Source organism: Lactuca serriola, chromosome 7, assembly GCF_051521515.1.
Source record: "Lactuca serriola cultivar US96UC23 chromosome 7, Lser_US96UC23_V15, whole genome shotgun sequence".
Lineage (NCBI taxonomy): Eukaryota > Viridiplantae > Streptophyta > Magnoliopsida > Asterales > Asteraceae > Lactuca > Lactuca serriola.
Window position 1 is genome coordinate 44,674,297 of NC_136414.1, and position 72,089 is coordinate 44,746,385.

Below are 72,089 nucleotides of genomic sequence, written 5' to 3' on the forward strand. Positions count from 1 at the left end.
TAGGGTTGTATGTGCACCATATGAGTGTTATAGTGCTCAAAACCCAACAGTGGTATCAGAGCCTAGGGTAGTTTTCTGGTATATTGATGCATTGGTAATTGTTAAAAGCAAGAAAATCATTTTCTTTGGAATCTGATTGATGACCACGATGGTGACTGTTTAGTGAACATTTTTTTCTCAGTTTTTTGGCCAAATTTTGGATTAGAATCATTACCACAAATTGTTTTGACTGTTAAAAATTGTTTGTTGTGACAAGGTAATGATTTCTCTCATCTAATTAAAGGATAATTATCAAATTTTAAGATAACAAGTTGATTATTTGTATTATTTGATTTGAATTGCCTTGCCTTATGAGTTAGATTAGATCAATGACAAATTATATGATAATTTTATTGTTTAAAATTGATCTAAATGTTTTTAAAGAATTCCATAACTTGTCCTCAAATTATGGAAAATGAAAAGTCTCATTCATAAGAAATGCATTAACTCATAAGCTATGGAAACCAAGAGCTTTGAAGAGTTTCAAAACTTGCCCTCAAGTTTTGGAATTTATAAAGTCTCATTCGTGAAATATTTAATTCCAAACCCTAGGATTTTAAAAGTTTAAAATTCAACCCTTATACTATTATAATATTAAAAGTTAATACTTATATACTTATATATATATATATATATATATATATATATATATATATATATATATATAAGACAAGTCAGTCTTACCATTAGTAGGCCTCATTCACGAAGCTGGTCTATAAAGGGGTATAAGGAAATTGCCTATAAAATGGCGATTGAATGGGTGTCCACTCTCACCCCACTGCTCCCTTGACTAGTGGAGGGTCGTTAGCCAAACGAGTAAGATAGGACATTAATCCTCATTAATAAGTATAATGAAATTATAAAGTAACTAAACTTTTATAAATTCACAATGTTATTTACTTTAGGAACAATGTGAAAATGGTGCTATTCCATAAAATTGCACTTTGCACCTTGCCAAGTCGTTAATGGAGCGTGTGTGGTTAATCGGCACACTAATTTGGGACTAACAAGGGTGGCAAAGGGTAGTTTGATGTTTGTCATAGATCAATGGAGCATGTGTGGTTAACTGACACATTGATTAGGTGATAAGTGACATCAAGAGTACCAAGCAATTTGCATGGTTATTCACACCTTGTTTGTGATCCTCGGTATCCCAGTCACAAACTTGAAGGGTATAATCGAGATTTAAACATGTCATTGAAAAGTTCAATGAATCTCAAGGAATTTAGGAATTTCAGTTCATTTAAAACTCAATAATCAATTTCGTTTTTCATGGTGGAAATTGGTAAATCGTCATTTACCTACCTTTAAATATTTTGCAATTGGATTACGGCATCCCTCTTCCGAATTGTAGAATATTGTGTTGGGTCTTAGCCTTAATATTTCATTTGAGTGTTATATTAAGGATTCTTATCTAATATAAACCTTATTCTTTTTCCTTTTCAAATGTCTATCCCAAACAATGCTTCAGGCTCCAACCTTTCTAGCTCGTTCTCCATGAACTTGGTTGGGAGAACTATTTTCGATGGGTCAAACTTTAACGATTGGATTCGAAACATTTGTATGGACCTTCGCTACGAGGACAAAGAATATGTCCTTCATAAAGATCTAAATGAGATTGATGAACAAACTGCTACTCCTGAGCAAATCGAGGAATATATGGTTCATGAGAGGGATGCGACAAAGGTGTCGTGCGTTATGATTGCTACCATGACTGCTGAACTTCAAAAGTCCTATGAGGACTTCTGGCCCTTCGAGATGCACCAAGATTTGATGGAAAGGCACCATCAAAGTGCTTTGCATGAAAGGTATGAAATCATTGCCTCCATGATTACAACCAAAATGAAAGATAGAGAGTCCATCACGACCCACTTGCAAAAAATGCAAAGGTATGTGGACCGCTTGCTGAAGTTGAATGTGAACTTCGATGAAGAGTTAGATATTGACATCATCCTACACTATTTGCCTCCTTGTTATAATCAATTCAAAATGACTTATCTTATGAACTAGGAAGTCACTCTGAGCAAGCTTCAAGGCCTACTAAGAACTGCAAAAAGTAATTTGAAAGGCAAGTCTGTTGTACCCACTCCTACTGTTGCTATACATGTTTTGACAATTGGACATGGGAAAGGAAAGAAGAGGAAGGCTCCTTCGAAGAGCCACAAGGGAAAGTCCCATGATAGATCCTCTTCTAGTGGAACCAAAGGTGGTTCTGCTGAACCCTTTTCCAATCCAAAGGAAGCAGAGTGCTTCCATTGTCATGAAAAATGACACTGGAAACGAAGTTGCCCCAAATACTTGCATGACATCAAGGATGGAAAGATAAAGCCTACCTTCGCAAATATTTACACTATTCTATCTAATAACTCATAACATGCTAATTCTTGGCTCTTTGATACAGGTTGTGGTTATCACATTTGTTCTGATTTGCAGGGACTAAAAGGAAGTACGGATGTGGAGCACGGGAAGATAAACTTAATCATGAGGAATATGAAAGTGTTTCCTGTGACCAAGATTGGAGTTTATTCTTTATTGCTTAGTAGTGGGTTAAATTTAGAGTTGAATAATTGTTGCTACTCGTCGGATATGGCGAGAAACATTATTTCCTTTCATGGTTTGTATAAACAAGGTTTTAGATTTTCATGTGATAATGAAATTGGTTCTATTAATGCTTTCTATAATGGTGTATTTTATTTTAAAGCATTGCCTTGTAATGGTAAATATGAAACTGTGATGGTTGTATATAACTTAGGAAATAATGTGTTGAATATTGATTCGTCCAATGGTTTGGACAAGGCATGCTTGTGACATTGTCATCTTGGACATGTCAACAAGAAGCACATAACTCAACTCCAAAAGGATGGAGTCTTGGAGTCATTCGACTTAAAGTCGGATGACACTTGCGAATCTTGTTTTCTTGGAAAGATGATTAAGTCACCCTTCACTGGTACTTGTGAAAGGGTTGGGGGCTGTTGGATCTCATACACACCGATGTGTGTGGATCCTTCAGATCCGCCATAAGGGATGCTAACAGCTTCTATGTGACTTTTACTGATGACTACAACATATATAGCTATATCTACTTAATGAAGCATAAGTCAGAAAGCTTTATACATTCCCTATGTTTATACTCAAAGCATTACTACCATGAACATATTTTGGCAACTTATTTACATCAAACTGAAGCTCATGAAGGTACTTAATTACGACTCCCAAGCTCTAAATGCAATTCATAAGTCAACCCATATGACCGTAAGTTTATAAACCAATAGAAATACACAATTTTTGTATAAAAATGAAAACAAAACACTCTAAATTGTAACTAATTTGATGAAGCTGACAATCCATTGTATACTTACGTTAAACAATACTAACCAAATTTCCAATCTCATTAGAAGTGGCATAAAAATTCATTACTAAATTCAACATTTTTAAAGTTATTCCAATTTCTCTAGGTATTGAACCAATGATTTTGCTTCTATATAAAATTCTAATAGAATCTATGAATTTTATCATGTTCATGAAAGTAAAGTAAGATGTTAAAAAACATACAACTATTGTAAGGTCGAAACTTGAAAAAGAATAAACCCTTTTTAGATGACCGATAAATGTTCCTGACAGATAAAAACCCACACTATTATGGTATATGTCATATTGATTGTCCACCTTTTTTATCAACAAAATAGTTATGAAGACCATTAATGGGAAAAACTTATTTTTTTGTAGTTCTTTTTATTTATGACAATGTTGCATTACTCTTACATTATAGCATTGTATTTTTTTTTTAAAAATTTTATTTGCGATAAAAATGTTGGACATTGATCATTTTACTATGTATTATTTTTACTATTTTAAGTTCTTAACCAATGACAAACAAACGTTTTCAAATTTATTATTAAATGTTATGTTTTTTTTGTAATTTTATAATTTTTTAGATTTGATAATCGTGTAGTACACGAGTTATAAATTAATAAAAAATAACAACTATATAATATTTTTACGGTTGTCTCATATTTTTTTTACCAAACACCTGTGTCATATTTTATTTTATTTTAGGTTAATTTATGTTATCTTATTAATTCCATTCCTCTGGCATACAAGATATCCTTGGCTACATATCATATTTGAGCAGAATAATTTATATTTGGCGATTATCATTTAAAATAAAGGGAAAATGACTTGTAAGGGTAACGATGTTTTACCCGTGTTCACATTATACCATTCATGTTTTTTTTAACAAAAAATACCATTAAAATGTGTTTCCTGTACATATTTAACCATTGGTAACCGGATACAATAGGTATCCCGGTTTTTTCTTTATTTTTTTTTTAAAAAAAAATTATGTGGGAAATACGTGGCTCACCCCTGTCTCAATTAAACACCCTCACCCTCAATTAAACACTCTCAAAGCTCAATTAAACACCCTCATACCAAGATCGTTGTGTAAGGTTTTCTCAGTCGAAGGTTTCTTTGAGATCGATCATGGCTGGTCCGTCTAATACAAAAGGATCAACTTACATTCAAGTAGATGTTCATTACGATGGAATGTTTTCCCCCATTCCTCATCTTATATACTACTTGAATCAAAAAACATCAATTACAGATGTCGATTTTGGTGGATTAAATTTCAAGGAATTCATTTATGTTCTTGAGGATGTCACAAAGGGGAAGTGTCCTGTTGTCTACTACTGTCTTGGGCATAAGTCAATGCGTGATGGGTTGACACCACTGAAAAATGATGATGACTACAGGAGGTTTCTTGATGCTGCACATGGTAACGAAGGAAAGATTAATGTATATATTGATCACTACAACGATTCGGTGCTTGACTGGATAGAGGAAGAAAAGGAAGAAAAAGGTGTTGATAGTGAAAGCTCTGATGAAGATAAAGACTCGGTCATGTCTGATGCTCTATCTGTTGATCATGAACCCGATGAAGAGGTAATACCATTGACTAAATCCGATGATCCCTTTCTTAACTATATTAGTGTTGTCCCTAGAGATGATTTTGTTGATGAGGATGATGATTCAGATAATGGAACCAAAGAAGCCCCGATTTATCCTTTTCATGACACAACTCAGAAATGGGATACAATGCAACCCATCCTTGGTATGAGGTTTTGTGACCCTCAAGAACTTAAACAGCTTGTCTCAAACTATGCATGTTTAGGGTCTTATTGAGGCTGTTAAAGAAAGAGTACCAGATGCTGAGCATAGGCAATGTGCTAGGCACGTGTATGCTAATTTCAAGAAAAAATTTAAGGGTGCTGCATATAGGAAGCTTTTTTGGAGGGCTGCAAAGGCCACAACTGTGCAAAGGTTTGAAGGTATAATGAAAGAGATTAGGGTGATTGATGTACAAGCATATGATCACTTGATGGAAAGAGATCCAAAATCCTGGTCTAGGGCTTTTTTTGTATTGGTCAGGTCTTGTGATGCCATTGAGAATGGTATTTGTGAATCTTTTAATGCTGCAATTGTGCATGCTAGGAAAAAGCCGATTATAGCAATGTTAGAGGAAATTAGGAGGTTTGTGATGGATAGGATGTATTGTAAAAGATTGAAGGGGCAGAAATGGAATCTAGCCATATGTCCATCTATTAGAAAGAAAATAGTGGACAAGAGGAAACATCTAAGGTATATATACTTTATTTTATAGGTATTGGCATGTAATTCCCAAGTACTAATTTTATACTATATTCCTTTATTTTATAGGTATTGGTATGTAATTCCCAGTGGAGTGCAACAATTTGAGGTGAGGTCAGTACATGAGGTTTATGTTGTGTACTTGAACCAAAGAACATGTGCATGTAGAGGATGGCAACTAAGTGGAATACCATGTGTACATGCCATGGCTGCTATTAGTTATCTAAATGAGAATGTGGAAGACTATGTGGCAACTTGGTTCACAACAGAAATGTTTGGAAATTGCTATAAGTATACAATTAATCCTATAAATGGAAGTGAAATGTGGCCATCTTAGGAAGGTCAGCCTATGTTGCCCCCGAAACGTAAAAGATTACCTGGCAGACCTAAAGTCAACAGGAAGAAGGCTGCTTCAGAAAAAGAAGGTCGACATACTATTAGCAAAAAAGGGGCTATTACAAAATGCAGCATCTGTAGAGAACCAGGACACAACAAAATAACATGTCCACTGTCCAAAGAAGGTTTTTTTCATATCAAGTATCATTCATTTACAAAAATTATAAGTATTATCTATTAATGCATTATAAACTTTACTGTAGGACCAAGTACTAAAGCCAAAAAGAAGAAGGGTAAACATGTTCCTGATGTTGAGGATGAGTCTGAATTTGAGATTGAAGAGATGGCTGAAGTTGAAGATGAGTATGAATCTGAGTCTGAATCTGAGATTGAAGAGCTGGCTGAAAATGTTGATGAACCTGATCAGGGACAAGTTGATGAAGCTGCTGTTGAACCTGCTGTGGAAGCTGCTATTGAAGCTGCTGTTGAACCTGCTGTGGAAGCTGCTATTGAACCTGCTGTTGAACCTGCTGTGGAAGCTGCTATTGAAGCTGCTGTTGAACCTGCTATTGAAGTTGTTGTTGAACCTGATCAGGAACAAGTTCATGAACCTGATCAGGAACAAGTTCATGAACCTGTTGTTGAGCATGAATTGGAACAAATTGTTGTTGAACCTGTAATTGAAGATGTTGAGGAACCTGCTGTACAACCTGTTGTTGAAGTTGAACAAAGAGCACAACCATTGAAGAGGAAAAGGAAATACTCAGAGAGGATCACTGAAGTGGCATTAAGGAGGGTGGTCATCACCAAGGATGGATGTGGTTTAAGTGTAAATAAACCTGTTACACTGGAATGATTCCCTTTGATGTAAATTTGCACATTAAAAACTGTGCTTTTGTTTGTTTAGGGCAGAAATTACTATGCTTGTCTTTTGCATAAAAACTATGCTTGTCTTTTGATGTAAATATGCACATTAAAAACTGTGCTTTTGTTTGTTATTACCCCTTAAATATAATCTACATCGTTCAATGTTGCTTTTACATAGGATTCCTTCTTTTTGACCATTATGCCCTTCATATTATTTTTTACCATTATTCACATTAAATCATATTCAAACATAAGATTCTGCAAAGTTGTTTGCAAAGTTGCTTTTACATAAGATTCTTTTTGACCATTATGCTCTTAGGATTCCTTCATTTTGACCATTATGCCCTTCTGCACATTAATGGGTAAAATTCTGCAAAGTTGTTTGTACAGGGGTAAAATTCTGCACATTATTTATTACCCTAACAAGACAATGCATGAATGCTCATTCAATGTTGTTTGTACTTAAGATTAAATCATATTCAAACTTAAGAATGTACATCAGTCAATTTAGCAACAACAAAACATGTTCATTCAATCATATTCAGCAAAACAACCATAATATCCGATTACAATTTGACATTTATGCCCTTAAAAGTGATACTACAAACAACACAAACAAAACAATTACATATGTTTTGAGACTGCTAATTTTCCTAATTATCTTATCAAATTCTTCATCTGTCTTCTTTTTGTAAATATTGAAATCATGGTCCATAATTGCAATCCTCACTTCACAAGATTGTGCCCTCACTTCACAGGATTGTGCTCCCACTTCATCTCTTTTCTTCTTGTTGACTGTATCTTCTTCATTAACCCATTCCCAGAATTTGCATTTAATTTCTGGGTTATCCTAAAACAAATATACGAAAATTATTGAAAAGACATTACTACATATAGATTAAACCCGACATACCGTTGAATTAGGGCAAACCCTAAACTCTTTTCCAGGATTATCTTTGGTCGTTGAAGTCCAGATACGAGAAGGGTAGCCACAATCACAGGGATTTGCAAAATCAAGTTTCGATTTTGACTTGATTTTCTTCGATCTGGTGCTGGAGTTGTACGTAGAGGAGGAAGCCATGGATTTGAGAAAGTTGTTACAATCTTCAAGAGTGAAGAAGAAATCGTGCTTTGAGAGTGTTTAATTGAAGGTGAGGGTGTTTAATGGAGACAGGGGTGAGCCACGTATTTTCCACATAATTTTTTTTTTTAAAATAAAGAAAAAACCGGGATACCTATTGTATCCGGTTACCAATGGTTAAATATGTACATGAAACACATTTTAATGGTATTTTTTGTTAAAAAAAAACATGAATGGTATAATGTGAACACGGATAAAACATCATTACCCTTATTTTCCCTAAAATAAATTTTGCTGTTTTTTACCGATAATATTTATCTAAATCAATTCCCCAAAACAGACCTTACTAAAAATAAGAAAAAAAAATTAAAAATTAAAATAAATAGAGGGGAGGAGTGGGCGAGCGGAGGGTTTTCGAAAGCTTCTTATATCTCTTCTTCTGGTCGCGGCGGATTCCATCGCCACTAGTACTCATCACTCTCCTTCGAACTGTGTGTAACTGTGTTAAACACGAACGGATTCACAGATTCTTGCTTTGTTGGGAGTGGAATCGCTGGTGGTGCGGCGGCGGCAGCGTCGAGTTTAGATCTGATAAGAACTATGGGTAGCAGAGGCGGCGGCGGAGGTAATAATGGCGGAGGAGTACAAGGAATACCGGCGGCGTCTAGGAAGATGGTACAGAGTCTCAAGGAGATTGTAAACGGAGTCTCGGAAGCTGAGATCTACTCTGCGCTTAAAGATTGTAATATGGACCCTAACGAAGCCGTTAATCGGCTCCTCTCTCAAGGTGAAAAAGAAATTGCTTTTCGTGCTTTTGAATTTCTCATATCTTGTTTTATTTGTTACGATGATAATCTCTAGAGATTTCACAATAGTTGTCTATTTTTTTTTATTTGTGGCGTTCTCGCACTACAAAGTTTGAAGCAGTTTCCCTTGTCATACAAGCAAAAGATTATTGCTTTTGTGGGATTTAGGGTGTCTATCACTACAAAAAAATAAAATTTAGAGGGTACTCAAAGAAACTGGAACTCTCTATGTGTAGAAATATTCAACTACATATATTCTTTAAAATTTCCTTTTCATGAGTTGATCATGGAGATTTAGAGCATTGTATGTCTTTTAAGTGGGTTTTGTTTTGCTGTTTCCAACTTTGAAAAAAACTAGATTGATTTATTAATTATTATAGCTCTTTTCCTTTACTTTTTTTTCCTAGAAATTCAGTAGCAAGACTTTTAATTTGGAGGTTTTTCTTAATGTATCATGGTAATGAAAGTTTTAAAACCAACATATGGCTCTGGATTTTAGTGGCAATTTCCAGAGTGTGTTTATGTTTTCTTTTCAAATTAGTGGAAAACAATAAGTAGTACCATATGCAAAGTCCATATTGTATATGCATATTAAGTTTAAAACATCACTCCTAACATGAAATTTCTATTTTCATATTTTAGATCCTTTTCATGAGGTGAAGAGCAAGCGAGAAAAGAAAAAGGAGGTGTGTGGAGTTGCATCAAGTCCTATCCCATTAACTCCATTATATGTTATTCAATTTCTCATTTAATTATTTAATTATCACTTTTGTTTTTGTTTAGTTTAAGGATACCACAGAATCCAGGCCTCGTGGTGGTGGTAGCACTTCAAGCCGTGGTGGCAGAAGTGGTGCAGATCGTTATTCTGCACGTGGTGGTTCAACACAATTTAGCTCTTCTGGTATAAAAGTTGATATATATATATATATATATATATATATATATATATATATATATTTGTATGGTTTCATGTAAACTTGAATATATATAATTCTGCATTAATTCTTATTTAATGTGTTCTTTCGTAGAATCTGGTGGTTTACATGGGAAACCTAGGAGAGAAAATGGGACAAGTTCTTATACAAGCTCATCTGCTCCAAATTATGGGGTTTCTGCAACTAACACAAATCGGAATCCACCAACTTTCAGGTAACAATGTTATAGATATGAATGATGTTTAAATATTATTTGATAAAAGCAACACTATGATTGATGACAAATTGTAAAAAGGTTGGACTTTATGGGGAAAGCTTCTTTTTCCATTACTTTCTCTATTCAGTCGTTCTTTTTGTATTTAGTTAAAAAGAAACACTCATATATAGATCATGTGATGCCATGAAGATTTTACTTTTTCTAAACCGAATCAAACCAAAAAGTTATATTTTGAGTTTCAAAAACCGTTTTCTTCGGTTTTTATTTTGTGTTTCTTAATCAACCACGTTGATAAAATTGAACAACAAAACTAATTTACTAAATTATAATAGAAGACAACTTAAACACATCTTCACTATTCTCTATTTTTCAATGAAACAGTAAATGTGTTTTACCTTTTTTAATCTTTAATGTACTTAATCAGTTAAAACTTATACATAAAGCAAACATCCTTTGTCTATTTTCTATTGGGTTGCTTTTCATATAATACAAAACCAAACTCAATCTGAATCTCAATGTTTTTTTCCCAAAAACCAAACCTGTTTCTTATAAACCACTTCATTTTCTTTTTGCACACCCTAATGTTTTTGGCTTTGCTAATGTAGTGGTTCTATTGGCTATGAAAATAAAGCATCAACTTTCAGTGCACCCGAGGGTCCCACAACCGTTTCACAACAACCTTCCACTGGATATCAATCTGCATGGATGGGTGGTGTCCCTGGTCAAAAGTCAATGGCTGACATTGTGAAAATGGGTAGACCACAAAACAAGACATATAACACTAACACCTCTGTTACACAGCCTCCATCAACACATTATGAGTTTGAAGATTATGGTTCTAAAGCTCCTGAAATCCATCAAGAACATGTTTCTGTTTCTCCTGTTGATGATTGGCCCTCAATTGAGCAACCACAAACAGTTGGGATACAAACAGTGGAGCCTCATGTAGAGCCTGAAAATGTGGGACATTTGGATTTGCAATATGAGAGAAATGATCATACGGATGAGGTTCAGGGTGAAGATGAAGGTGGTTTTGAAGATCATACTACAAATCATGTTGAGGATACATCTGGGAATGTGCCTGTTTATGAGAATTATCCTCATGATTCTTTTCATCATGAGGATAATTCTTTCGAGCACAATGAAGGTATGTTTTACATTCTTGAAAAGAAACATACTATATGAATACAACACTTTCTCCAAACAGACATTATTACCCTTTCAACTACTTTCCTACAAACTAATCTTGAGTTGTTTTTATTGGTGGAATACATGTTTTTTGTCTTTTTTTTTTAACAAAAATCATCTTTGACTTATTCAGTTGAAGAAGGTGATGTGTCAGCAGCTTCAGTGAGTGCAAACATGCAACAACTTAACATACAAGAAGAGAGCCATGTGGAGGAACAAGAAGAGGATATTCCTTCTGTAGTAATCCCAAATCACCTTCAAGTCCAAACTGCTGATTGCTCACACTTAAGTTTTGGAAGCTTTGGTGCCACAATGAACACTGGATTCCCAGGATCTTTCACATCCAGACAGATGAGAAGCAAAATAGAAGAGACACCTGTCGAACCAGATACTCAATCTGTTGGACCTTCTGAAACCAGGTAAATATAAAAATATACTGCAAAAGACAAAAACGCCCTTCTCGTCCTCATCAGGGTTGTTCAACATGAGTGGATTGCGACTAATGTGACAAAAATTTTGTTTTTTTGTCCAACTTCTAAAGTTAGTGGGATAAGTACTTGCTTTAGATTTTTACTGTGTGCAAAAGACGTAAATGCCCTTTGATTTCCATCTACAGAAATCCTGAGTACTACAATGATGAGTCTATAATGACATCGGAAAGCAATCAAGTCCGATCAAATTATGATTTACCTTCTGCTTCACAAACAGAGGTGTTAAAGCAAGAAAATCCTGAAGTGACACATGGCAATCAATATAGTTTCCCTTCATCGACACCTGGACAGGGTTATACCTTTGATACCACCCAGCTATTGAACCCTTCTTTCCCTCAATCTCAGACACTTACACAGATGCAAACTCCAACTCCTTTCTCTAATGTCATGGTAATAAATAATAATAAACTAATAATATAGATGAATTTTTTTTTATCTACTTTTACTATTTTTACACCTTTTGTATATATTTCTGATCCAGCAAGCTGCATATACAAACTCATTACCAAGCACATTGTTAGCAGCAAATGGTCATCCTGTTGGAGAATCTGATCTTTCATACTCACCATTTCCTATTAGTCAACAGATGCCTACTAAATATGGTAGCTCAACTATTTCAATGGCAGAGGTATTTTACTATTTTACTCAATTATCATTTATCATTTATCATACATAAAATTACAAATTTATGATTTTGTCCAGGCTTTGAAAACGGGTGTTTTCTCATCATCTCAACCAACACAACAACAACAACAACAACAAACGCCACCTGGAAACACTATCCCAACGGGCCCCGCTCTCCCGCAACAACACCTTACAGTGCACCCCTACTCTCAACCTACTCTTCCATTAGGACCTTTTGCAAACATGATTGGCTACCCTTTTCTTCCTCAAAGCTACACCTACATGCCATCTGGTTTTCAGCAAGCTTTTGCTGGAAATAGCACATATCATCAACAGCTGGCAGCTGTTCTTCCTCAATATAAAAACAGTGTTTCAGTCAGCAGTTTGCCACAGTCTGCAGCTGTTCCTTCTGGTTATGGTTCGTTTGGAAACTCAACTGCAATTCCTGGGAATTATCAAGTTAATCAGGCTGCGGGTCCCGCTGGATCCACTTTAAGTTATGATGATGTGTTGAATGCTCATTATAAAGAGAACAGTCAGTTGCTTTCTCTTCAACAGGTATTTATTTCTCTTTTGCAGTTTTGCTTACCCTGTTTCTGTTTAAAAAGATGTAAACGCCCTTACAATTTATGTACATGTATTTTTTCAGAACGACAACTCGGGAATGTGGGTGCATGGGGCCGGGTCCCGGACCATGTCAGCCGTCCCCGCCAGCACATACTACAGTTTCCAGGGTCAAAACCAGCAGCCAACGGGATTCCGGCAAGCTCAGCAGCAGCCATCCCAGACATACGGTGGTGCCGCCTTAAACTACCCAAACTACTACCACTCCCAGGCGGGGATCTCGCCGGAGCACCAACTCCAGCAAAACCCGCGTGATGGTTCTCTTGTGGGCGTGGGTGGGTCCCAGGGACAAGCAAAACCACAGCAGCAGTCACAGCAGCAACTATGGCAAAACAGCTACTAATGGATGGATGGATGAATGAATGAATGAGAATACCTGACTCAAAGGGTTTTTCAGGGTCTTGTAATGAGTTTGAAAGTGGGGTTAATTCTTCAAGTATGAAATAATTGAATGAAGTAAGAGAGTGTATTACTACACACTTGGTTTTAGCTGCTGCTGCCCTGTGCCTTGTTGCCTTGAGAGAGGTTGTATTCTATTCGGTTAGTTTGATGTAGGGACGTGCGTGCTAATTCTCGTTAGTTTTGACTTTTTGTTTTTTTGCTTTTTTTTGTTTTATTGTTGTTTTTTTTTTTAAATGTTTGTTTTGTGGGTTTTTAATTCCTCGTTCATCGTCAAGTGATTTATAGTATTTGATGGTGATTTAGCTGTCTTAAATATGGTTTTAATATCGTGCTGGTTTTTTTTTAAATATAAGAAAATGTAGTCTTTACCTTATTTGTGTTGATTGTTGTGTGCGTCTATAAAGGCTGGCTAGAACCTGTTAAGAGTTTAAAGGTGTTAATGACTTAATGGGATGTGATTTAATAGGCTAGGCCAAGTGTCTGTTGGATAGTTTCTTAATAGTTAAGATAAAAGACGGTCTTTGAATTATTCTGTCTCGTTTGAATCTCTGAATCTGAACCATTCAGCTAAAAGTGAGTTTGAAACTAGTAATTGGAGTATTTATGGAAATGTGCTACTGGGATTTAGTTTTTTTAATAGTTAACTGTTATTGGAGTAAGAGATTTGTAGATTAAAGGTTAAAATAATAAATTTTCTAAACCTATCTTGTAACCTTAATAAATAGCATTGAATCAGCTCTTTTAATGGTTTAGTAATGAATCATTTAGTTTCTACCAAACAATCTCTTAACTCTAAAGGATGCAGGGTTTCCATCATATTTCCCACTTCTTTCTACCACTTGTCGTATCAATGCTATATTAGCTTTTTCTTTTCTTATCTCATTTTACTCATTCCATCTCACAACATATTGGAACTCATATTTCTCATTCCTCGTGACCTATTCAATTTTTTATTTTAAAATAAACACAAACTAATTAAAATCATACAAAACTAATTCATAAAATATTAACTCGAAACACATTTATAGGAGGTACCTACATCTCCATGGTGGTATCTCCCCTATCTTTCTACTGTCCACCTTAAGTGATCATGTGATGTTTATGTTTCTTTTTGACTTAATGAGAATATGATTAATATAGGAAGAAGCTAATGACTTTGAACAATGTATAGACCGCTTAATATAGTTTTAGTGAGTTTAGTCCATTTCAATGAAATCCCAACTACTTATAAAAACCAAATAAGTAACCTTGATCATTTAATATCCAATGTTGTCCCCAAAAGCTGTGCTTATCTTATTAATCTATTGCCTCATTTATTCAATCAATTGTGTCGTTATGACTATTTAAACCAGAGTCACTCAAAGAGCTTACATGGAAAAAAATAAGAAAAAACATGTTCATCTTTTCTCACTATAAACAATAAACAACATTCATAGAATAATATTCAAATTCAGCAAAATGGTGTACTCAATACAAAAACCAATTTTATACCCTATAAGAAACACAACAAGAAGAATAACGATTAACATGCATGTCTAACTCTCAACAAACCACTGCATTTGATTTCCATATTCTTCCCAAACTCTATCATCATCATCATCATCATCTTCATACACTGAAATTAAGTAATTCATTTAAAGTCAGAATCTTTCAGTAATAATTAAAAAAGTTACAGTATATATTCCCATTAAGTTCAAGATCTTATTACTTAAGAAGAGATCTTGTAAGATGTTCCCGTGCAGTTGCCAATGCTTGACTTATTGTCTGCAAAAATAAAAATAGTAATATAATCAGTTAAGCTATTTCACTTAATACAGAAAGAGCGTCTTAATAGAGAAAGACATGGAATTAAGGCTCTCCCATTACATCCTAACTTTTTACATATTTGTCCTTATTTATTTTTCCTTCAATATCCCATAATTTTCTCATATATTTTTTGAACATCATTTATCCAAACAAGACTTAATAAAGAAAACACAAAAAAATGTACCTGTTCAGATAGAGGAGCTCCAGAATCTACACTGTGGCTTGCAACCTTTCCAGCAATAACACTTGCATCTGTTTCCAGGATGATTCTACAAAGCATAGTAGCAAGATACTTACATGTTTGTACTCATAATAGGCAATAGCAACATACTTACATTTCTTTACCAATAATAGCAATATGTGACATGAAAAATTATAAAGTGTACTTCACTTCTTACCCATAATAGTATCAAACTTTCTTTACCAATTATAGCAACATTCTTACATTTCTTTACCAATTACAGCAACATACTTAAATTTCTTTACCAATAATAGCAATATGTAATTCTAACAAATGTAAGCAGTTTACATGTTTCAGGTTAAATGTTGCTATTATAGGTAAAAAATAGTAAAGTACATTGCTATTTTCCACAATTTGTAATCATATCTTTCGATTAAATTTAAGATCTTTAATCGCTCACCCGCCATCAACAATTTCATCAAGGCACAATAAAATGAGATCTAGATTTTCAAGAGCCTCCTTTTTATCCACATTCCCCCTGTAAAATAAAATTTTATTAACTTTACTAATAATTTTTTTTTATCAAAAAAGTTGATTTCAAAAATACCTAAGTAAAAGACCAACTGCATCAAAGAAACCTTGAAGAACTGTGGATATAATGAGCTCATTTTCCTCATCACCTCCAGTAACAAAAAAGTGAAGGTCTTGAGCAAATTTGTAGATGATAATGTTGTTCTCAAACATTGTTATTTCCGCTGCATTTAAATCCAAGATAAATCTTTCATTTTTTCCATTTGACTTTATATATATGTAGAATATAAACTGTAAGTACATACAGCAACAGACACTTTAATACATACATTCTGTTCGTGCATTTGTCTTCTGAGTCTTGGTAAACACAGACTTTTCAAATGCTTCCTTAGAACTATTAGTTGGCCAGTCATCTGTATAATACTTCACAGCTACACGCAATCCTTCTGAATCCAAAAGTAAAATGTTCTTCACAGAAGGGCAAGACTCCTACAACAAGACGCATCAAACATAAAGATATCTGAAGCCCCATCAATAATTCGTAGCAATGCAGCATATATACATCATGTAAAAGTTATACATTTTGCAACAACGAAATCTGTAAACAGATTAAGACTTTCCCTTAATAGGAGTGGATCTAAAATTTATTGACAATGCCATCGTTAGAATTGAAGTAATTAGAACTCTTATTTTGAAAAGAAAGATTGCATTAGTGCAGATCTGAGCCCCACAAATCTTAGAATTCCTAGAACTCAACAACCAATCAATCACAGATGTGAAACAGCAAAACCCGATAACAGATCTTAGAACAAATTCGGACCTTCAACTAACAAAATAGCTAGTTGATCGCTAAATTTGGATAAATCCATCTTTCTAATTCACAGATTTATATTGAGGATAATTGAAAATGGCAAATGCAGTTATGATCGAAGAGAAACGAAAAAAAGGTAAAATGAATCGACCAATATAATGGCAACAATGTGTAATATAGTAATCAGATCTGATCATTCACTTACCATTGGAGAGAGATTCTCGCGTCAAGATTTATCGGCTTTAGTTCTCGTGGCAGATTCAGATGGACAGACTACAAAGGCGACGGATGAAGAAAGCGAAGAGTATTTGTAGGGGAGAAAGTTGAGTGGACATCTCAAAATGACCACCTTATTTTATGTATTTTACATATTCACCCCTTCTAGTTATTTTTCTTTGCATTTCTCCAATTTTAAAGCACCATCGAGGTTTTGCACATTTGATTCGGTTTGACGGGTGTTTATGAGGGTGATCCATGATTAAAATTATTTAAACAAATTTGATATCGTGAGCATTAATTTTAGGATTCACTCATTTCTGTTTTATTCTTTAGCTTTAGCCAGTAGGCTTTTCCTTCACACATTAGTTTTGTATATCGACGAATAAACCATAAAAAAAAAGAACGAGGTTGCTTTATGAATGAAGAAAAAGCAAAGAAATGAGATTTGACCTTATTGATGACCGAGTGGAAAGGTTGTTCAAAGGGTAAGCTAGTATTCATGTATGATTAATTATAAGGAAATTAATAAATAGACTATTATAAATAAGTTTTTTTTTTCTAAATTTTTTTTAGTGTTTTGAAAAATGACAATTTTCATTTAAATGTTTCATTCCGAACTGTTATTCGGAGTGTTTAATATTACTATTTTTAATCAAATGTTTGGTTTTAATCCATATCATTGCACATATTTCCTATTTATTATGTTTATTTAACATTTTGTTACATTTTAGTAATAAAACAAATTTCAAACCATATCATTCAAGCAGAACAAGACAACAATCCCGCTACCCTTAATTTTACACTTTTTATGGTAGAAGAGTGGCTTTTTAATGTCACAAATGGTTTGGTTTTGATTTTAAGTTGTTTGACAAAACAATTAGTGTGTAAGGTTAGGGTAGGATTTAGGCCTAAGACCCAAGGAACTTAGGTTTTAGACATTTCTATATAATTGTCATGTAAGTAATCAAATAAGTTATTATCTATCATGATATCAAAGTTTTAGGTTAAACATTCTGCAACTGACTATAACCCTTGATTGTTGACCTCCACCTCCAACAACCTTATCTAGTAGTCGCCAGAGGCGTCTTTCTTGTTCAATTATTCTCCCCTTCTTAAATTTTCTCACCTCTTTCTCATAAAGAAAATATCTTTCATATAAATAGTTGTTGTAACCTATATTGCATTCTCTGATGTCTTTCAGTGTCGACTTTTTCGGACCATCAATCCTTTCCTACAATCGATGCATCTAGTATTAACTGATAAAGCTATAGCCATCGACATTGCCTCAAGTTCTAGCCGTCGCCTGTAGATGCGACCTTCGTCATCGCTAACGTTGATACGTCCGGTTCTTGATCTCTGTCGGTCTCCTTCTTCTGCCCATAAGATTCAATATAGTTAATATTAGCAGAACCCCACCGTCTTCGGTGCCGATTTCGCCAAAGTTCTATATATATATATATATATATATATATATATATATATATATATATATATATATATATTATGTTTTATGTTTTTCCAGTTAAATCGTCTCTTCGCAATCAAACTGTAGGGGATGTTAGTGTATAGGTTAGAGTTTAGGCCTAAGACCCTTAGGGTTTGGGTATTTCTTTACATTCATATGTAATTCATATTTAATTAATCAAACAAGTTATTATCTATCAAAGACTAGTTGGTGATTAGAGCCTCAAAACATTATTTTGTCAAGTGTCGATTATCGGGGTTTACTGTATAACCTGTCATTTTCTATCAAAGAAAAACATAAAGACTTTTTCGTTAATTTGAACAAAATATTAAGGTTGCGTTTGATTATAAAAAATTATTTTCATTTTTCTAAAAAACGTTTTTAGAAAGTAGAGTTTTCATTTTTAGTTTTCAATGAAAGTTTAGAAGACACGTTTATTTGTAACCGATGAAATTTTCCTTTTCCATTATAGAAATTTTAAAAACTATAAAAATCACTTTTCTAATTACATACAATTTGAAAAATAGAAACATTTTTATTCTTGAAATTTTTTTGAAAACTTAATCAATAAAATACATTTTCAAAATTTTTATTTTCATTTAAAATTTTCTTTTATAAAAAACTAAAAAAATTCTATAGCAAAAGGCACCATAAATAATCTTTATTTTTCTATTCAAATAATAAAAATTGAAATTTTCATTAATAAATCAAAATAATGATCCATAAATATTGGTGGATTTGAGGAAAACAAATATATATAACTGGATATGAAATAGAAAAAGACTGCCGACATCCCATCGTCTGAGAATCATACCTCGTAGGCTCGTATGACAGTGTCAACGGCTTATAACTGAGTTTCAACTTTCCACTTTCATCCTTCAACTACTTTAAACCTCCATTTTCAAATACTTTCGTTTTTAACAAGGACTAAAAGTGTTAGTTATTATAATATTGAGGGGCGACATTTGTAAATTTCTTTTCATGATATAAATTCTTACATCGTACCACTCCGTTTCTAGCTAGTTACACTCCATAATCGGACCACCGCATTCTCCGGTTACCGGTTCCCGCCACCATCGACAGTCTCTCATTTCTACCGGTAAACGATCGAATTTTGTTTCTTTTATTGTTCTAATCTTGTTTTATTGTTTTTTATTCAATCTAACGCGGTTCGATCGATAGTGTTTCTACGTAGTGTTGGTTTCGTTTTTGCTGTTTTTATACTTCATTTTAGGTTTTATTAATCGCCTAATTTGGAACACCTGATACAGTGATTTAGCTAGGGTTTATCTTGATAATCTTGGAATCGCTTTGATTTCCGTTTACTAATCTCGAACACCCAATACAGGGATCGTATGTGAACGTAAATGTCATAAATAATGTAACTATTTACTAAATTAGAAGCTCTAATTTTAGAATGTAATTCTGACTTTAAATTTAAATGCATTTAATTTCGTAGATCAAGTAAGCAATCATAACTTAATAACTCCATTAAACAATCTCGTAATTGAATATTCCTCATCGGTTTTTGTCTGTATATCAATATTAAGCCTAGTACTTTTAGAATTTGAAACTAATATCAGTTTGAGACGCAATAGGTTAAACACTGGTTCCTGAATCTGTTAGATGTTCGAAAAGTGATTTTGCAAGTTTGCTGAAAAGTCTGCATAGTATTCTAAGGCATGGAATATGGATTCTGTTATGTCCCAGGCAACCACCAGTGGCACTGGTCCACGCTGTTGATAGATCAACACTTAGAATATTTTCCATGTTTTGTAAACTTGTTCTGTTTTACGTTTTGTAATGCATTTGATTTAATATTTCCTTTATATACAGAACTAAACAATCTTGATCTTTGTTAATGTAAATATAATTTCAATCCATCTCTGTGTTGAGTCTTTTCATCTATAATTCGTTCATGATTCCGTATTTTCTTGCTTAATTGATTGAATCTGAAACTCTTCAGAACCAAAAACAGTCTTGGAAGCGTTTGGAGTTTCTATTAGTTTTCACATGAGATATTGTTTTATTTCTTAGAAATTTACATTTGGTGGACACTAGATTTTTCGTCTTCATGGGAAAATCATTGAAGTATCCAGGATTCAGTTTTAAACCTACTGATGTTCATCTGGTGATGTATTACCTCAAGAACAAGTTATTAGGGAAAAAGCTTGATCCAGAATTTATTGCAGAGATTAATATAAACGATTTCAGCCCATGGGATCTTCCAGGTATTAATATATTCATGAACATATGTCATTGTTATAATTGATTAGAGTTTCCAAGTATTTGTTATACTTCACCTATGTTAAAAGAGAGAGTTGACTAGAAGGGTTTAATGAGTTGACTTGTTATTGTCTTAATGCTTTGTAATAAATAAGCATCTAGGGGCTTTTATGTCATTTCCCTAGATTAGGTCGGTGGAGGAAGAAATGAAAGTAACATGCTATAATAAGCCAATCAATGAAAGTACATTGCTATTTGTTGCATCTAACATTGGAAACATTTATGATATCTTAATCTTATCAGCCAAATCCATCTTGAGTGGCGATCTAGAGTGGTACTTCTTCTCTTCAAATTCTAAAAAATATTTAAGTGGGCCCAGAATGAATTGTGTAACTAAAACTGGATTTTGGAAAGGCACTGGGAAAGATAAAGAAGTCAAATACAAAGGAAGAACTGTGGCAATGAGAAAAACACTGATTTTCTATGTGGGTCATCGAGAAAAGCGGACAATAACAAATTGGGTTATCCATGAGTACCGGATGACAGATGAGGATTTAGCTAACCAAGGGGTTGCTCAGGTACTCTGTGGTCTAATTGTTAAATTACTTTTCTAACCTTTGTAACAAGGTTGGGATGATGTGTATTTCAGGAGGCATATGTAATCTGTAGAGTTTTTGAGAAAAATGGTCTTGGGCCGAAGAACGGGGCACAATATGGCGCACCATTTGAGGAAAAAGACTGGGATGATGATGTTGATGGTAATGATGATGATGATGATGATAAGTCTACTGTAACATCTTTAATGATGGTTGGTGTGTTGGTGAATCCTAATAATACAAGTTGTTTAACATCAACATGTCCATCTACAAAAACGTGTGATCCGAATAATGCAAGCAGTTTGGGTCCCTCTGGTATCACATCTTGGGAAGATGAGAGAGTGACATATGTTCCTGTTAATGATGATGTCATGCTTACCCATGGTGACCTTGCTTCACTCCTTCAAAATAACAACACTCAGGAGGAGGTAAAAGAGGTAGAAGATTGCAAAGGGAAGAAAGTGATGATTGATGATGGTATTGATATGCTAAATGAGTTTCTGGATGCGAGCAACCCACATGATTTGGGCCAAGATATGTTTAACATGTTTAGTGTCGATGGATTTGATGATGATAGCCTGAATGCATTCTTGGGTGATGATTTTTGGAAGTCATGGAACGACTGAGTCAACGTGGATACATGTCCACATCCGGTTTTGTATTACTCGTAGATTTATACGATTATATGTTTAGGAATATGGCACATTTGTGTTATAGTAGATATATATTTATAAAACAATACGATTTTAGGATATGGTAGTCAGGTAGTGGCACATTTATGTTGTACTATTTTTGTGTGTTATTTAGTTATACTATAGTAAATTACGATGTTGTCTCAAAATCAAAGGATGAAATAAAAAAAAGAGAGGTGCATTAGGAATATAGGAGGATTAAATAGGATGATAAAGCACAAGGAAATTTTATTTTCCATAAATTTATTCCACACATCTTTGATATTTACTTGTGCACTTGTTGTTTTGTCCATACTCATTTACTTAATTGGTTTTCTTTTTCATGCCACATGTGGGCTTTTCAAAACTGGATTTTTGGGGTACAATGACTCCGGTCCAATGTCACCTAGTAATACTAATAATACGTACACACTTTATTTAGAAGACAAAATTACAAAAATGTCTTTGTGGTATGTATTTTTTTGGGGTTTTAGTCCAAATTCCGACTTTTTTGGATTAGTGGTCCTTTTGAGCTACTTTTAGGGATGCAAACGAGCAAAGCTACTCGTGAGCTACTCGGGATCGGATCGTTAAAAGCTCGACTCGAAACCGATTTTAAACGAGCCCGAGCCGAGCTCGAGCTTAATATTAAGCTTGTTTATTAAACGGGCTCGAGCTCGAGCCTATGTCACTAAGCTCGATTAGGCTCGCGAGCCTAAACGAGCCTTTATATAAAATAATTTATTATTATTTTTATATATTAAAATAAAATCATATTTGGGAATTAGGGATTTAGGGTATTAGTAAACGAGCTTCTTAACGAGTTTGAGTCGAGCTTAAGCTTATTTAGGCACGTCAGACAAAAAATGAGTCGAGCCCGAACCCAAGTCGAGCTTGTATAATTATTTACGAGCTCGAGCCGAGCTCAGTACAAGAAGCTCGAATCGAGCCGAGCCCGAGCTCATGCCCCATATAACTTAAACGAGCCTGAGCCGAGCCTGACCAGGCTCGGGCTCGGCTCGGCTCATTTGCACCCCTAGCTACTTTGCTTGTAGTTTTGGTCCCTGTCCAAACTAAAAAGACTATTATACCCTTAATGAATTTATTTTTCATTTTTCTTTCACTTTTTAATATTATTATTATTAAATGTAAAAGTGGCCCTCTCTCTCTCTCTCACTCTCTTTTATATTTAATAATAATAATAATATTAAAAAGTGAAAGAAAAATGAAAAATAAATTCATTAAGGGTATAATAGTCTTTTTAGTTTGAACAGGGACCAAAACTGCAAGCAAAGTAGGTCAAAAGGACCACCAACCTAAAAAAGTCGGGATTTGGACTAAAACCCCAAAAAATGCATATCACAGGGACCATTTTTGCAATTTTGTCTATTTAAAATTACTAAGTTCTATCTTTTTTATTTAGACTTAATTGCAAAAATGGTCCCTGTGGTATGCAATTTTTTGGGGTTTTGGTCCAAACCACGAGTTTTTTTGGTTTTGTGATCCTTTTGGACTGGTTTGTTTGTGAGAATGGTCCCTGTACTTAACATCCGTTAAAAAGAATCTGTTAACCCCCTCATGTGCCTTGCACGTGAGGGTATTTATGTCTTTTTACTTATAGGGACCATTTTTGCATATGGAAAAATAAAACATCCTTTATATATCGTTTTCTTTTCCCAACTTCTTCCCCAACAAATCTTCTTCCCCAACGCTCTTAACTGTTCTTCCCCAACGGCTATTTTCTTCCATTTCTCCTTCGTGAGTTGCAATCGAACAATGGTGGTTTTCTTTTGTGGAAAGCTTGCTTTGGTGAAAACGTCTTGGACACCACTGAATCCAGAAAGGAGGTTTTATGCTTGCCCTACTAAGGATTCTGTTTGTGGGTTTATTGGGTGGGTTGACCCGCCTATGTGTGCTAGGAGTAAAACCATCATACCCGGTCTTCTAAGAAACATAAATACGTTGGAGGAAAGATGTAATGGGCTGGTAAGAAGTATCAACATGTTAGAGGAACAGTGCAATGGACTTTTGAGCAGGAAAAACATGTTGGAGGCAAGGTGTGATGCATTGAAGGATGAAGGTTTCAAGCTGAAGATGTATTTATGTGCAAGTTGGTTTATGTTTGTGGTTGTTATCTTTAGTATTTGGTCTATGTAAGGGATAGGGTTAGACAAATGTGAGGATTTTTGTTGATCAAGTGATGCAGGGTAAAAATGGTATAATTTTGTTGTAATTTGACTTCATCATGTTTGTAATGAATTCCAATGTTGTTAATGATATAAATGATATTCAAGTGTGAAAATGTGTTCAAAATGTGTATCAATTGTCAAATATAAGCACATAAATAGAACCAAAATGTAACAAAAGTACATTACCAAAATACATGTCATAAATTGACCAAAATGCACATTCCATTAACCACATGAGTGGAACCAAAAACCATTACCAAGTTAAGCATACAAGTGTCTGTGCACCATACATAACCACATCATCAAACCATAACTACAGTTTTCAAAAACAAACAGTTTTTAACAACAAGCAACTAAATAGTCATTGCACCACAACAAACAACCAAAACCACTTCTTAGATTGATTCCCACCTTGCCCTTTACAGGTCCTAGAGCTGTGTCCCTTATTCTTGCATTTGCTACAAGTAACATTGATATGTTTCCTTGATAGCTTCTGCACTCCATCATTTTTTGGCCCTTAGGAATGTTCTCCTTGCATCTCATTGACTCCATCACCTTGACTTTCCTTCTGCCTTTTGTTTAACCTTTCACCCTCACTTTGTCTTCTTTTTTTCTTAGGCCTTCCCACTTGAGTGCGATGTGGAGGAGGGATTAGCTTTGTTGGACAATTACTTTTAGGCCACATGGGTCTCCCTTTAATTGGTTCCACCTTAAATGAATAAGCTTTTTTCCATGTCTCTAGCCAATACACCTTGTGTACCCACTTGTAAATGTCAAGCTCAGCCTCATGGTCTTTGCTCATTTCATTCAGAGTTGCAATTTCATGCCTGCAAGGTATTCCCATTAATTCTCACTTTCTGCAAGTGCAGGTTTGGTTCCTAACATCCACCACATGCTGATCTTGCAATGCTCCAGTGACTTGATACTTGTTTGCCCCATTCCACCTAACAATATATTGTGAAGCACCTTTTTTCCTTGCATCTAGGATGTCTGTTGCTGCAGGTGTTAGTGGACCTTTAGCCTTCTTCATTGCCTTCATAACATTACATATCCTCTTTATTAGATACTCCCTAATGAACTCTAAACATGAAATTACAGGTTTGTCCCTGCCTTTCTCTATCTTCCTATTAAACACTTCACACATGTTTGAAATCAACACATCAGAAACAACTCTTCCTGCACATTACAATAACATACAATTAATGCTGATAAATAACTGAAACACATAATCATTACCATATGCAAACATATACAATTACCTGAGAAATGACTCCTTGCCCAATGTACAGGAGGAATCTACTTCAACCATTGACATGCCTCCTTATCATACTCACTAAACTCTTTCATCAAATGTTCAAACTCAGGAATGGTGGTTGCTGATGCACACCTCCATAAATGGTCCCTGTACTCAATTTGCCCCCACTTCTTTCTCATATTGTCATGAATATGTCTAATACAATACCTATGCTCGCATTGGGAAACAATTGATCAACTACAATTTGTAATCCCTACATGACTCAACAGACAATAATTAGAATTAATTTCTTGGTAAAAAAAAACACAATCTAAATGATCAATTGATGAACTGTAATTTGCCTTTTTCCTATCACTTATGAAAGTATAGTTTGAGTTGCTCCCAAGCTCCAAGTCATCCCCAAGGTTTTCTAAATACCACTTCCAACTAGCTGTGTTTTCAGACTCTAGAATTGCATAGGCTAGGGATAAATTCCATTGTTGGAATCTAGACCAACTGCTGTAAGAACCTAACCAGGGAATGGGCCTTTCATGAAGGCACCATCCAAACCTACCAAGTCTCTAAGACATGCTTTGAAACCTTTTTTCAGTGGACCCAAGCATACATAAATCCTTCTAAACTGCCTTGTTGGGGATGCAGGGTTGCCATTAGGACACACATCTATTTTGACTGTTGTGTCTGGGTTTGTAGCTTGAAGTTCAAGAGCATAGTCCCTCAACAATTCAAACTGTTTTGTGTAGTCCCCAGTTACATCTCATCCCCTACATTAGCAATATTTGAAGTAAATGGATTGTAGCATCCTTCAACAACAGTTGCAGCCTCATGAACCTCCTTAACACCCTCATTAGTGTTTTCATTCTCTTTTAAATCATCAATATCCTCTAAATTAAGCCTCTTGCTACAAGAACCTTCCTTTCTTTTTGAATTCCCAACTCTACCTCTTCTATACTCTGGATATAATGCATCACTTTTACTCCCAAAAAGAATCAAAGACATGTACTCACCAATTGGCTCATCATTGACACGATTCATATTTCTCAATGGAGATTCTACATGAACTTCAGCCTCATATTCAGCCCCTTGATCATCATTTTTTGGTAATTCCTCAATGACAACTTTACCCTTTGCATTTGGAGACATGAAGTATGTGAGTAGATTTCTCTTCCCATGTTCTGTGTACACCTCAATCAACTTGTTATTTTGAATAAATTTAGAAAGATTGATAACATCCTGATCATTACCTAAAGCTCTAAGACCAAATTGAAAGTCACCATTGGGTATCCTGAAATGGTAGTATATCACTGGGATTCATCAGTCAATTCAATCATTCGTGGGTCTAGGTAACCTAGGTCAAGCATTATGACATCAAGTTCATGTACAAAAAACTCATCTATGTCCACATAATCAACATAACGCACTTCACCTCCAGTATACTTTATGTTAGGTAACTTAGTAAACTTCCCACTATGATGAAGCTTACTACTAAACCATGTGGGTGCACCCGCTACAAGTCAAAATTGTACATGATAACAAAGTCAAAATTTGGCGGATTTTAGTATAAATCAAGGGTAAAATGAAAAATAGGAATGTTTAAGAAAACAGAGCAACTTACCATATAAGGATGATACGTCGACAACTTCATTTTTTGGTCTGGTCTGCCACATTACGTACACCATTTCGACTTTAACGTATGACCTTGTCTCCTTTTGCTTCGATTAGGTTCTTTAGATAACGAAGGATGTTTTTTTGCAGGTTTAATGGAGCAGAAGGAAGAAGGAGGGAGGTGGGGAGTTGACAGGTGTTTGGGATTGTAAATGAGGGACAAAAGGTAGAAGGAAGCGTTGACATTCGTATGCAAAAATGGTCCCTGTAAGTAAAAAGACAGAAATACCCTCACGTTCAAGGCACATGAGGGGGTTAACGGATTCTTTTTAACGGGTGTTAAGTATAGGGACCATTCTCACAAACAAACCAGTCCAAAAGGACCACAAAACCAAAAAACTTGTGGTTTGGACCAAAACCCCAAAAAATTGCATACCACAGGGACCATTTTTGCAATTTTGTCTTTTATTTATATAAGTACTACATTTGATATGATTTACTTTATGGTAAATTACATGAATTTGTCCCTCGTACAAATTCCTAAAAACATATTTTATCCTTATTTTTTAAAATTAACAAACCATCCCTCATTTGTTTAACACTTACACACTTAATAGAAAATGTTATATGTTTTAGTTTATTTGGTTTTTTATTTGATTTACCATAATTAATACAGAATATAATAGATTTTATTTAAAAATTTCACTACGTGAATTTTTTAAAAAGTTCCCAAATAGTCATTATAGGGACTTAACGTCTCTCCCTACAAGAAAACAGCCTTTTAACGACGACTTTTTTAGAGACGACATAACAACCTTTTAGCGACGACTTTTTTAGAGACACACATGTCGTCTCTAAAAACTCACTTTTAGAGAGGACATATTGTCGCAAATAAAATTTTGAAAATTTCATTTTTTTTTCTGTATTTTGCGACGACAATTTGCATCTAAAAGATAAGCGGGAAATTTTTTCAGGTAACCGTGTTTTTTTTACACTTTTTGAGACGACATCTTGCAGCTAAAATTTTGGCGCGATTTTAACTACTTTAATATATTTGTAGCAAAATTATATTTTTTATTTACAGACAAATTTTCATCGCTAAATATAGAATTTATATTATATTTTTTTTAATGATCTAAATGAGATATGCTGGGCTTTAGTCTCAGATGTCCGAGTTCCATCCTTTGTTCTAAAAAAAACCGTTATACCCTTTGTTTGTGCCTCACGTGCATCTGCGACACCTTTTCCGGCGTCCGCTCACCTTCGAGAGGTGTCTTCCCCCCTTCGGCGCCCCTTTCACTTTCGGTAAGCTCTCTGTATTCTACATTTGGATTTTTGAAACAATGTTTTCTGATAGATGAATCCCGAGACACAACAAATCCAAGGTGCAATAGAAAATTGGCATGACAATCATTTTAAGGAGAACTGTGGATGGACAAATGAGCAAACACGATTAGCTTATGTAAGTATCTTAACCATTAGGTCCTTTTTGAAATATTGACCACAGATGTGTCTTAAGTTTTTACATGCTTGTTCAAAGTAAAGTGAAATACTTTTTTTTTTTGTCACGTCTTATTTATACAGATTTTAAAAAGGCACCAACAAATTACATTACAGGTTGATTGTTATTTTAGTTCTTTAAAATTTCTATCAGATTTTAAATGGTACCAATAAATTACATTATAGGTTAGTTTTTTTTATTTCTTTAAAATTTCTAGTCTGGTTGTGGCTGTTTCTGATGATATTGTTGTTTTGTTGATCTAATTCTTTTGTAATGGTTTAATGTTTGTAGAGAAAAACTGGTGTACTGAGAAGTAGGAAAGAATAGGGAACCGGTTGATTGTTGTTCTATTTGTTTTAAAATTACCAAGGGTCTTAAAACAATGTTTGTAGAGAAAAACTGTTTCTAATGATTGATGTTTTTGATGATATTGTTGTTCTTTTGATCTATTTCTTTTGTAATGGTTCATTGTTTGTAGAGAAAAACTGGTGTATTGAGAAGTAGGAAAAAACAGGGAGCCGGTTGATTGTTGTTCTATTTTTTTAAAAAATTACTAGGGGTCTTTATGTTGCATGTTTTTAAGTTTCTTTTCCGTGCATAAACTATTACTTATAACGAGTCTTCTTCATATATATATATATATATATATATATATATATATATATATATATATATATATATATATATATATATATATATATATATATATATATATATATATATATATATATATATATATAGGAGTAGGATCAAATGAGAACGCCTAAAAGGTTGAGAACGCGAGAACACTTATCAGCCAATCATTTTATTAGGGTATTTAAGTAAATTTGTATTTAATGTAATTTTAATTAATAAAATACAATTAATAATCAATATATTATCCATTAATATTTACCTATAATTAAGGGATATTCCATAGTTATCGTTCAAGGAGATATGGAATTGAAGATACAATTTCCAGTATAGCATTCAGGATTTCAGTCAATCGACTTTTGTATATGGTTCATCATTTACGGTTGAAGATAACAACGCATTTTACCATTCGTGATTCCAATCAATATCGATGTCAGACTGTTTTGGTTATAGTAGCGATGATACAGAAGATGATGATCAATATGGCGACGAAGCATTCAACTGTAATGAATATGATGACGACGATCTCTATCATTCGGATGATCAATACAGCGGAAGAAATCAATTATCTGATTATGCGAGTGAAGGTAAAAAATGAAAACAATACAACATCTTGTAAATACAGATCGTGTATTACAATAATTATTGAATTTTTGTATATGATGAATACGACCTGTCATTTATTCAGTACATATTTGTATACGATTAATCATATACGTTGTATGCATTAATTACTTAATGCTGGTGTCTCTTTCAAAAAAAAAAAAATACTTAATGCTGGTGTATATCACAGATCGTTGTACAGGAGTCCTTCGTTGTATATTTTTTCTTAAGTTTAATACAATGTTGATTAAGTTTGATAATCATTGGTGATTATGCATTAATACGATTAAAATGAGTAAACACTTCAACTTTTTTTACTGTTTCACAGACGTTGTACAGGAGTCCCTCGTTGTACATTTTTTCTTAAGTTTAATACAATGTTGATTAAGTTTGATAATCATTGGTGATTATGCGTTAATACAATTAAAATGAGTAAACACTTCAACTTTGATTACTGTTTCACAGACGTTGATTATGATTATAAAATTCTGTAGTTTATGTATACGTAATTGATAGAAATTTATATCATGTCTTGCATGTCGCATTATTGTTTTTTGTTGTCTTAAAAAACAAGTACAAATCGAACTGATTCTGAAGAGGAATCATTCAATAGTAATGTTGTTGACTCGCCTGGTGGGAAAACCAAGTTGTGGAAACCTATTGTTCCTAAAGATTTTATGCCAGATGTAGATGCTATATATCAATCATTAGAGGAGGCGGTTGAAATGTATAAATTATATACAGATAAAGCAGGTTTTGGTGTCAGGTTAAATACAGTAACGAGGTTTGGTGACAAAACCATTAAAAAAAGGTATGTAGTGTGCAACAAAATGGGTAAAATACCTAACAGATCAACCGACACTTTGGATCCTGAGGGAAGTGGAAGGAATAAACGAAACTCAAACTTCAAAATCACGAACTGCAAGGCATTGATAAAGTTTGAAAGGTTACATATGCAAACTAATGCTTGTAAAATATATGAGTTTGAAGAGAATCACAACCACCCCCTAGAGACTAAAGAAGAAAGACGGTATTCCAAACGTGCACGACGACTTAGTTATAAAGACAAGGAGTTTATAGTGCGTTCTTCAAAATCTAACATTGGTGCAACAAAGGCACATAAGTTACAAGCTAGTTTGCAAGGAGGTTATGAAAACGTTGGCCCTGAAGCAATTGATTATAAAAATTTCAGAAGGAAGATGGGAAACATTATAGGTGACAAGGATGCACAACTGGTTGTTGACAAAATGAACATGAGGAAAGATGAGTTACATAACTACACATTTGAGTATAAATGTGTTGATAGTGTGTTAAACACAATGTTTTGGGCGGATGAAACCGATAAGTTATATTACAAGGAGTTTGGAGATGTGATCTCATTTGATGCTACATTCCGAACAAATAAGTATGCTCTTATACTTATTATACATTTTTTTCTTTAAATATGAATATTGATGTTTTTTGAGTTTATAATCAATGTTGAATTTGTTTTTAATTACCTTTTTGATACAAGTATGGAATGATTTTTGTGCCATTTACAACCATTGATAACCACAAACGTTCAATAAACATTGGAGCAGGTTTGTTAAGCAACGAGTCAATAGAATCTTATCGTTGGTTGCTCGAAGCTTTTTTGAAAGCACATGTAAAACACCCTCAATTAGTGTTAACAGACCAAGATCCAACAATTCTACAGGCCGTTGAAGCAATATTTCCTACTTCTAATCATCGTTTATGTATGTGACACATTATGAAAAAACTACAAGCCAAGGTGTGTATATTTTGGTTTAAGTTAACACGCAACATGTTTTATTCAGCAATGATTTACACAGTTTACATATTTTTAAAAACGATTAGCATACATATTGTTTATTCATAGTTAATCTTATAAATTTCTATTTTTTTTTAGGTTTCAGCCGATTTTTTGAAAAACACTGATTTTCGAAAGCGTTTTACGAAGCTTGTTTGGAATGTCTACATCGAGCCTGAAGTGTTTGAATCAAGGTGGAAACTGCTTATGAGAAAATTCAAACTACAGGACAAAAGATGGTTCAAAGACATGTACAGGGATCGAAAACTTTGGATTCCAGCCTATTTTAAAGACATGCCACTACACGGTCTGATGAAAACTACTTCACGGTCTGAAAGCGTGAACTAATTTTTTTAATAAATACTCTAACTCTGGTAATTTGCTTATCTATTTCATGATGAACTACGACACCGCAATTGGAAAGCAACGAAATGCTCAACAGAAACTAGAACATGATACAAAAAAATGCAAAGCATGAAATGACGCTTCCAAGTGGATTACTAGAACATGCAGCTGCGATTTACACTAAATTTTTTTTCTATGAGGTCAAAAAGGAAATATTTAAAGCAGCCTGGTACTGTTCTATCGACAGTGTTGAAAAGATTGATGGGTGGCAAGTTGTTATGATTACACAAACGGATAAGAGCAAACAGTTGAAGATAAAATGCAAGGTTATATTCATCGTTTAAACGCTTTTCATTAGTCATCATACAAGTATATTATATCATTATTTTTAAATTACATATATTTTTTTTTCAATATTATGCAATAACCACCAACTAATATGTTAATTCAATCAGTTACTAACATACATTATTTTTATTATACAATGTAGGTTGAACTAAAGTTGCCTGAAAAAGAAGTTAAATGTTCATGCAATCACTTCATACGTACTGGCATTTTGTGTCGTCATATTTTTGCTGTATTGAAAAACAACCATGTTGAAGAGATTCCAGAGCAGTATATTCTAAGAAGATGGAGAAGGGATGCAATTTCCAGCCATTTGCTTGCTATGAAACATGTTGCCATGGAAACAGAAGATGACACCTTTAAACTTCTAACAGAGGCATACAACAATACTGAATACTGCTTGGATCATTTCAAAAGAAGCAAGGAGAAATTGTTGGAGTTTGTTGAAAAAACACGTACGTTGAAGCAGGCAGCAATGGAGTTTGGCAGTTCAAACCAAACATCACCTGATAACGATGAAGAAGAAATTATTCGGATGCTTGGAATACGCAACATTCCTGATGAAATAAATATCCATCCACCTGCATCTATACATACCAAAGGTAGTGGAACTAAGAAAAGAATGGTTAGTGCTATTGAGAAAGCCGTTGCAACTGCAAAGAAAAAAACCAGAATGTGCACAGGTTGCAATCAATATGTTAACCATAATTGGAGGACTTGCAAAGTAAGACTTGCACGAGAGTCAAAAGTTAAAATGGCCCATTCGTTTTCCCAATAGATTTTACTTTTCTATTAGATTTATGAATTAGAATATGTTTCTATGATTTAGTATGTTATGTTATCTTAAAACACTTTCATTATTTTTAACGTTTTGTTTTATTCAACGATGAATAATAGCAATGCCAAATTTGGTAATCCTAACAGATTAATGATATTATCTGACATTTAAACCTCTGTTATTTGATTAAAACAGTTCACACTTAGAATAGATATACTTTTCCTTTCTTGAAATTATAAAAAGGTCAATCATTATATACTATAGTCATATACAATTTAAGCAGTATTCATAGTTTATTGTATGCTGTTAGTAGTATATCTTAATAACAAATGTTTATACGATTAACTTTTAAAACACCTATACATCATATATTGATTTACGTTTGCTTTTGGGTAAATTTTAGTCATAAGTTTAACCATGGTCGACTTTAAACCCTTAATTATAGTCAATAATGAATAACATCATAAATACATTAATTATTTTCACATATTAATGATATGAAAATTGTTAAATACTCTTTTGTTAAGTTAAAACAATTTGCACTTAAAGTATAATATGTTAGGAATAATTCAAGTATTTATGCTAGTATTCAATATTTGAATAACAACATACTTTAAGATATAAACCCAACAACAATCATCTTCCTATTCTAATAAAAGAATAGTTTTATTCTCCTTTTGACATGTGTCATCTTATTAAACCTCTTAGTTAATGCATGTTTTATTCTTCTTTTGCCATGTGTCACTATATTATGTCTACTAATTAATACTTGCCACATGTCAACCTATTGATTATTAGTTTAAATTTTAAATTTTCCACTCTATCTACATTAAATTAATAGCATTAATATAAAATTAATACAAATTATAAAGTGATATAATTTCACATATTTATTTAAAATCAATAATTATAGTTTTATATAACTAAAAAATCTCCTAATAAATAATTTATTTAAAATAATTGATTAATAACTTTGAATTTTCACTAAAAAGCTTAATTAATTTTGTAACCGTGGTTCCCACGGGTTATAAACTAGTTATATAATATAGATATACTCACTTTAATTATTAAAAATTCTGATTGTATGGTCATAGTAACATATCGTATTAACAAATGTTTGTTAGTAAGAATCATTCCTGAATATACACTAAAATTATACCATCCATGTTAATCATCATTTTTTAACATAACTTAATTTTTCAAATGTTAATGTAAAATTATAACTACTAAAATATCACTAATCCATTACTAAAATTAGCAAACCAAAAGGAACTATTGTACATTCAGCAACCCAAGTTAATATCCTTAGCATACAAAACCATTGTTTTAAAACTATCCAAAAGAAACCATTGAAGTCATAACTAAAATAACTTTTTTAACAGAATTAACTTAAATCATCCAATCTCCTGTGAATTTCTTCCTTTGCAATGGCCAACAGTTGAGAACGTTGTCTTAAAGGAATCTTGTGGAATTCATCAACCTTTTGCAACACATAATCCTTTTGCACATTATATTCATGAGTGACGATTTTGTATAAATACTTTGTCCTCAGTTTAACAAGTTGATCATCTTGTGCAGAAGACTCGTTCTTGAACCCAACTTTAAAATCATTCATACTTCCACCCATATATGTTTCCATGTGACGCATCGTAAACACACCATAATCAATGCTATTGTTTATTGTTCTCCAAGGCATTTCCAGTCTATGTGGCATCATATGTGAAAACATCTCAGCTTTTGGATGATTCTGAGATTTTAAGTAATCAACTATGTAGTCTTTCTGAAAATGTAAAAAACATTGTCAACACATATGAAATTTTATTAACTATGTAAAGTAATTTTTATTAATCACTTACAATGATTTGGGGCAACTGACCATATCTCTCACCATCAGGATCATCAACTTTGCTGTTGTCAATGATTACAAACTCTGGGTGTTGTAAATTGATCACAAAAAGGAAAATGTGGAAGGAACGGATGACTGGTAGGAAAAGCTGCAACATTTATTCATTTACATGTATTCACTTTATTTAATATTCATATTTGATCAATGATAAATAAACACATAAGTAAATTGTGGAGATATATCTCTTACCAATCCAACAAAACGTAGGCTTGCGTCCATATCTTCAATAGAAAGCACCAGATTCTCAATGAATTTATCTTTACGTTGTCTTTCTGTTAAATCACTTTCAAGATACGAATTCTGTGATCCATTTTTAAAAACTCATTAACTTATTTATATGTTGTATTTAAACAATAGTATAATCAACATTGAACAATATTAAATTATACCGTCACATATGTCTTGCAATAAACTCTCAGAGGCGATTCAGGTGCACGCTTACTTTCATCAAGATTCAACACTTGACTCCAAAAATCAATGACATGGCCAAATAGTTCACATGTTGGAAAAAAACTTTCCATGTGAAACCTCTGAGCAGAAAACCCATCCAAAGTGTGGAAAACTATATCACTGCAAAAGACGTGACCAATTAATACTATTTTTAATAAGCAACCAACAAAATTAAGTAATTTTAAAAATATTTTAAATGCAACTTACTTTGGCTCTCCCTGGAGAGAGAATATCCATTCTGCTACACGTTTTTCCTGCCGTCGAACTCCTTTGATGATATCAACAACCCGTATAATGTAAGGAGATTTCAGATAATCGGATTTCATGCGAGGCCTGTACCCTCTTCTACTAACCCAATGTTCATCATTGTTGAATGGTACCACAGAAAAAGGAATTGGCATTTCCATTTTAGATGGTGGTGTATTCTTAAAAGATTTTCTTCCATATCTATTAGCGAAGTCTGCATATTCCTGTGACATTTGAATACTACATTTTGCTATCGGGGAGTTGTCAAACTGTTTGTGAGTTGTAGCTAGAATCAGCGTACGTTCAATTTCAGCCTCGTTATCATACCACCATTGAGATTGTTTTGGTTCCTCTGATGCGGAAACTTCACTAAACAAATCATTTACTTTGTTTTTCCATTCTTTGAACAACTGATTCTCAGGATATTTCTTGACAGCATCATCTATTTTGTCTTCCAACACTTTCTTTTGCTGCAATATCATGTCGTACATCTCCTTTATTGTTGAAATAGTTGTCTAATTAGGTCACCATAATAGAATTACGTTACAAACCAAATAAAAACATTAATATGTCAGTTAGTATTAATTAATACTATAGTAACTCATTATTCAAACGTGAATAGGTAGTAAACTACCTCAACACTTTCCCCACTTCCACTAAAAATCTTCTCTCTTTGATTTCCCTACGAAAAGTAATACAATATTAGTTGTTGTACTAATAACTTATTATTTAGTAATGATTATATTATATTAATACCTTACACCTTCTACCATTACTTTTAACACCTCCTGCATCATTTCCCTGTAAATAATGTATGAATATAATTAATTTAGATTATACCAAAATAACAAATAATAAATTTCATATGCATTATTCAATACAATAAAATATTACCTGAACTTTTTCTTGCCCTACATTACTATTTCCCGATGCTTCATTGATGACTTGAAATGGATCTTGCAATTCACCCATACCCAGACCAATTGTCCTACACTCTACTCTTTCTCGCTCACGTAGTTTATCAACATTCCAACAACATATTGCTGGTCTGCATCGTACAATCTTCACTGAATCGCATCGAACACTTTCTACGTATAGCAACTACAACAAAGACAAATAAAAAATGTATTACTTAAATACACTTTAATGAATCTGCACACATAAGTCTACCAATATTGAATGACAGCTGAATTTAAAACAAATCTTACCAGCAGTAATATAATTAGCCCAACATAGAATCCTTTTTTGCTGTTTGGATTCCATGCACTTTTTGTCTCCTTAAGGCAATCAAAAACATATCCACACCAATCAATGTCACTTAGATCCAGGTCTTTCGTGACTTTTGATAACATGGACAGGTCACATGTTCCCATGCTCATCGACTGACCAAGTATATTACACAGCAGGACAAAGATGTTTACTTCAAAGATTAAATCCGCACGTGTTGATTGCATAATAACTTGTTGAACTGCCCTTGGTCTAATATTATCTTCATCTTCGAACTGTTTCCTCCAAACAGTTATCGTGTCGTCTATGACTTCTCTATAAGGCATGGACTTTATTGTAACATGTCCCAGAGGCAGACCCAACATTTCGTGAATAACTTGCCGATTGATTGGTATATCTCCATGATGAAGTTTGAGTACCATCCTATCTGCATCAAAATTCCTTACAATATAATGCCCCATAATTGATGCACACCCATCCACTTTCATATTCAACAAATGCCCCAGACCAATAGAAGAAATATAAGCTTCCTGTTCCTTGCTAAGGTTATGCATACAACTGTACAAAACATTTGGAGATGTCCGTACTTGTATTCGCCTTGCTTCTTCTGCATCACTTGCTACAACTTTAGGCAGTTTTCTTGCCTTCACTACATTACCTTCTTTATTCTTTTGTCTTTTAAATTTCTTAACATTTTCTTTGTCATCATTTTTGAATGAAGTATAATGCCTTCTTTTTTTCCTTGTTACCACAGGTTTGTCATCTTCAAAATCAGAGTTTTCATCTTCATCAAGCTTCTTGACAGTAACATTATCTTTTCCTGTTAAGACATATTTAACACAATAAATGATTATAAATAAATTACCAAAATAATACTATACTAAATTTATTAAAAAAAATCACTACCTGAACATGAGTTTATAACAACAACTTCATCACCTTTTATTTTACATCTATCAAACCGTCTTTTTGTTCTCAATTCATTTTCCCTATGTATTCCACTATCTTCTGTCATGTCATAACTTTCAATCAAACCTGCCAATAAGTAGACAACATAATCATAACTGAAGACACTTTAATATACAACTTACATTACATGAAATCATCATTGATACCTCTTTGTTTCTGTATATTTTTTTTAGATTTTGAAAACCTTGAATTTCCTCCATCAAACTTCTTCACATTGACTTTGGGTTTCATGTTCTTTTCTATTAATAAATACAAAACAACACACATTATTAAAACTAACTACAACATCAAACTCTAAATAAATTTATTTTTAAACAAGTACATTACTTGAATCTGAGCTCAAAACTACAACTTTAAGATCCCTTCGCATTGAATGAGCTGGTGTGCGATTAACATGTTCCCCCACACCTGTCCAAAAAATAAGATACATAATCACTATAGATTCCAATTGATATTTAACATTTTAAATTTCATATAATCATCATCACCACCAGTTTGTTTTTTAGTTTTCTTATTAGGTGTTGAACACTTCTTTTGTCCTTCTCTTCTAATCCGAGGTTGTACTATTTCGTTTCCTTCATTGTCTTCATCTTCAATATCAATAAGCAATGGATTGGATTCTTCATTAGTGAATTTGCTGAATGCCGTCTTTAGTAATATCCTCTCGCTTTTCTTTCTACCTAATAGTAGAATTAAAATACCTTAATCATTTATAACTCAGAATTGAATCATTAACAACTCAAATAATCATAAATTATACCTACTAAACACAAACACAATTAAACACATACCCAGAAACAGAGTAATGTTTACAATAATCATCACTAAACAAACAGTGTAATTAACTTACTCACAAAAAACAGTAGGGACTCCTACACCATTATTCTTTACTTAGTACATCATGTACAGGATCAAACCACATACATACTCAATAAAGTACCCATTCACAACTGAATATGACTTTAACAATATACATAATATACAACTAACAACAAGGATTAATACTAGAAAAGTACTTCTGTCGCACAAACAATCGGATTTTACAAGTAATCAATAGTAATGAATGACATTTATACCCTTCGTTATTATTTTTGTACTAAACACCATTCACAATCGAATACTAACATCAATTACTCCTCTTGTCCTACTGATAATGTATTTATTTTTCCATTGATCAACAATACGATTGTTAAAACAAAAGTAAAAAAAGCCCTAATTTTTGGGTTTTCCTAACGTTACTTCAGTTCAAAGTAGTCGACTACGACTACACATGTATTTGCGTCTTAGAACTTTCAAACACAATCATAAACGATTAATTTTTAAACACATTCAATATCAGAATACCGTAACTTCGAAACTCATCTACAATTACCATTTTCATTTAAACATTCACATACACCAACGTGTTATTTGTAAAATACAACCTTTAAATCAACGATCATCAACGATGAAGAGTCACTACAGTTCATAATCGATGATATAAAGCAAAAACGAAAAACCCAACTTCTAGGGTTTTAAGAATCGTTAAAATGTACACATTAACAAAAAATAAACACACTACTACACCCGTTTTCCAGTCAATCGACATTCAAAAAAGATTAGAAAGCTTACTTCTTCCACTTCAGTTGATCATCGACGACATTCCTTCACCTTCAACCCTTCACGGAGTTCTGAATGCAAAATATCTCTTTACGGATGAACAATATTAATCGAGTCTTGTATAAACGTTTAGCTATGACGATATTTTGCATTCAAGATACGATCGAATCATCCAAAAGATTAGAAGTTAGATGTGATTACTAAAACATAGGAACGGTTTCTTTTAATTTTCAAACTTACCTGATATATTCAAAATGGATGACATCATAAAATTACTTGAATACCCTTTTATATTTTTTTAATTAAAAAAAAATTAAATTCATTTAATATTTTGTTTAAATTAATGATTAATGACATCCTTAGATTATAAATATTTAATGTACCAGATTTGTTCTCGCGTTCTCAACCTTTTAGGCGTTCTCATTTGATGCTTTCCATATATATATATATATATATATATATATATATATATATATATATATATATATATATATATATATATATATATATATAAGAACAGTTGGTTACATAAAAGCAAATCCAGCCTCAACGTGAAACATCATCTTTTGCAGATGGATTTGTGGTAAATGAAGGTGCTATCTTTCGTAAGGTGTTTGGTGATCGCTGGGGTCACAACATTGGACTTGGACGGAAGTTAAAACGCCCGTCGGGTTTGCCATGTTCCTCAAACACTTTGACACCATCTTCTTATGAGACAATGAAACAAATGATACAAGGCGCACAAGAAGCTTCTGATCGTCATCATGAAGAACAAAATAGGAAAAGGTATCAAGATTTAATTAATGTACTTTTACTTGTGATTCCTAATGCAAATCTTGCAAATTTCCCACCATTTGAGTCCACACCAACGCCTCAGTTAGACTACAATGCTTTTATTACAACAAATCAAATATCATCACAACAATCCGATGATGGTGTTGATGAGGAAGATCTGAGTGAAGATAATTAGTTTATTTATGAAGCTTTGTAGGTTTGTGGTTTTAATTGGATGTTACTAGTATGTTAGGTTAATGTTTTAAACTGTTAATGGATTTTTGGCTAGGCTGGATGTATCTGATTAGGTGTTTTATTGAAATATGAAATTATATGTTTTGTATTATTTTCTTTATGTCAATATTTATGGAACATTTTTGGAAACAACATATTTGTTTTACTATGTTTGTAATTATTAGGGACCATAGATCGTCTCTAAAAGTATTATATTTTTAATTTTTTTAATTACCATTAGAGATAACATTTCGTCTCTAAAACAAATTTTTATTTAAATAATTTACTGCAATTAGAGACAACGTATCGCCTCTAAAAGAAATTAAATAAACGAATAATATTTTATCTTTAGAGACAACATGTCGTCTCTAATACAAATCACTTTCAGCGATAACACGGATGTCGTCGCAAACAAAACTTTTAGCGACAGAGCTACAATGAGGAAGCTATCTGCGACAACCGTCGTCACTATTAACTTTTGACAACATTGATACTTTTTGAGACAACATATGTCGTCTCTAAAAAGCAATTTTCTTCTACTCTCTCTCTCTCTCTCTCTCTCTCTCTCTCTCTCTCTCTCTCTCTCTCTCTCTCTCTCTCTCTCATGTTATACATAATAATCATGCAACTTTTGTCGTAAGAGGTCATTGATGAAAAAAAATCAAAATGATCGTTTGAAGGAAACTTTTAAAACAAAAGGACCATTCATGAAATTTTTGATTTAATAACAATAAAATACTTAGAAAAGAAAGAAAATTAGAAAATAAATATAATAATGACAAGTTAATCATTTTAGTTTTGGATGACACCTAATCAACAACAAAATTTGCTGGAAAAAACTATGTTTCTGATTTTGAAATTTTGGGGACCAAAATTTGAAAAAATGCAAACCACAAATATCATTTTTGCAGTTTGTCTAAATATAAATAAATCGTATAAGATCCAAAGTAAAAAAGATTAAAAAGTTAGAGGTGTAATATATACCCATTTATTTCTGTTGGAGGACCTTAAATGAAAATAATTGGATGATGGATTGACATTGATGAGTAACTTTTATGCAATACACTAATTAATGGTGCATATAGGAGTACCTTTTTTTTTTTTTTTTTTTTTTTTTCTTCTGAAACAGCAAAAGTTTTATAAAAAGTCATCCTACTATGCTAGAAATATACCAAAAACGCCTAACAAGACATGGAAACAGGAAGCAAAGATACAAAACTTTTGACACTTGTTTATCAAATATCAATGTGTTAGGTACTAATTATTGTTTTATGTCTGCTTGAGTGCTTGTGATTACTGCACGAGGAAATATAAGACGATCACACCTAGACTCCTTACACATGCATCATGTGAGTTTTCAATCAAATGCTTTATTTTGAAAATATTTTGTATCAATCGGATTTAATTTTTTTTTTTCCAACAACCATCTCTAGCTTTTAGGAATTCGAAAACGTGGATCTCGTGAAATGTTTTAGACATGCCACCTCACCTCGTTCTAACTCCTCACCTCCTTCTAACTCCTCGATTCAATTATACAGCCCCAAGCTGGTGTCTATATATAGCCAATCACTTAACGGACTAGACGTACAAACAACTTCAGTTCCACACTCAGACCAAAATGGTACATACTTTCATCATATTCTGAGAGTTTGTTATCTATATTTGAATAGGGAATGTGAGGTTTACATCGTTTCTTCATTGCTAAAATTCTTTCATCACTTGTAGTAATAGTTTATTCTGGATCCGTATGCAGGCAGCCAATGCAGAATGCGTATGGGGTACACCTTGGGGAGGAAAGGGTGGATCACGTACCTGGGAATTCATAATACCTGATGGTTCAAGACTTACCAAGATAGATTTAAGCAGTGGAGACGCTTTAGATTTCATCCGCTTCACTTACAAGGATGGGTATGGCCGCACCCATACTTCTGAAAAATTCGGTGGCGATGGTGGCATACCTCATATGGTAAGCTTCTAATTCATCTCTCATGCATGTATACATGTATCGAAGTTAGGTTCATATTTTATAATATAGCAGTCATCATAGTTATATTTCGGTTTCAGATCATCTTCGACGACAATGAGTACCTCATTGGGATTAGTGGACGTGTCGGATCATTTGGTGACAACACCGTGATTACATCAGTGACTTTCAAGACCAACATCGGAACTTATGGGGAATACGGCACAAACCCCGGGACTGATTTCTCGTTTGGGGTCACACGCGGTAAGTTTTCGGGATTCTATGGAAAGTGTGGCAGTGCCGTCGACTCTTTGGGCGTCATTCTTCAGGCGTGACATGATATATGACAGCATGCATGCATGTTGTGTTTGATGGAAACAAATGTTAGATGGTCGGTCGTACGTAATTTTGGTTTCTAAATGTGGTAATCCTATGTATTTTATATGTTTTAAGATCGTATCTAGTTTCTTCACATGTGAAACTAATAAAATAAGGTAGCATACCAAGTCGAGTACAATAAGCACCCTTGTCGTGCATGTGCATTACGTTTCTCATGTACCCCTTAAGCTTCTAAATGGATTTTTCTTGCTTTCTTCTTTGCTAATACTTCCACCATAAAATTTATTTGGTTTTAGTTTCTAGCTAGTGTTGATTTGTTTTTTTTTTACACAATAATTGTTTCTTAGGGACAGATCCTTTTCTTTTGGAGTATTTGATAAGGACTCCAATTTATCCTTTCATACATGTAACCATATAAGGAAAAATCAACATACGACTGAGCAGTGTCGCTCAATGGATCTACGGATTTAAGGCACTACAAAATTGACCCATTTACGACAGTCAAATCCGTTGCAATCAAATATCTGGAATATGAACTGGGGAGGGAATGAAATATACGAGCGGAAAATAACAAAAATATATTAAACTTTATTTCCGTTAAATTATATTAAAAGTAATTACATGTTTGGTGCCTATGGTTGTTGTAAATAGCATCTTTTTGTCCATAAGATTCATTTGTTGCAGTATTGATCCTTCATTGGTTTTTTGGATGTTCTGTTGGCCCCTAAACATAACCACCTTAACGGTGGAACCATTAAGACCCTTTATGTGCCATGCACATGAGCGTATTTTGCTCTTTTCATCTATCCTTATGCGATCATTAATATTTACCAAATTAAGAATACCAAAAACATGATGACCATAAGAACATAAAGAACAATCATCTTCTTCCTAACCTATATATTAATTTTTCATATACATAAACCTTCGAATCCATAAGTTTTGATCTTTGCAAATCGTTGTTGAATCAGGCTTTGCAAGTTGAATTGTTGTTAACGTTTAGCTACTATGATCATTCTATTTGAGGCTAAATCAACAAATTTTATATGTAAATTGTAATATAAACTTCAGATTATGTTAATTAGTAAAACTTATAGGTTGTCCATTCATAGCATTTCGATAAATGAGGTTTCGACTTCCTATTCCAAATAGGTGAAATTGCGATTTATAGTCATTTTTTCTTTCAAAACGGTGAATTAACATAATACCTAATTTACTAATTTGCTTAAAATATTATCCAATAAGGAGGTTGGTTTATGGATGTTGTGTGTGACATCACGAAATTTAGGTCAAATGAATTGTCGTATCATACACAACATTCATAAACCTCCTGATCGGATATGATAAAAATCTAATGATAAAACAAATATAATAAAATTTTTGGGTTATTATTTATATAAAACTCAAATCCTACTCACATTGGTCCATTTAACCCATAAAATCTTACTCATTTTATAGGTTATATGTGTATCATAAAACGATCGGATATGAACTCATTTAATGATAAAACAAATATGAAAAAAAAATTATATTATTATTTATATAAGGATCAAATCCTACTTAAATGGTATCATTTAACCCTTAAATGATACACATATATAATGTATAAAATGAATACATGTACATTATGTATATGCAATTTTTACCAAAATACATAAAAACATACACAAGTGTAAATACATTCACCATAGGACCAACCATGTATGGAAATGTAGACACAAACAACTCACACAATACACACATAAAACAATAGAGTTTGTACTCTCCAAAATCCTTCAAAGATTTATAGGTAAACAAATTTGACAACTATTAGTTCTTACACACCCAAAGCTACACACAAAGACAACATCTTTTTAATACAAAACCGTATACATGTAACACCGTAAAAATTTAAACAATTTTTCACATTTTCAAAACACATTTCCATTCATAATTATTATAAAAATCTCAATGTATCACATCTCAATTCATAAAACATATCCCAAGATCAAATGAACATATAAAACTCCGCGTGTGTATACGAATCATGCCGGCGCCTTCCCGCGATCGTCACTAGTACCTGAAACACACAACACATAACACTGTAAGCATAATTGCTTAGTGAGTTCCCAAAATACTACTATAAAACATATTAGCCACTCAAGGCTATAGCTCCGTTTGACCCTCTGGTCAATGTGTCTCAGTGGGACCCTCCAGTCCCAACTCTCTGTGGACCCTCTGGCCCTAACTCTGTAAACTCTGAATCATGCATATCACATATCACAACAAATCACATCACATAAATAAAAAACAAATACACTGACGCTTAACTCTGATTGCCACGCTAGGTAAAGTATAGTGAGAAGACTCACCTTGGGTAACTCGGTAATCTCGGACTCTGTGAAATCGGGTCTAGCCTCCGCCTACTCATATGAAATAAACACTCTACATCAATACATCTCTAGAGGGCTAGACTAAGTCCTCTTTTGGTATTCTTAGAAGGGTAAAAGACCATTTTACCCCTTTCATAACTCAAAGGCCCCACTATAGACCAAACCCTAAAAGTCAACCAAAAGTCAACTCTCCGGGTTACGCTACGCGTACCAGATGTGTATGCTGGGCGTACCCGGGAGTCTCTCAGAATCGGGGAACGCTACCCCGAACGCTGCGCGTATTGGGATTACTCCTGGCGTAATTCCCAGTTTCCTTCTCCTTTGCCTTTTGGGTCTTAAGCGATTAAGACCTACGTCCAAACTCCAGATCTGGCCGCCCTAACATCACTTAATGCATAAAATTGGTGACTTTAAGCCTTTGCATGGCTGTGGGAGTCACCAACACTCAAATCCTTCTATTTCCAACCCTTAAAGGTCCATAACTCAAGTATGGCTAGCTCTTATCAATCAAGAATGGATTTTTATCACATAGCAACCCTAAATGAACTAGCATGGGACAGATCTCGGCTTCTAAGAGCTCAACAACTCATAAAGCTATCAACTTGGGGACAAAAACCCTAAAACTTCTCTTACAAAGTATGAACAGAAAAGATGTAAAGCTTGAAGCTTTTTACCTCAAAATGAAGCTTCTTTCACTGCTAATCTCGGATCCACAAGCTTGAGCTCTAACTCTTCCTTTTCCAAGGCTTTCACTTTGCTCCAAATGGCCAAGAACACACTACAAAGCTCTCCTAGACACTCCCTTGCTATATGAACGAGATTTAGGGTTTAGAAAGAATGCTGCTCTGGAAAAGGTGGCCAACAAAAGGGCCATGAGGTTGCTTAAATAGGGAGGCTCAAGGAATTAGGGTTTCTCTTCTGGGCTGGGTACGCCCCGCGTACCTGGCAATCCTCCCGATCTGGACGAGGACGAGTACGCTGAGCGTACACCCTAGTACGCCCCGCGTACTCGCCAATCATGCACTTTCTTATCAAGGGATAATTATGTTAATTCTTCAATGATAAGGGTCCATAAGGTATACCTAATTTTTGGGATGTTACAATTCTCCGCCACTAGAACCAGACTTCGCCCTCGAAGTCTCATGCCGCAAACAATTCCGGATGCTTCTCCTGCATTACCGACTCCAGCTCCCATGTCAGCTTGGACCCCTTCCGATGTTGCTACTGGATCTGCACCAGGGGCACCTCCTTGTTCCTCAGAACCTTTATCTTTCGATCCACAATCGCAACGGGCCTCTCCGCGTAGTTCAGGCTTGCGTCCACCTGAATATCCTCCAATGGTACCACTGCCAACTCGTCGGCCATACACTTCCTTAACTGCGATACGTGGAAGGTATCATGAATTTGCCCTAATACCGCGGGTAGCTCCAACCGATACGCCACCCGACCGACCCTCGCGGTCACCCTGAATGGACCGATATACCGGGTCCTAGCTTGCCCCTCTTCTTGAATTGGATCACTCCTTTCCAAGGAGATACCTTCAGGAGTACAAAATCTCCGACCTGAAACTCGAGCTCGGATCGTCGCCTATCCGCATAACTCTTCCGGCGACTCTGAGCAGTCAACAACCTCTGCCTGAGCTGTTGTATTTGCTTTGTCGTCTAGAGCACTATCTCTGTACTTCCCATCACTCGCTGCCCTACTTCTCCCCAGCAGATGGGAGTCCGACACCTCCTCCCATACAACAGCTCAAAGGGTGGCATACCAATGCTCGAATGATGGCCGTTGTTATAGGAAACCTCAGCCAAGGGTAAATACGTGTCCCAACTCCCTCCGAAGTCCAATACACATGCCCAGAGCATGTCCTCGAGCGTCTGAATCGTTCGCTCGCTCTGCCCGTCAGTCTATGGGTGGTATGCGGTACCAAAATACAGCCTCGTCCCCAACTCCTCATGAAATTTCTTCCAGAACCTGGATGTGAAACGCACATCTAAATTTGAGACGATCGAGATTGGTACTCCATGCCGCGATACCACCTACCTCACATACAACTCTGCCAGTCTCTCAGCAGAAGAGCTCTCACTGATAGCAAGAAAGTGAGCGCTCTTCGTCAACCTGTCCACAATCACCCAAATTGCACCGACACCTCTTGCAGTCCTTGGCAATTTGGTGATAAAGTCCATGGTAATATGTTCCCACTTCCATTCGGTAATCTCCAAAGGCTGCAACTTACCATGCTGACGCTGGTGCTCGGCCTTAACCCTGCGACAATTCAAACACCTCTCTACGAACCATGCGACATCCCTCTTAATACATGGCCAACAGTACTCTCTCTTCAAGTCTAAATACATCTTAGTGGCCCCGGGATGGATCGAGAACCTCAATCGGTGTGCTTCCTCCATCAGAATGGTACGTGCCCCGCCCACAAATGACATCCAAATCCGTCCCTGGAAGGTCATAAGCCCTCGGCTATCGGTGACGAACTCCTATACCTATCCGATAACCCAATCTCTCTTGCGGTTCTCTGGTCTCACGGCCTCAGCCTGGGCCCCTCGAATGGTGTCCAACACCGGAGTCATCACTGTCAATCTCATACAAATGTCTCGTATCCGGGGGCCCTCCGCCCTATGACTCAGGGAATCGGCTACAACATTAGCCTTGCTCGGGTGGTACAAGATTTCACAATCATAATCCTTTACCACATTCAACCATCTCCTCTGGCGCATGTTCAGGTTGGGCTGATCCATCAAATACTTCAAGCTCTTGTGGTCTGTGTATATGGTACACCGAACCCCATACAGATAGTGACGCCAGATCTTGAGGGCGAACACTCCTGCCCCCATCTCTAGATCGTGGGTGGGATACCTCATCTCATGAGGCTTCAGCTGCCTCGATGCATATGCTATCGCATGCCCTTTTTGCATAAGCACCGCTCCCAGCCCCGATATCGATGCGTCACAATACACCACAAAATCCTCCATCCCCTCCGAAAGGGCTAACACCAGGGCTTCGCACAGTCTCTGGCGAAGTGTCTCGAAGGAGGCCTGCTGCTCTGGGCCCCATGAAAAGGCAACACCCTTCCGGGTCAACCTGGTAAGTGGCACGACGATCTTGGAGAAATCCTTGATAAATCTCCGATAATAGCCAGCCAACCCTAAGAAACTCTTGATCTCGGTGGGTGATCTCGACACCTCCCAACTCATCACCGCCTCAACCTTGGCCGGATCTACCAATATCCCATTCTGATTAACGAGGTGTCCCAGGAACTGGACCTCTCGTAACCAGAAATCACACTTGGAGAATTTGGCATAAAGCCTCTCCGATCTCAGAACTCCGAGGATCTCCCTCAAATGCTCCTCATGCTGCTCTCTGGATCTCAAATACACCAATATATCATCGATAAACACGATCACCGAACGATCCAACATCGGCCTGCACACTCTGTTCATGAGGTCAATGAATGCCGCCGGTGCATTGATGAGCCCGAAAGGCATCACTACGAACTCATAGTTCCTGTAACGAGTCCTGAATGTTGTCTTCTGGATATCCTCATCACGCACCCTCACCTGATGATATCCAGATCTCAAATCAATCTTGGAAAACCAAGACGCTCCCTGCAACTGATCGAACAAATCGTCGATCCTCGGTAAAGGGTAACGGTTCTTGACCGTCAACTTGTTCAACTCTCGGTAATCAATGCACATCCGGTGTGAACCATCCTTTTTCTTGACAAAAAGGATAGGTGCTCCCCACGGCGGACTACTCGGCCGAATAAACCCCTTCCCCAACAGCTCCTGAAGCTGCGAGGATAACTCCTGCATCTCTGGAGGTGCAAGGCGATAGGGCGCTGCCCCCAGAACCAAATTGATATGGAACTCTACCTGCCTCTTAGGAGGCACCCCCGACAACACCTCAGGGAAAACATCCAAGAACTCTCGCACTATCGGAACCTCATCAACTGACCTCGGTCTCTCTGAATCAACCCTCGTATCCATCACATATGCCACAAACCCACTGCAGCCCCGTTGTAGGCTCTGCCTCGCTCTAGCGGTCGAACAAAATGCTGACCCAGAACGCGTACCCTCACCGTATACCATAAGAACTCCCCCCACTATGGTCTCGTATGCTCACCAGCTGTCGCTCGCAGTCGATAACCGCTCCAAATATGCTCAACTAGTCCATGCCCACGATGACGCAGACATCTCCCATCGCAATAGGGACTAGATAAATCGGGAACTCAACGCTGAAGATCTCGAGTACACATCCTCGGATCACGTCTGTGGCATACACCACCCTCTCGTCACCTATGGAAACTCTCAGAGGTCGACTCAAGACCTCTCGACTAATACTGATGTGCTGACTAAAAGCCAAAGATACAAAAGACCAACTTGCACCCGAGTCAAATAACACCAAGGCAGGTACAGAACTCACAAGAAAAGTACCTACGCATATCATAATATAAGCACAATATCTCAGACTCAAAATAAATAGATGAAAGAATACATACCAGCCACAACATCGGGCGCGACACGGACCTCCTCCGCGGTCAACTGGAAGGCTCTCCCTCGTGCCTTCGGTGCCTCGGCCTTCATTGGCCGACTATCAGTAGCTCTGACTGCAGCAGGGGCAGATCCCGGTGATGCTCCCTGCGTCGACCCTCGCAAATGCGGACACTTTGCCTTCCGGTGTCCGGTCTGGTTGCAGTGGAAACAGACTGCAAACCCCTTAGAGCAATCCTTGGCCATATGCCCCTCCTTGCCACATTTGTAGCAAGAACCTGCTCTGCACACCCCATCATGACTCTTGCCGCACTTGCCACAAGTGAGACCCTTCTGGCTCCCTATCCTTGAATCGGTAGGCTTGGCCCGCTTGGCTTCCGGCTAAGACTATGCCGGTCGCCGATCCCTCCCCTGAGACTCCGCCTCCTCCATAGCCTAAGTCTCCAGCTCTATCTCCCTCTTTCGAGCATTTGGCTGAAGTACGACAAATGTCCGGTACGACGAGTTCGCCGCGAACTCTCGTATATCCCTCCTCAAAACACTCAGATATCGGCTCATACGTGCCTGCTCGGAAGACATGTGCTCTGGGCAGAGCATCGCCCTCTCCTGGAACATCCTGATAATCACTGTAACAGACTCAATACCCTGCTTGAGGGTCAAAAACTCCTGGGCCAAACGCTCCTTCTCCACCTGGGGAACATACTCCTCTCGGAACATATCGGTGAACCTATCCCAGGTCACTGCAGCAAGCTCAGCAGGCGAATAGTGCGTCGTCACAAACTTCCACCACTCCTTCACTCCCAAGCGAAGCTGGTTCAGCGCGAACCGAACCCTCAAATGCTCTGGACATGAGCATGTGAAGAAACACCCCTCAATATCCGAAATCCACCTCATCGCCGCGATCGGATCCTGCATCCCATCAAACTCTGGTGGTTTTGTGTTGCTGAACTCCCGGAACAGCAACGCATCACCACCCTGCGGTCTAGTCGCAGCTACAGCTGAGGTGGCCGCAGCAACAGCAGCATCAGAAAGAGCAGCATATCGCTCATCAATAGTCTCTATCAGTGTGGTCTTGATAGACCCAAACATCTCTGGTATCTCTGTCCTGATGGCCGCAGCCACCTTCTCGTGAATGATCCTACGGATCTCCTCATCATTAGCACCGCTGCTCCCTGGTGTGTGGCGCGTCCCAACCATGATGTCTCTGAAATACAACATAAGAAATATCAGGGACTCGCTCGAGTATACTTACACTCGATAACTCAACCCTACTTGACTTCTAGTACCCTAAAGATTCTTACTCGGACTGCGCATTGATCCGATGTCTCCAGCAGTATGGGCCCGATACTACTGTCCACACTGCATCAACATTCACCCCAAGTCCTCCTCCCAGGGTCCCAAATCCCAAGTACTCTACTCTCAATAATCATAGGCTATTCTCTTGCATATATCTCATAACTCCTCGTTGCTATCTAATCACTCTCAAGCTTCCCTAGCAGCAAAACTCCTAGACTAAGGCATCACAAACCAGGCTTCTCTAGTCCTAATAAGAATACCTAGTCTACTCTAGCATGCATAACATAACTCCTCATATATCATAGCATAACATATCTCACAACACTTATTGTAAGGGTATTTTTGGGAAATCACCGTTCGGGCGCTGGCTGATCGTGCACACGGCTCTGCTCTATTTGTTTCAAAACTCTTTTACTCCTTGAAAATTATTTTATTGTCAAAAATTTTCCTCAAATCCTCAGTTTGAGTTCAAATACGCCCGAAGGTGCATCCGAGTCCCTCAAACCAAGGCTCTGATACCAATTTGTAACACCGTAAAAATTTAAACAATTTTTCACATTTTCAAAACACATTTCCATTCATAATTATTATAAAAATCTCAATGTATCACATCTCAATTCATAAAACATATCCCAAGATCAAATGAACATATAAAACTCCGCGTGTGTATACGAATCATGCCGGCGCCTCCCCGCGATCGTCACTAGTACTTGAAACATACAACACATAACACTGTAAGCATAATTGCTTAGTGAGTTCCCAAAATACTACTATAAAACATATTAGCCACTCAAGGCAATAGCTCTGTTTGACGCTCTGGTCAATGTGTCTCAGTGGGACCCTCCAGTCCCAACTCTCTGTGGGCCCTCTGGCCCTAACTCTATAAACTCTGAATCATGCATATCAAATATCACAACAAATCACATTACATAAATAACACGCAAATACACTGACACTTAACTCTGATTACCATGCTAGGTAAAGTATAGTGAGAAGACTCACCTTGGGTAACTCGGTAATCTCAGACTCTGTGAAATCTGGTCTAGCCTCCACCTACTCATATGAAATAAACACTCTACATCAATACATCTCTAGAGGGCTAGACTAAGTCCTCTTTTGGTACTCTCAGAAGGGTAAAAGATGATTTTACCCCTTTCATAACTCAAAGGCCCCAATATAGACCAAACCCTAAAAGTCAACCAAAAGTCAACTCTCCAGGTTACGCTGCGCGTACCAGATGTATACGTTGGGCGTACCCGGCAGTCTCTCAGAATCGGGGAACGCTACCTCGTACGCTGCGTGTAATAGGATTACTCCCGGTGTAATTCCCAGTTTCCTTCTCCTTTGCCTTTTGGGTCTTAAACGATTAAGACCTACGTCCAAACTCCAGATCTGCCCTCCCTAACATCACTTAATGCATAAAGTTGGTGACTTTAAGCCTTTGCATGGCTGTGGGAGTCACCAACACTCAAATCCTTCTATTTCCAACCCTTAAAGGTCCATAACTCAAGTATGGCTAGCTCTTATCAATCAAGAATGGATTTTTATCACATAGCAACCCTAAATGAACTAGCATGGGACAGATCTCGGCTTTTAAGAGCTCAACAACTCATAAAGCTATCAACTTGGGGACAAAAACCCTAAAACTTCTCTTACAAAGTATGAACAGAAAAGATGTAAAGCTTGAAGCTTTTTACCTCAAAATGAAGCTTCTTTCACTGCTAATCTCGGATCCACAAGCTTGAGCTCTAACTCTTCCTTTTCCAAGGCTTTCACTTTGCTCCAAATGGCAAAGAACACACTACAAAGCTCTCCTAGACACTCCCTTGCTATATTAAACGAGATTTAGGGTTTAGAAAGAATAATGCTCTGGAAAAGGTGGCCAACAAAAGGGCCATGAGGTTGCTTAACTAGGGAGGTTCAAGGAATAGGGTTTGTCTTCTGGGCTGGGTACGCCCTACGTACACCCTGGGTACGCCCCGCATACCTGGCAATCCTCCCGATCTGGACGCGGACGAGTACGCTGAGCATACACCTCAGTACGCCCCGCGTACTCGCCAATCAAGCACTTTCTTATCAAGGGCTAATTCTGTTAATTCTTCAATGATAAGGGTTCATAAGGTATACCTGATTTTTGGGATGTTAGAATACAAAGACAACATGTTCTTCTTAAATGAAGCTGCCAATCAAGAACAGCCCCCCTCATATCCTTTCACTTCTTTGTTTATTGTCAATAAAGCCCCAACCATACATCCAACACATCTATATATAATCTAAACATGTATCGTTTGATACTGTCATAATCTTCTATCCAATCTCAACTTGTTCAAAGAAATCACAGAAAAAATTACCTCAAATTTAAGCCAATAAGTTCAATCATGACAATCTTTTTTCTTGTTTCCATTCCTGTCAAGAAAAGCAAGCATACAAAATACCCCTTTGATTGATTCTTTATTTTCTGTCCCCATCTTCGTTTTCAGCCAAGATATACACGACAAAAATTGTTTTTCTTTCTTCTGCTTCCCATCGGTTGCAAACAGAAAAGCAGCCTCATCACATCTCATTGTTCCCTCTTTCTCTTGTGAAAAATCAAATCCAAACACACACCAAAGCCCCATTGATTCAGTCAAAATAATAAGAGAAAAAGAAAATTGGAATCAACAAGCAGACTGTCGGAGCAACCCTCATTCGCTCACCTGGTAGCCACCATCAGTCAATCTCTTGATATGGTTGCTTCCGTTCATCTTCTTTCCTTTGATCAGTCAAGAAATCGGAGACCCTTTCCTTTCTTCTCGTCGATCTCCCTTGCCCAAATCCTCTCACTTGCGACGCTATTTCTCCATCGAACCAACCCTCGCACCACGCTGCTGGACCGAAGCAAGCAGTCGAGAAGCTCCTCGCTACACCCACCGAGGCCACGGGCATCCTCGCTCTTTCTCCCTTCCTTCCCATCAGCCTCGTCGACCCCCAGAGACGATCTCTCCTTGAGAATTGATCGACGAAACCTCGTGTCGCCTTCGTTCACCTACCGACGCGTTCTATTTTGCTTTCGTTCATTCGTAACTCTTTTCCATTGTTCAATCAACAAATGACGAAGACACAAACGTAAAAAGCCCTAATTTCTATTAAGCTTGATGAAATGACAAAACTACCCCCATTATTAAACCATTTATTGAAAATAAGTCCCAAACACTATTTATTCAAAACAACCCCTCATTTGGTATTTTTTATACCAAAACAGTCCCATTTATTTAATTAAATAACCAAACTGCCCCTATAGTTTAGCGAAGTGACAAATCAACCCCTATAGTGTAAATTGGTTAGAAAACGGTCCCGAGTGTATTTCAAAGTCCAAGAATTTTGGATTTGTGGTTTCTAACAACAAGTTTCTCAAATGAAATCGAAGTCGAACTAATGGAACTCACGCTTCAAAGGTAGGTGCTTACGGCCCATTTTTAATATTTCTAATTATTTTGAGGGGGGACTGGGGAGTACATGTGCCTATGTATTTTGTTTATGTTTACAAATTATCCTTTTATACGAAAATACAATAAGGGTAGTTTATAAAAATTGTTATTTAACAATGTAACATATTGTTACATATAAACTAGTATAAACTTTTCATATACATATTATGGTTATGGAATCGTGAAATAACTAGTACACAGAATAAATGCTACATGATACGAAAATATGTGATTTATTTGACATTGTATGTCATAAAAAGCATGTCATAAAAACTATTGTAGTATTTCAAGGATTCAAGTTATTACTATGCACATATATGTATATGTTTGAATACATAAAGTTTATACATGCACATATGTTCATTACTTTGGAACGTACATCTTTATAAAAGCAAGTACATTACACTTTATACAATGAAATTCATTATGCCTAGTGACTTAACCATAATTAAGTTAGGGCTAAGAGTTATTCACATACTTTAGTTAAAGGCTTCTTAGTGAGACTACATTCATTAGTTGTGTCTAAACACTTAGCATACTCACACTAATATAACCGTTAATCTTCGGAGCGAGATACATATATATAGATCTACACGGGGTTGCCATCCCCACCAGTGGTTGCTAGCTACAACCTCGACCGATAAATCGAAGCGGGTGATAAGTGTCTACAATTGTTACTAAAATGTCTATTGAAGCGTTGTAGGGGTACCTTTAGTCACATAGCTTGGTTATAGGACTCACTATGAAGATTAACTGGAATCTCTCTCTCTTTCTCTCTCTCTCTCTCTCTCTCTAACTCACTATAAACCGTGGGTTTGGTTGCTTTCAAAACCATTTTTAGCATGGAATTACTTGTGTAACAGTACAGTTTGGTTTTCTAGTACATTCAAGGATTCTTTACAAACATGGTTTTAAAGTACAAATTTACTTATAAAAATATACATTTTGGAATTCAAATACTCTTTACAAACACAATTTTTAACTATTGTTATGCATTCAAAGAAAATACGTTTTAGACTTTTAAAAGTATTAATGTTGTTAGCAGAAACCTATAACTTTCACAAACCTTTTGTTGACCATCAAAATTACATGTATTCTCAGGAAATCACTAAAAAGACATTCAAGACTGGTTGGATTATAGGTGACCTAGTTTATGAGCTGTTTTAATATCTGTCTATCTCTTAAGGCAATTCATGTATTATTATTACCTGTAAAAGCATTGTATTCAAATATCAAGATGGAACATGAATGCTTTTTTTAGTGTTATACTTTTGTTATATATTCAGTTTACCTATGATCCATGAACTTAGTCGCACAACCCAGCATGTTCCGCCACCTGGGTCGGGGAGTGCCAGATTGGTATCAAAGCTAAATTGGCTATAGGGAACTCGTATCTTATGAAGGGGAATACACCTATAGCAGGTAGATTCTAAATAAAAGTATTATTATTATTATTAATTACACTACTTTTGACTACTTACAGTACAGGGGATCTGGTTTGAAGGGCCGCATAGGGTTGCTGGATTCAGAACGGCTTAGTTGCCAAAATGATCATACCCTCAGGTGTTTCCTGTCTAGCCCTCGTCTGTACTTGGTAGTCTTAGAGTACAAAATAAACACTAATAGTACTGCAAACCTCATCAATAATAGTATATACGAGTTATATGTATACTTTAGCCCGCGATGAGAACAATTAATAAAATTCTAACATACCTCCAACTACAACTTCCAACTCAACCCTTTCGGTCAAACGCCTCAACTAAGTTTAGTACCATACATACGCCATACCATAAATAAACTTGGAAGGTACGCCTATGTTATTTATGGTCGGGTCGGTGCACAATCAACCTTGAGCAATGAGTTCAACAGACTACAATGCTTGAAAGTTTTAAAGATTGAAGGATGCTCTAAAGATTTGTTGTAGAAACCTAGTACCTTAGAAACCTTATATCAACCCCAAAACAATGTATACATTTTTATGCTTAAAAATATAGGAAAACGTTCAGATTTTCCTAGTTAGCGTAAACCTGAAGTAGAACAAAGAACCAATAGCTCCGCTACCGTCGTAGTAGAGAAAACCATAGTTCCCAATCTATCATTCAGTAGTCTCCAAACTTCTTTCTCTATCATTTGAAATCGGTAGGATATCAATTATCTTTCTATAATTTGGAAATCTATAGGATTTCTAGAATCGATCACTCTCCATAAATTGGAACCTTACCACAAAATGATTAGAGGTGAGTGCTTACACCTCCTGATTTAACGACCTCACAGACCTTTGCCCAGGAATGGTGAACCCAGAATACAAAGAGACCGAAAGGTACATCTGAGGATTAGCCTCACTATTTCAAGTTCCGGTTACTGCATCCAGACCCACTACCTTTGATAGTGATAAGCAATTGACCTATCAATTGACTGAGAAGTGTATCTGTTAGGGTACCATGACCCCACAAATAAGGAAAGAACCCGACTAGGAGTACAAAAAGGAAGTTCCATGGAAAGTCAAAGGAGAACTTCAAGCATCACAAACCCAATCCAAAACCTATGCATGTGTACACCGTAATCACAAACACTCCCACTTCATCAAAGCCCTACTCTGGAAATTTACCCCATTGTACCATGTACAATTTCCACCATATCGGAAATTGCATGGTCTACATCATATGTAACTTGAGAGCTCATGCCTCTAAGTTTTGCAGAAAGACGCCAAACAATACAACCTCAACTACTATTGCAGGAGCAAACCGAAGTTGCTTCGAATGCAATCAGCCAGGGCATTTCAAGAAAGACTTTTCAGAACTGAAGGATCAGAGTGGCAAATGAAGAGCATTCATGATAGGTGATGGAGATGCTTTCCAGGAACCAACTGTGGTCACTGGTATATTTCCTATCAGTAGTATTTATGTTTACTTATTATTTAATACTAGTGCCGGAAAAAGCTTTATTTTCCCATAAGTTTAGAAGCATGATTAACCATAAATCATGAAAACTTTATTGGATTAGTGTCTAAGTCCATAACTATTTTGGTATGTACTTGACTCGATGGTGCATGGTCCTTTTGGGTTGCCTTCACCAAAGCAACTTGATAGGATGAATAACGGAGAGAAAGGATTAAATATGATTTATTAATATATTATGATAATAATATATTAAAGGAGAAATCATATTGTTTAATTAATATTAGTCAAGAATTAATTAGAAATTAGTTTTGTGACTAAAAGAGATTAATCACACTTAAGGGACTAGAACTGTCAATTGTATGATAGTTGAATATTGAGCTAATGGACTCCATATTAAAGGAGTGGACGAATTCTATGGGGAAACCCATTAGAAATCGTCCCTAGTCCTTTAAGGGAGGAGCCCATGGGTTGTTTAGGGCTTAAGCATCCAAATTAGGGTTTCCTTGTTAGATAACCCTAATAGCCTCACTATTTAAGGAACCCTTATGCCCCAAAAACGTGGATAAGACTCCTTCTAGGGTTTCCACACGTTTTGGGCAGCCTCCTTCTCTTCTCCTCTTCATCCTCTTGCTCTTGGTGTTTGTGAAACATTAGAGGGGTGACATTTGTGACTCTAAGCTTTCTAAAGTCAATACAAGAAGGATTTGAGATTGTTATTGCTCCATAACAATCAAGGTATGTTCTAAACTCTAATTTATATGTTATATTGATTATCATATACTAGATCTAGGGTTTATAGACTTGGATGAATTGCATGTACAATAGAGAAACCTAGATCCAAGCATTAGGGTTTGTATGAACACATAGGATGTTCTTATGGCCAAAACCCATCAGTGGTATCAGAGCCTAGATTGGTTTCTATTGTATTGATGCATATTTGATCGAAATCAGCACTGAAAATCGAATTTTTTTGGGTTCTGAGGGTTTGACTCGCCGAGTCACTTGGTGCACTCGCCGATTCAGGTGTACTCGACGAGTCCAAGTCCAGACTCGACGAGTCGAAATGTCTGACAGCTAATTTTCGCGATTTTCTTCCTGTTTTGGCTTTGGATAATTACCATAAATATGTTTTTGCTATAAAATCCGAATTTTATCAATATTTGGTGATTATCCTTACCTAAATAGAAGATAATTGTCAAAATTTAGATAATCTTTTGTTTTATTAGATAAAATTTGATTATTTGTAATTTAGATTTGAATTATCTTGTATGAAAAGTTTCAATTTTCCCCTTTAGGTTTTATAGTTTAAATTTGAACTTAAAAGTTTTGTTTTGAAATTTAAATAGTTGAAACCTTAATGTTTTGAAAAGGTTTCAAAACTTGCCCTCAAGTTTTGGAATTTAAATTTTGATTAAAAGTTTAATTTTGATGTATATTTAAATTCTAAACCCTAATGTTTTGAAATGTTTCAAAACTTGCCCTCAAGTTTTGGAATTTAAAAGTTGATTAAAAGTTTAATTTAGGAATGTTAAATTCTAAACCCTAGTATTGTTTTGAATAGTTCAAATCACACCCTTATGGTTTTATTAATTAATTAAGGTGTATAATTAAAAGAGGTTTAATAAATCCATAAAGTTTTGGTTTACAATTTAATTGAATTAAAAGTATAATTGTTAAATTTGACTACATAATATTTTAAAAAGTGTAAAATACACCCTATACTATATATAACATTAAAAGTCTAACATTATATATATGCATGGGAAAAAGTCAGTCTTACCGTTAGTATGCCTCATTCACGAAGCTAGTCTATAAGGGGTGTTTAAGGAAATTGCCTATAAAATGGCGATTGAATGGGTATCCACTCTTACCCACCGCACTCTTGACTAGTGGAGGGCCGTTAGCCGAACGGGTAGGATAGGACAGAACCTTCCATTATAAGTATAATGAAGTACAAAAGTAACTAAATGTTTTTTAAATTCCCAATCTTAGTTACTTAGGCAAAAGTGAATTGATGCAATTCCATGAAATTACACTTTGTGCCCTTGCAAAGACGTTAGTGGAGCGTGTGTGGTTAACCGGCACACTAAATGGTTCTAAGCAAAGGTAGAAAAGGGTGACTCAATGTTTGTCATAGTTCGGTGGAGCGTGTGTGGTTTACCGGCACATCGAATAGGTGACTGTAACATGTGAGGGCACCATGTAAGTTTGCATGGTTATTCACACCCGCTTTGGGATCCTCGGCATCCCAGTCACAAACTAGAGGGGCATATCGAGATTTAAACATGCCATTGAAATGTTCAATGAATCTCAAAGGATCTAGGAGTTTTCATAGATTTAAAACTTAAATTTCCTTTTCGTTTTAATGGTGGAAAATTAGTGAATCGTCATTCACTTACCTTCAAATGTTCTGCAATTAGGGTTACAGCATCCCTCTCCCGAGTTGTAGAATATTGTGTTGGGTCCTAGCATTAATATCTCATTTGGGTGATTTATTAAGGACTCAAATCAATCAACTAACTTGAATTTGTTTTCTCCCGTTTTGTAGATGTCAAAGTATGACAACTATGGTCTTCCCAAATCCCGTGGAACAAGCATTCCACATGAAGATGATATTCCACGATTCGATCGGGGAACAAGAAATCATGATTCACTTCCTCCTCTTCCTCCCGTTGTTCTCCCTATCCCACAAGATCGAAGAATTGAAAGGTTCAATGTCACTAAAGCCCTATTGGCAATGAAACATGAAGATGGTAAGCCCGTGTGTGCCCATGTTCTAGGAATGAAATCACACATCGATAGGTTGATAATGTTGGGTGCATCATTCCCTGATGAGTTGGCTATAAGCTGGGTTCTACAGTCACTCCCTGAATCATATAATGAGTTCAAAAGAAAGTATTATATGATGGATCATGACGCAAACCTCATTGACCTAACTTACATGCTCATTGCTGCAGAATCAGAAATGATTTGGAAAAGCAATGGAGCATATTTGTTGGGAAAGTCAACCAACCATGCTTCCGAGGATGTTCTAGGAGAACCGACCTGCGTTTGCTGCCAAGAGAAAGGGCATTGGATACAAGTCTGCCCTAAGAGCCTGAAGAGTCTAGAAGATGGGAGAGTCAAAAAGTATGGCTATGATTCAGGTAAAATCGACTATCTAACTCCATTAAGTTCCTATTCGTTTATTCTTAATACATGATGTGATAAGATTGCATTTGAATGTTTTGCAGGATCAGTGAAAAGACAGGAAGCTTGATGGAAAAGCAAGATGAATCTAATCACGAAGAAATGGATCTCGATCGCATGGATTTGAAGATTAGATTTAATTTTTCTACATAGTTTTTCAGTTGATTTTGCATTGTAAGGACAAATGTTTTCCGCTGCTTTTATGAATAAAATAAAATTTTGATTTCACTCATTTATTTATTTATTTATTTATTTCCTTGCAATGAAATCGTTATGAAAAAATTAATGTTTGCATATTTCTACAAAGAATGGATGTGATTCTTAATTATGTTAATAGTGGAAATGTCAAGAATTTACCAAATAGGGAGAGTTTCTCATCGCCAAAGTTTCAATTGGACAGAAACTTGGAATCATGCAACTTGGTTGCACGATGAATGAGAAATTTCATATTTGGAAATTAGACTAATTCATTGACAAAGTGTCAAGTGAAAGACTATTAGATCGAGTACACACAAGTTGTGTGTTGATCAAGTCTACCACAAGGGTAAGAAAGATATTCGTCATGATTTACTAAAGGATTAGTAAATATGATTATGCTTATAAGATTAAGTGTAATTATGAATTGATTGAAAAGGGTTTAAATCAATAGCAGAAAAAATAAAAGAATCAAGTAGGCAGAAAGATAAAAGTTTCTCTGTTCTAAGAAGAAGGGAGAGTACCTTTTATACTTTATGATATGTCTTAATGATTAAGAACCATATCTCAATTGATCCTCTAAGTGAGTCTTAGTGCAATTGTATGTATAAGAAGAGGAATCGAGAATTGAAGAAATGGTTAAATCAAGAAGCAAATCAAAATTCGTTCCAAAACAAGTCTTAAAGTTAAGATTGTGACATTGAGTGACAAGTCTTAAGAAGGTTTATAACATTCATCAAATGTAGAATTTGGAAAAAGGTATTCTTATTATTGCACATTTGAAATTGGAAAGTTGTGATGTCTTGGATAAGACAAAGACCAACTAGGACCAAATTTTATGAAGTGTTTTGTCTTGATAAAAGCTACACTAACTCTTGAATATTGGTTTGTCAAGAAATGTTTTATTAACAAGAGAATCTTATATGTCAAAGAGTTAGTGGGAGTCTTAATGGTCTTGAAAGGTTTCAGGAACTTACCAAGAATAAACCTTATCTAACATCACTAGCACACGACTTGAGGTTTACAACCTATCGTGTTGACATTATATTGTTACTGTGCGTTTCCAATCGAGTTAATTATGCATATGAGTCCTATGAGTTCTCATTGAATGCATAAAAGGCAAGCACCTTAATCAATGAAAAGTACATTGATAAGATAGGGTGATTTGTTTAACTACTTGGAAGACATGGTGGGCAGCCGTGTTACCATAAGGCAAGAGATCAAGATTGAGAAAGATCGGTCCATAAGAGTTTGAATTTGTTGTAAACTTGTTTTTGACAAATTCGCATGGATAGGAAAACATACACCATTAAAATCTAAGTGTCATAAGATTTTCTCCTTCATGAAAATGAATGTGAGAAAATGCTTTCACTAAGGAAGATTTTAAGAAGATAGCGATTGTAAAATTGTATTCTCGAATTCGGTTATGGTTACGGTATCCCTTTCCATAATTCAAATTGTGAGATTTGGCAATTAGTCTGAATTGTTTAAGACACACATATGAGCTATCTTGGATAAAGGTGTATGAGATTAAGAAGCCTTGATAAAGGATTATCAAAGCATTAGGTATTAGAAACATGAACTTAAGAAATCCAATAAGTATTGTTTTTCTATAAGTTGAGCTGTTTTCTAAATACATGTCAAAGCTAGTGGGAGCATAAGTGTTATGTTTATAATAATCATCATGATAGTGGGAGCATAAATGTTATGATTGTATGATTATTAAGGCAAGTATTGAAAGTTAGCCATATTAATTATAGAAAAAAAGAGTTATACTTTGCAAAGTAGTAAGGGTGTAAAGTTGTTTTGCTATAATTAAGGGAGAGAATATTGTACTTCGTTTCAAAATCTAAAGCTTAGATTGAGAAATTTTAATAAATATAGTCAAAGGATACATAGTGCGTTCTTAAATCTCGATTATGATTACGACATTCCTCTTCATATTTCGAATCATAAGAACGTAGCACATAAAATATTATGGAAGAAGATTGATAAAGTATTAAATCTTGATGTAAGACATTATGCATCGTGTCCAATATGCTTCGGGTATAGGATCGATTGCGAATGCTGTAATATTTGACCATTCTAAAATTTTCCAAATGTCTAGCGCATTTAGAGGGAAAAAGGACTGGAATTGGTTTTGACTAAGATAATTAAACAACTATCAAAGGACGATCCAAAGCTTGCTAAGGATTGGTCGCTTGTGAGTAGTTGGAAGTATGATATTGAATGGAGCATATCAACATTATTATGAATAGATAAGATTCTATTAAGAATGAGTAGTCATATGGTAAGTATGGAAAGGTTTCCATAGTGGGAGTTAGATATTGAGAATCTATGTCTAAGATTAGAAACTTTTGTGCAAAAGGATGTTAAAAGAAATGTACTTTGAGTGAGAGACATCACATCTATGGAATTGTCTTGTAACAATTTCCGATAGAGAGTTTTGTAATTTCATTGGCAATAGTCCTCGTGACCTTAGTGCAGTGACATTACAAAAGGATCATTGCATAAAATGTTAGAATATAACATATTCTATAAGTAGCAAGAATTTGATATTCTTTCACTTGTGGAATGGATTAGGAGTTGTGAAATGAGTATGATTGGAAATGTGTTCATTTGATCTATTTCACAAAGTAAGAACCGTAGGTAAACATTGTGTGAATGCTAAGAGTATGGGACAAGTGTTGTAATTCAAGTAAGAAGTTGATTACCCGAAACAACAAATAATGAGTAATCGATATGGTGATAAATAAAAGGTGTTTTATTTATACTCAAAGGTTTGAGGCCATATGGGATTAGTATTATCCTTGTGTTTCACCTTGCATGTTTTAACTTCCTGAATAATTTAATTGGTTCAGAACAATCAAATTATTCGAACGGACCACAGTCATTCATATGTTGGAAGTAGATATGAATGAAGGCTGTCATGAATTGGTGTGTGGATTGTCTAAAGAGAATTAGACATAAGAAAATGTTTGCTGCAACGTTCATGAGTGCTTATGAATATGATTTGAGCATTGGATTAAACCCACGCTCACTTGGATCACTTCATGGATTGTATCACGAGTAATTGGTGAGACGATAACATCTTATATTCTTGAAACCGAGATGTGTGAGTTGTATATTGCGAATTGGTTACACATTGATAATATGTAAACGCACCAGTAACGTGGTGTTATAAAACATATTGTTGTGTGAGTGCAAGCGAGCATTGAGTCAAAGTTTATCCGTTCCTTTTATCCAAAGTAGGATAAAAGCGATATCTGTGGGCCCCTCGATGATTTAGTGATGGCACCTAAGCGCTTGGCCAAGCCGGGACTAATTTGATGTGTTCAAATTGTAGTCTGTTGTCAGTCGTCATAAATCTGAATTCGGGAAACAGTACATAGACAGAGAGAATGATTTAGATCCATGTCTCAGTCTATACGATATCTAGAATGGAGGAATATATGATCCCTTATCTAAAGGACACACGTATCTGATAGGATCAGAGTTGACAACGGCTTTGGAAAGCTACGATTGCAGATCAGGATCTGAAGTTATACGCGAAATAGTTATTAGACTTATCCACGTGGGAGACTGTTGGATTAGTGTCTAAGTCCATAACTATTTTGGTATGTACTTGACTCGATGGTGCATGGTCCTTTTGGGTTGCCTTCACCAAAGCAACTTGATAGGATGAATAACGGAGAGAAAGGATTAAATATGATTTATTAATATATTATGATAATAATATATTAAAGGAGAAATCATATTGTTTAATTAATATTAGTCAAGAATTAATTAGAAATTAGTTTTGTGACTAAAAGAGATTAATCACACTTAAGGGACTAGAACTGTCAATTGTATGATAGTTGAATATTGAGCTAATGGACTCCATATTAAAGGAGTGGACGAATTCTATGGGGAAACCCATTAGAAATCGTCCCTAGTCCTTTAAGGGAGGAGCCCATGGGTTGCTTAGGGCTTAAGCATCCAAATTAGGGTTTCCTTGTTAGATAACCCTAATAGCCTCACTATTTAAGGAACCCTTATGCCCCAAAAACGTGGATAAGACTCCTTCTAGGGTTTCCACACGTTTTGGGCAGCCTCCTTCTCTTCTCCTCTTCATCCTCTTGCTCTTGGTGGTTGTGAAACATTAGAGGGGTGACATTTGTGACTCTAAGCTTTCTAAAGTCAATACAAGAAGGATTTGAGATTGTTATTGCTGCATAACAATCAAGGTATGTTCTAAACTCTAATTTATATGTTATATTGATTATCATACACTAGATCTAGGGTTTATAGACTTGGATGAATTGCATGTACAATAGAGAAACCTAGATCCAAGCATTAGGGTTTGTATGAACACATAGGATGTTCTTATGGCCAAAACCCATCAAACTTAACAAAACTTACATGGTAGAAGTTACAAACAACCAGTTACAAATCACCTTAGAAATATTCACTATTTGCCTTTTCACCATGAATAGCCACATCTTTCACGTCAACCTAATACCTATGACCATTGGAAGTTTCAGTACGATCATCGGAAAGGATTGGTTATCACTTCATCGAGCAGAGATTTTATGTTATAAAAAAGTAGTTTGACCACCTTTACCCAAAAACAAAACTCATGTGAATTACAGACATAAGTTTGGGAAGAACCTACGAATCATCTCTTGCATGAAGGCGAGAAAGTGTTAGCGGAAGAACTGCTTCGCTTTCGTGGCCGACATGGTGGATATGAAAGATAAGGGTAAGGAAATCAAAGACATACCTCAAGTATGCAACTTCCCAAACATATTTCCAGAGGATCTACCTGGAGTGCCTCCAGTCAGACTGGTCGAATTCCGAATCGACCTAATCCTGGGTGCAGCACCAGTGGAAACCCATCGAAAATGCAAGAACTATCCAGTCAACTCCAAGAACTTCTTGACAAAAGCTTTATCGGGCCAAACTTCTCTCCATGAGAAGCTCCGGTATTGTTTGTCAAAAAGAAGGATGGATCGTTCAAGATATGCATCAACTATCGAGCATTGAACAAACAAGCCATCAAAAATTGATATCCACTCCTGAAGATCGATGACCTATTACAAGGATCCTGCTACTAATTACAGATTGATCTAAGATCTGGCTATCATCAACTCAGAGTTCAAAAATCAGACATTCCAAAGACGACATCCATGACTCGGTACAGTCACTATGAGTTTCTGGTTATGCTATTCGGACTGAACGACGCCGCCAAACGACATATGCCAATTCATAGGGCTTGTAGACTATTATCAAAGATTCATCGAGAACTTATTTAAAATACCCAAGCCTCTCACCACTCTAACCCATAAAGACAAGAAGTTCGATTGGGAAGACAGACAAGAGACTGCCTTCCAGAAATTGAAATAATTGTTGTGCAGTGCACCAATTTTGTCTCTTCTAGAGGGAATAGAAGACTTCTTAGTATTTTGCGACACCTCTCACCAAGGGTTGGGATGCGTACCGATGCAAACATATGTACCCGTACAACTTAAGCAAAATAAGGTCAACTACACTACCCATGACTTAGATTTAGGAGTTGTAGTGTTTGCCTTAAAGATTTAGAGGCACTACCTATGCGGGACGAAGCGCATCGTGTTCACCGACCACCAACGCCTTCAACACCTTTTTGATCAAAAGGAGCTCAAAATGTGGCAGCGTAGGTGGGTTGAATTGCTAAACAATTACTAATGCAAAATTCATTATCATCTTGGAAAGGAAAATGTCATGGCAGATGCTTTAAGAAGGAAAGAGCAAGCAAAGCCTCTTCGTGTAAAGGCTCTAACCCTAACTATCTAGTCGAATCTCACCACCCGAATTCGTGATGCTCAGCTAGAAGCGCTCAGACTCAAGAATATCATAGAAGAAAACCTGCAAGGTATGGATAAAACAGTTCAACCTCAAGGAAGATGGAACACGATATTTCATGAACCAAATTTGGACCATAACGTTTGTTGAAGTAAGGAGTCTAGTCTTAAATGAAGCTCATAAATTGAGATATTCGATACAAAGTGGATCCAATAAGATGTGTCTCAATCTCAAAAAGCTTTATTGGTGGCCAAACATGAAGGTCAAGGTTGCCACATATGTCAGTAAATGCTTGACTTCTCAAAAGTCAAAGTAGAGTACCAGAAGCCATCTGGTCTACTACAACAACCATCAGTCCCAGAATTGAAATAGGAACAAATAACGATGGACTTCATAAGGTGGTTTCCATAAAGATCAAGTGATTATGACACTATCTGGGTAGTAGTCGACCGTTTGACCAATTCCACTCATTTCATACGCATCAAACAAACTAACAAGATGGAGAAACTCACCAGGACATATCTCAAGGAAATAGTCAGATTACATTGTGTGTAAATATCTATTATCTCGGAGCGAGATAACAGATTCACTTCCATATTTTGGCAATCATTGCAAAGGTTCCTAATAACCAAACTCAACATAAGTATTGTGTATCATCTGCAGATGGATAACCAAAGCGAAAGAACAATACTAACTTTGGAAGACATGCTCCATGATTGTGTGATAGACCTCGATAATGCATGGGATACTCACTTGCCGTTAGTTGTGTTTTCATATAATAATAACTATCATACCAACATGAAGACAACTCCATTCGAGCCATTATACGAACGCAAATGTCGTTCTCCGCTATGTTGGACATAAGTTGGTGATACTCAGTTAGCTAAAAAGCATGCTGGAAATACTCTACTCACTAGTCCTAAGATCATTTGTGAAACGACGGAGAAGATCGTTCAGATAAAGGAATGATTAAAGTCCGCACGTAGACGTTAGAGAATCTATGCTGACATAAGATGCAAACCATTAGAATTCGAAGTACGAGACCGTGTCCTACTAAAGGTTGCAGTATGGAAAGTTGCCATTCGATTTGGATAACGAGGTAAACTAAACCCCCGTTACATCAGAACTATTGAAATCCTGGAAAGGGTTGGTCCGGTGGTTTACAAACCCAAGTTGCCTCAAGAACTTAGTAAAGTTCATGATACCTTCCACGTATGTAATCTCAAAAGTGTCTCTCTAATGAGAACCTCGTCTTTCCACTCGATTAGATCCAGGTCAACACTAAACTTCATTACGTGATGGAACTAGTGGAATCATGGATTAAGAAACCAAAAGCCTCAAACGAAGCTGCATACTTATAGTAAAAGTCCGATGGAACCCTCATAGATGACCAAAGTTTACTTGGGAACATAAGGACCAGATGAAACAAAAGTATTTGCAATTATTCAGCGGTGCTCCCTCCACTAGTGGTACGAAACAATAGTGGAATGAAATAAAATTAGAAAAAAGTAGCCTAGAACTTAATAATTTCGGGACAAAATTCCCTTAACAGGGAGGTAATGTGACATCCTGAAATTTAGGTTAAAAACTATGAATGGTCAAGTTCACAGTAAATCTCTTTGTAATTTGAATCATTGAGTTTTGGTACTTCTAATATAAAATAAATGAGTTTATTTTAGCTATTATAAGATATAAGACAATATCTTACTTCCAAATATGTAAACTAGCAAACGAATCAAACAGCTCAAATTACAACCCAAGTTATTACGTCTGAAAAACTAAAATTTCGTATTGAGTAGTTATGAGCAAAACAAAAACTCTAGTCACTTAGTACATGTTTCCCTAGTTCCGAAAATATGAAGAACGTCCAAAACGGAGTTCGTATGCAAAAGATACAACCGTTGTAAGAATCCAAAACCAGTATAATAATGATTTTCTTAAAACTACTAAAACCATGTCTATCCGGTGAGGGACTTTGTAGCACCCGGTTCCTGGTATGTTTTATTATTCAAGTATTTCACATTTTGGAATGGACTCAGCGAGTTGAAGGCCTAACTCGTCGAGTAGAAGCGACTTGGACCTGGGAGTTTAGTGACCTACTCGACGAGTCAGCGGTCGGACTCGACGAGTAGGTCCTGTCTGGACATACCTTAATCTAAGGGTATTGCACCCTATTTAAGCATCTCATTCAGCCTTCCTTCGTCCCTATTTCTCTCAGAAATCTCCATATTAAACCCTAATCGTTTGTGAAAAGATCTAAGGCCTTTGTGGTGGTGTTTGGTGATTTTGGAACATAAGAAGGAAAAGAGAAAGGTTTGAGGAATCAAGAGGAGGCCAGAGGAGTTCGAGTTTGTGCACCATCTGTAGTTCTATAGAGGTATAAAGTTGATACCTTGCTCATTCATGTTTTAGATCCCTTTTAGGGGTGATTTAGGGCTTTTAGGAGCCATTCTTGGTGACCAACCATGAATGTAAGCATGGTTGGGGGTTAAGACTTAAGATCCAAGGTCCTCAAGGGACTATAAGGTAGAAAGAGACTGACTTTGTGGACAAAGAGAACCCCATGCATCTTAAGAGCCTCTTTAGGGCCATTTGAGCTTATTCTCCCATGCATGCACGTAATGTTTGTAACTTTACGTGCTAGATCGATCTTAGAAGCCTAGATCTATCTTTTGGTCAAGTGTTGTACATCAGAAATTGAGAAATGAGACTTGGACAACCTCAAATCGACGAGTTGTTCTTGGGACTCGGCGAGTCCGAGGCTTGACTCCCCTTTTCTGTTAGGGTTCAAAGGAACCCAGCGAGTGTTAGAATGGTCTTAGAAGGGTATGGGGGAGTGACCCAATGCATTGGACTTAGCCATAGACCTGGAAATCATAGGACTCGCCGAGTGCAAGAGCAGACTCGACGAGTCCAAGGCAATCTCCCAACTTTTGAAGATATACTCGACGAGTTGTTCATACAACTCGGTGAGTCAAGGACATGACTTGTTTGAAGGATGAGGATAAACTCGACGAGTTGTTGATACAACTCGGCGAGTCGGATGAAGGTTCATTCAAGGTTATTTTAAAAGGAGAACTCGTCGAGTAAAGGCGTGAAGAAGGACATATGAAAGGATAGGGACTCGACAAGTTGGCGGCCCAACTTGGCGTGCCAGTTCAACTGGAAGTTGACTTTGACTTTGACTTTGACTTGGTCAGGGGTAAAATAGTCATTTTACCCTAAGAATAATTATCAGTGTCTGACTAAGTGTGTAACATCCCAAAATACGACCCATAAATTCTTTGTTTTTAATAATAATAAAAATCATATACTGAACGTCATATCATAAAACCATACGTCAAATACCCCAAACCATAATAAAATGACATGGTACAACTGTATCAAATGAAACTAAGTATCAAAACAAACTCCCAGGACAAAAACTGAAGTCGTGGTGTGTGCGATACCATCATCTCTAGCTCTTCCCTTTACTTACGGAAGTACCTGAAACCAAAACTGAAACTGTAAGCACGAAGCTTAGTGAGCTCCCCCAAACTACCACATACCATACAATACATATAAATCACATACTGGGCCTTGCCCACTGCATTAGACCGAAGTCCGGAAACTGCATCGGAACCAAGTCCGAAACTGACTGGGACCTTGTCCCCTGCATCGGACCGGAGTCCGGAACTAGCTGCGTCGGACCGAAGTCCTGAACTGACTGCATCAGACCGAAGTCCGAAACTAACTGATCATAGCATAGCATAAACACATATCAACTAGCATACACGTATCTCCCGGGCTACAATTTCCCTAAGTACACTCAATCAATCACTGATAACTATACTGAGGGTAAAATGACTATTTTACCCCTGGTCAAAGTCAACCTATTGTTCAAATTCAACATACAGTTGACCTGACTCGTCGAGTTGGGTCACCAACTCGTCGAGTCCTTACTCTCACTTTCTTGCTCCTGCTCGCTACTACTCGTCGAGTTTGGCATAGACTCGACAAGTTTCTCTTCGATACTAACTCTCAGTCAATCTGCATCCGACTCGCCGAGTTGTATGAACAACTCGTAGAGTCCTCCTTCAACACATGAACACTCTGGCTGTGACTCGCCTAGTTGTATGAACAAATTGTCGATTCTGTTCTTGAGGTTTGAAGATTGCCTTGGACTCGCCGAGTCCCTCCATGAATGAGTCTTGAACTCCGACTCACTGAGTCCACCTATAAATCACTGGTTCCAATTGGCATGACACATAAAAGGGGAAGAAATCGAGGACTCGCGACTCGACTCGCCGAGTCAGTTGCATGCAACACTACTCCGATGATTCTGCTCAAATCTAATGCATACAACTTATAGATCTGGGTTCATAAAGCTTAGTTACCACGTAAAGTTTCCAACTTTACGTGTACATATGCATGAAAAGGGATTTAAACGCTAAAAAGGCACTTAAAGGAATAGATCTAGGGCTTTCAAGCAAAATGGCTCCATAAAGGTGTTAGATTCACGACTTTGGGACTGAAACATGGCTAGACCCGAAGGCCAATCACCCCAATGTGATCTATTTACCATAAATAAGCTAAGAAATGGATAAAGTGGTCTAAATGTGATTCAACAAAGGAGAGTCAATCATAGAAACAGAGGAGATCCGATTATTACTTCAATAACTCTGCAATAGATGCAAGATCTTGGATCTCCTTCTACTCCCTTGGATCTAGCTTCCCTTCTTCTCTTCAAAACTTCAAGAATCTCACAAGAAATGCTCAAAATTCTCAAGGAAAGGTTAGGTTTTGCTAAATGATGCTCTGAGGGTGAAGGGGACGAGGTTGGGGCTCATAACATGGTTTAAATAGGGTGCAAAACCCAGGGATTTAGGGTTTCATTCAGACTGATGGACTCGCCGAGTCGCCAACTTAAACGTGCTCGAAATCCTGTCTCTACTCGACGAGTCGGGCCACTGACTCGTCGAGTCCCTCTTGAAACTTGAAGAAATAATAATATTAAATAACATACCAGACTCGGGGCGTTACAACTCTCCCCCACTTGTCTCAGACTTCATCCTCGAAGTCTGCTACTGCTGCATTTGGAAATAACTCTGGGTAGTGCTCCCTCATCTCCTCCTCTTCCTCCCATGTCCACTCAGATCCCTTCCGGTGCTGCCACTGTACCTTCACCAACTGAACCACCTTGTTCCTCAAGGTCTTCGTCTTTCGATCCAAGATCGCAATCGGTCTCTCAATATAATTCAGGCTGCCATCAACCTGAATGTCCTCTAAGGTTACGACTGCTGACTCATCCACCAAACACTTCCGCAACTGGGAAACATGGAAAGTGTTGTGGATCTGGCTAAGCTCTGTCGGAAGATCCAACCAATAAGCGACCCGACCCACCCAGTCCAAAACCCTAAAAGGACCGATGAACCTAGGGCCCAGCTTGCCCCTCTTCCGAAACCTGATGACACCCTTTCAGGGTGATACCTTCAGGAGGACCATGTCGCCCACCTGAAACTCCAAGTCTGAACGCCTCCTGTCAGCGTAACTCTTCTGCCGACTCTGCGCAGTCTGCAATCTACTATGAACCTGTTGGATCAACTCCGTCGTCTTGAGCACCACCTCGGTGCTCCCAATGACGCGCTGACCGACCTCGCCCTAACAAATCAGGGTCCTGCACTTCTTCCCATAAAGCATCTCGAAGGGAGGGCGGTCAATACTCACATGATAACTATTGTTATACGAAAATTTCGCTAATGGAAGATACGCATCCCAACTGCCACTGAAATCTAGGACGCATGCCCGAAGTTCTGAATCGTCCTCTCGCTCTCCTCGT

The 72,089-nt window shown here is 36.2% G+C and overlaps 5 protein-coding genes across 5 annotated transcripts; 4 read left to right on the forward strand and 1 right to left on the reverse strand.

The window, feature by feature from the left end:
* Positions 1 to 8,371: 8,371 nt before the first annotated feature.
* LOC145062735 (uncharacterized) lies at positions 8,372 to 13,569 on the forward strand. The gene is made up of 10 exons (XM_079010327.1): positions 8,372 to 8,756; positions 9,418 to 9,461; positions 9,559 to 9,676; positions 9,804 to 9,924; positions 10,533 to 11,074; positions 11,249 to 11,534; positions 11,732 to 11,996; positions 12,088 to 12,234; positions 12,309 to 12,788; positions 12,880 to 13,569. Exons 1-10 carry the CDS (start codon positions 8,570 to 8,572, stop codon positions 13,195 to 13,197), a joined length of 2,508 nt encoding a protein of 835 aa, XP_078866453.1. The 5' UTR covers positions 8,372 to 8,569; the 3' UTR covers positions 13,198 to 13,569.
* Positions 13,570 to 14,638: 1,069 nt separating this feature from the next.
* LOC145062736 (coatomer subunit zeta-1-like) lies at positions 14,639 to 16,936 on the reverse strand. Its single transcript, XM_079010328.1, has 7 exons — positions 16,791 to 16,936; positions 16,104 to 16,263; positions 15,851 to 15,998; positions 15,704 to 15,781; positions 15,247 to 15,331; positions 14,965 to 15,020; positions 14,639 to 14,871 (listed from the first exon to the last, which is right to left on the reverse strand). Exons 1-7 carry the CDS (start codon positions 16,791 to 16,793, stop codon positions 14,865 to 14,867), a joined length of 537 nt encoding a protein of 178 aa, XP_078866454.1. The 5' UTR covers positions 16,794 to 16,936; the 3' UTR covers positions 14,639 to 14,864.
* Positions 16,937 to 19,303: 2,367 nt separating this feature from the next.
* On the forward strand, positions 19,304 to 21,913 carry LOC145063424 (NAC domain-containing protein 78-like). The gene is made up of 4 exons (XM_079011033.1): positions 19,304 to 19,368; positions 20,307 to 20,500; positions 20,799 to 21,073; positions 21,145 to 21,913. Exons 2-4 carry the CDS (start codon positions 20,344 to 20,346, stop codon positions 21,715 to 21,717), a joined length of 1,005 nt encoding a protein of 334 aa, XP_078867159.1. The 5' UTR covers positions 19,304 to 19,368; positions 20,307 to 20,343; the 3' UTR covers positions 21,718 to 21,913.
* A 7,459-nt stretch (positions 21,914 to 29,372) lies between these two features.
* Positions 29,373 to 31,703, forward strand: LOC145063927 (protein FAR1-RELATED SEQUENCE 5-like). The gene is made up of 5 exons (XM_079011482.1): positions 29,373 to 29,529; positions 29,736 to 29,811; positions 30,120 to 30,915; positions 31,059 to 31,190; positions 31,455 to 31,703. The coding sequence occupies exons 1-5, from the start codon at positions 29,373 to 29,375 to the stop codon at positions 31,701 to 31,703; spliced, it is 1,410 nt and encodes a 469-aa protein (XP_078867608.1).
* A 131-nt stretch (positions 31,704 to 31,834) lies between these two features.
* Positions 31,835 to 32,823, forward strand: LOC145063928 (uncharacterized). Its single transcript, XM_079011483.1, has 2 exons — positions 31,835 to 32,026; positions 32,191 to 32,823. Exons 1-2 carry the CDS (start codon positions 31,835 to 31,837, stop codon positions 32,821 to 32,823), a joined length of 825 nt encoding a protein of 274 aa, XP_078867609.1.
* Positions 32,824 to 72,089: the final 39,266 nt, after the last annotated feature.

Excerpts from the sequence above, each read along its gene's own strand:
- LOC145062735 (XM_079010327.1), top strand. The coding sequence starts at position 8,570 with ATGGGTAGCAGAGGCGGCGGCGGAGGTAATAATGGCGGAGGAGTACAA. Across the intron at positions 12,235-12,308 it reads CAACTATTTCAATGGCAGAG|GCTTTGAAAACGGGTGTTTT; the intron begins GTATTTTACTAT and ends GATTTTGTCCAG. Across the intron at positions 12,789-12,879 it reads AGTTGCTTTCTCTTCAACAG|AACGACAACTCGGGAATGTG; the intron begins GTATTTATTTCT and ends GTATTTTTTCAG.
- LOC145062736 (XM_079010328.1), bottom strand. Across the intron at positions 15,999-16,103 it reads GACAAATGCACGAACAGAAT|CGGAAATAACAATGTTTGAG; the intron begins GTATGTATTAAA and ends ATTTAAATGCAG. Across the intron at positions 15,021-15,246 it reads GAGCTCCTCTATCTGAACAG|ACAATAAGTCAAGCATTGGC; the intron begins GTACATTTTTTT and ends TTATTTTTGCAG.
- LOC145063424 (XM_079011033.1), top strand. The coding sequence starts at position 20,344 with ATGGGAAAATCATTGAAGTATCCAGGATTCAGTTTTAAACCTACTGAT. Across the intron at positions 20,501-20,798 it reads CAGCCCATGGGATCTTCCAG|CCAAATCCATCTTGAGTGGC; the intron begins GTATTAATATAT and ends TAATCTTATCAG. Across the intron at positions 21,074-21,144 it reads CTAACCAAGGGGTTGCTCAG|GAGGCATATGTAATCTGTAG; the intron begins GTACTCTGTGGT and ends TGTGTATTTCAG.
- LOC145063927 (XM_079011482.1), top strand. The coding sequence starts at position 29,373 with ATGTCAGACTGTTTTGGTTATAGTAGCGATGATACAGAAGATGATGAT. Across the intron at positions 30,916-31,058 it reads ATTACAAGGAGTTTGGAGAT|TATGGAATGATTTTTGTGCC; the intron begins GTGATCTCATTT and ends TTTTGATACAAG. Across the intron at positions 31,191-31,454 it reads AAGCTTTTTTGAAAGCACAT|GTTTCAGCCGATTTTTTGAA; the intron begins GTAAAACACCCT and ends ATTTTTTTTTAG.
- LOC145063928 (XM_079011483.1), top strand. The coding sequence starts at position 31,835 with ATGACGCTTCCAAGTGGATTACTAGAACATGCAGCTGCGATTTACACT. Across the intron at positions 32,027-32,190 it reads AGTTGAAGATAAAATGCAAG|GTTGAACTAAAGTTGCCTGA; the intron begins GTTATATTCATC and ends TATACAATGTAG.